General features: G+C 38.1%; 2 protein-coding genes and 1 pseudogene across 16 annotated transcripts; 2 read left to right on the top strand and 1 right to left on the bottom strand.

Annotated features, from left to right (window-relative positions):
• Positions 1-14,804: 14,804 nt before the first annotated feature.
• Positions 14,805-32,134, bottom strand: RMI1 (RecQ mediated genome instability 1). 2 transcript variants are annotated; one of them, XM_032634199.1, is made up of 4 exons: positions 31,998-32,134; positions 26,930-26,990; positions 18,099-18,195; positions 14,805-17,339 (listed from the first exon to the last, which is right to left on the bottom strand). In XM_032634199.1, exon 4 carries the CDS (start codon positions 17,301-17,303, stop codon positions 15,423-15,425), a length of 1,881 nt encoding a protein of 626 aa, XP_032490090.1. In that variant the 5' UTR covers positions 17,304-17,339; positions 18,099-18,195; positions 26,930-26,990; positions 31,998-32,134; the 3' UTR covers positions 14,805-15,422. The 2 variants fall into 2 exon arrangements, with proteins under 2 accessions (XP_032490090.1, XP_032490091.1); XM_032634200.1 differs by lacking the exon at positions 31,998-32,134 and adding an exon at positions 31,467-31,565.
• HNRNPK (heterogeneous nuclear ribonucleoprotein K) lies at positions 32,109-44,605 on the top strand. 14 transcript variants are annotated; one of them, XM_032634202.1, is made up of 17 exons: positions 32,109-32,377; positions 34,348-34,426; positions 34,534-34,618; positions 35,077-35,174; positions 35,836-35,892; positions 37,338-37,381; positions 38,258-38,330; positions 38,854-38,925; positions 39,429-39,542; positions 39,892-40,020; positions 40,633-40,940; positions 41,059-41,113; positions 41,425-41,508; positions 41,788-41,803; positions 41,880-41,962; positions 42,359-42,528; positions 43,238-44,605. In XM_032634202.1, exons 3-17 carry the CDS (start codon positions 34,561-34,563, stop codon positions 43,269-43,271), a joined length of 1,395 nt encoding a protein of 464 aa, XP_032490093.1. In that variant the 5' UTR covers positions 32,109-32,377; positions 34,348-34,426; positions 34,534-34,560; the 3' UTR covers positions 43,272-44,605. The 14 variants fall into 14 exon arrangements, 12 of the variants coding, with proteins under 12 accessions (XP_032490093.1, XP_032490099.1, XP_032490095.1 ...); XM_032634206.1 differs by having other exon boundaries at positions 32,243-32,377; positions 43,298-44,605; XM_032634207.1 differs by lacking the exon at positions 32,109-32,377 and adding an exon at positions 32,607-32,727 and having other exon boundaries at positions 43,298-44,605.
• A 6,352-nt stretch (positions 44,606-50,957) lies between these two features.
• LOC116755028 lies at positions 50,958-52,226 on the top strand (annotated as a pseudogene).
• The last annotated feature ends 659 nt before the right edge of the window (positions 52,227-52,885 follow it).

Genomic DNA, 52,885 nt, shown 5'->3' with positions numbered 1-52,885 from the left:
TGGAATATTACTCTGCCATAAAAAGGAATGAAATTGGGTCATTTGTAGAGCCTTGGATGGACCTAGAGACTGTCATACAGAGTGAAGTAAGTCAGAAAGAAAAACAAATATCATATATTAACACATATATGTGGAATCTAGAAAAATGGTACAGATGAACTGGTTTGCAAGGCAGAAATAGAGACACAGATTTAGAGAACAAACGTATGGACACCAAGGGGGGAAAGTGAGGGGTGGGGGTGGGGTGGGATGAATTGGGAGATTGGGATTTACAAATATACACTAATATGTATAAAATTGATAATAAGAAACTGCTGTATTAAAATTATAAAAAAAAGAACTGTGAAGGATCTGAGATTTTATGCTACTGGCAATGGAATACTGCTCAGCAATAAAAAGGAATGAATTACTGATACACACAACAACAAAATCTCAAAATCATTACACTGAGTAAAAGAAGCCACACACTAAAGAGTGCATCAGTATTTCTTTCCTTTTTGTTGACAAATAGTATTCCATTTTATAGATATACTGTATGTTGTCTATCCATTCATCAGTTAATGGAGATTTGGGTGGCTACCACTATTGGCTATTACGAATAACACTGCCATAACATTCATGTACTTTGATGTACAAATAAAACATACTATCTGATTCCATTTATATCATGTTCAAGAACAGGCAAAACTGGGACTTCCCTGGTGGTCCAGTGGTTAAGAATCCCCCTATCAGTGCAGGGGATGAAGGTTCAATACCTGGTCAGGGAACTAAGATCTCACATGCCTCAGGGCAACTAAGCCCACGCACCACAACTACTGAGCCTGAGCCACAACTAGAGAGAAGCCCACACTACAATTAGAGAAGCCTATGTGCCACAAGGAAGAGCCCACATGCTGCAACGATACATCCTGCATGCCACAACAAAGATCCCGTGTGCCGCAACTAAGACCCAATACAGCCAAATAAATAAATAAATATAATTTAAAAAAAAAAAGAACAGGGCTTCCCTGGTGGCGCAGTGGTTGAGAGTCCACCTACCGATGCAGGGGGACACGGGTTTGTGCCCTGGTCCGGGAAGATCCCACATGCTGCAGAGCGGCTAGGCCCATGAGCCATGGCCGCTGAGCGTGTGCGTCCGGAGCCTGTGCTCTGCAATGGGAGAGGCCACAGCAGTGAGAGGCCCGCGTACCGCAAAAATAAAATAATAAATAAATAAAATAAAGTATTGATCAAAAGGTATATTAAGAACCACCAAAAACAAAATAAGAAGAGCTGAATAATAGAATCAGAATTCTGTGGGAGGATAAGATCTTTGAAATCATCTGGTCCAGCCTCTTCACTTGTATACATGAGGAAACTGAGGTTCTGAGAAACAAGACTTGCTCATTCTCAATGGCAAAACTGAACAGAAAATCAAGGAGACAACTCAGTGATCAGTGCCAGGATATAAACTGAATATTTAAAACCTGGTTTCTGGCATTCGATATACAGATTACTATGTTTAAATATAAAGGTCTATTCTAGAGTTTATAAAGCAGTATTTGCTGGCAAGTGTTAACCAGATCTCAACATGGCCATCTGGTACATTTCTGTTTTATAGACGTCCCTTAAGAATAAGCCTTCAGGGAAAAAGATATAGGAATAAACTTATGTTTTATGTATGCCACTTTAAGCCACCCCACTGCCCCTTTTCTGTTATTGTTCATTTCTCCAAATGATATCTATTCTTTTCCATTGCACTTCTCTGATTAAAAAAATTTTTTTTCAACAGACAAAACAGTTCTAAATAAATCAAATAATATGAAGCAACTAATGACTGATTAAGGAGATGCAAAGTGGAATAATCCAGAACAAATATAAATTGATACATTTTAGAATGTATCATCTGCCAAACATAATTAGGAATCATATACTTAACCAGGTGTCTTCTGGGTTTTTGAAAATGAAATAGTCCAAGATAATAATACATCTGCTGTCTCCTAGGATATTTCTAAATGTCTTAGGATTTCTTAGTAGTGAATTTAGAGAGAAAACAAGAATATGAAGCTCTGGAGTAGAGCTTCTGGGATTTAATTCCCACTACATCATCAAATAGCTTATTTGTGTTAGAAAAATCTATTTAACCTCCTTGTGCCAATGTTTCCAAATCTGTAAAATAGAATTGTATAGGGTTGTTCTGAGAATTAAATAATTTGTTCTTCTTCAAGATGATGAAGAGCCAAATGCTTTTTGTTAATCCCTCTGAAAACCTTATTTAAATAACCCTGAAAGTTATTTTCAGTGTATAAACCCACAACATTTAAGAGAAAGGAAGGTAAGCCATTAGAAAACATTATTTTAACAAATTTTTGGGAAACAGAAAGAGGATGAAAGACCTATGACTAATAAAGCAGGGCAGGAGGAACCACTACTTAGAATATGAGTGGAAAAGAATGTAATGGAGGAGTGCACCAATATTACCTGAAGAAACCCAAAATACTTAGAGCCAGGAAATTCTGACTAGGATGGACAACAGGAGCTCGGTCTGAAAGCAGGGTAATTAATTAAAGCCTGTATATGGAAAGCACCCACTCTCCTGCCAAGAACCAGGAAGCAAAATAGCCATCAGACAGGTGATTATCTTTGGGGCAAAAAATAATAATGCAGGAAGTGGTAGACAGTAGAAAGCATGTTCTTAACCACGAATACTGCATATTTTGTTTTGTTTTGGTTAACTTTCACAACAAAGGAGATGAAAGACCTGCAGAATGCAAACTATAAGACATTGATCAAAGAAGTTGAAGAAGGCACAAATTAATGGAAAGATATTCCATGCACATGGTTTGGAAGAATTAATATTGCTAAAATGTCCATTTTACCAAAAGCAATCTATAGATTCAGTGCAATCCCTATCAAAATTCCAATGGCATTTTTCACAGAAATAGAACAATCCTAAAATCTGTATGGAATCACAGAAGCCCCCATTTAGCCAAAGCAATCTGGAGAAAGAACAAAGCTGGAGGCATCATGCTCCCTGATTTCAAGCTATACTACAAAGCTGTAATAATCAAAACAGTATTGGCATAAAAACAGATCAATGAAACAGAATAGAGAGCCCAGAAATAAACCCATATATATAGTCAATTAATTTACAACAAAGGAGCCAAGAATATAAAATGTAGAAAAGACAATCTCTTCAATATATGGTGTTGAGAAAACTGGAAAGCCACATGCAGAAGAATGAAACTAGACCACTATTGTACACCATACAAAAAAAATTAACTCAAAATGGATTAAAAACTTGAATGTTAAGACCAGAAAACATAAAACTCCTGGAAAAAAATATTGACAATAAGCTCCTTGACATCACTCTTGGCAGTATTTTTTTTGGATCTGACTCCAAAGGCAATGGCAACTAAAGCAAAAATAAACAAATGGGCCAACATTAAACTAAAAAGCTTTTGCACTGCAAAGGAAACCATCAACAAAACAAAAAGACAACCTTGTGAATGGGAGAAGATATTTGCAAATCATATATCCAATAAGCATATCCAAATATATAAAGAACTCATATAGCTCAATAACCACAACAAAAATATCCATTTAACAAATGGGCAGAGGATCTGAATAGACATTTTCCTTCAGACAAACAGATGGCCAGGGGACCGTATATATATTATATATACAAAACATGTTATGTATATATAATATATATACATATACAATCAACTATACTTCAATTTAAAAAAAAAAAAAAAAGTGTGCCTGGAATCACCCAGGGAATTGGGTTAGAGGGAGGTAAAGAGAAGAAAAATGAGAAATTTGGAAAGGGGGGAGAATTCTCCAAAACTGGAAAGCAGATGGCAGAGTGTGGGAATTCCAATAATAAAACCCATTCCCCTTGGGCTTCCCTGGTGGCGCAATGGTTGAGAGTCCGCCTGCCGATGCAGGGGACGCGGGTTCGTGCCCCGGTGTGGGAGGATCCCACATGCCGCGGAGCGGCTGGGTCCGTGAGCCATGGCCGCTGAGCCTGCGCGTCCGGAGCCTGTTGCTCCGCAACGGGAGAGGCCACAACAGAGAGAGGCCCGCGTACCGCAAAAAAAAAAAAAAAAAAAAAAAAAAAAAAAAAAAAAAAAATTTGCAAATTCTGATGAGACCAAAAAACCCTTACATTATCCCTCATCTTCATATATATATATATTTTTAATTATTATTATTTTTTTATTTTTTTGACTGCATTGGGTCTTTGTTGCTGTGTGGGCTTCTCATTGCCGTGGCTTCTCTTGTTGTAGAGCATGGTCTCTAGGCACGCAGGCTTCAGTAGTTATGGTGCACAGGCTTAGTTGCTCCACAGTATGTGGGATCTTCCCAGACCAGGGATCAAACCCGAGTCCCTGCTTTGGCAGGTGGATTCTTAGCCACTGCACCACCAGGGAAGTCCCCCTGCACGTATATTTATATTCTCTAGGCTATTCTGGAGGTTCTTTCCTTGGCAAAGTAGAATGTACCCCATATGGCACAAAAGGAGTCATTTGGGCTTATACCATGAATATCAGCTGTAAACATCATGGACTAGGGACCAGTGGGGCCTCATCTAATGTTCAGCTCTTTCTAAAGCCCTCTGGAAACTTCACACGAATCTGAGTAATGGAACCCAACTATTATCTGTGGTTGAGCTTTCCACCAACCCAAGAAGGATTAAAGTCAAATTAAAGATGTAGGGGGAAATGTGTGCTACAACAGAAAACTACATCTTGTGTAGATAACTCTCCTCCAAGTTATTTAATTCTGATCCTAAGGGAGCTATTTTACAACTCTGTAAGTTGTAGATACCTGATAGCAATGCAAAAAAATTGTCTATAGACATGCAAGTTGTCTTATCTGACAGAGGATCAGCTAAGTTCCTGTCCTCTCTGTGGAAAGACCAGTTTTGCCTCCATTTGTACATTACTTTCAACATCCCTTTACTCCATATAAATTTGTGTTTCCTATTCTGATTACATATATTGTAACCGTTTATAGGAAATACTTGAAGTATTTGGGGGTGACACAGCTTAAGTTTGCATTTTCATATAAATTTTAGAATCAGCTCGGTTTACACTAACATGTTCTACTGAAAATGTGATACTGCATTGAATCCATAGATCAATTTGGGGAGCACTGACATCTTTAAAATATTGAGTATTCTAATCTATGAACTGAATTTACTTATATCTTTAATATTTTGTGGGTTTTAGTGTAGAAGTCTTACACATCTTTCATTACATTCATTGCAAAGTATCTGATGCTTATGCTAGTAAATAGCAGTTTCTTTTCATTTTATATTTGTTCCTGATACATGAAAACATAATCAAGTGTTTTTTTCTATTGTCCTATATACAGTAACATTGCCAAGTACAATGTACTACTAATAGTTTATAGATTTTGGATTTCCTACATACACAAGTCATTGGCAAATAAATAAAGTTTATTTCTTTCTCTCCAACACTTGTTTGGTTTTCTTTTTTCTAGCCTTATTACTCTGGCTAGGACCTCCAGAACAGAGTTGAACAGAAGTACTAATAGCAGATATCCAGTCTTAATCCCAATCCTAAGTATGATGTCTACTATAGGTTTTATGTAGATACCCTTCATTAGAATAAGAAAACTACCTCTTACTAGTTTGTTTTTATTATGAATACATAAATTTTATCCAATGCTTCTTCTGCATCTACTGGAATGGGCTTATAGTTTTTTATCTCTTAATGTGAATTACATTTACTGGTTAAACTATCCTTGCTTTCCTGAAATAACCCCACTTTGTCATGATGTATTCTTTTTATATTTTTAGGTTTAATTGCTAATATTATATTTAGGATGAATTTATATTTTGAAATTATATTCATGAGGATTAATCTGTAATTCTTTTTTTCAATCTCCTATGCACGTTCAAAGTTATGTCAGTCTAGTAAAAAGAATTGGGAAATATCCTCTTGCTGTCTAATCTCTGGAAGAATTTATGTAGAGTGGTGTTAATTTTTAATATTTGGAAGAACTCACTGGGGATGCCATCTAGGTCTGGATTTGTGAGCTTTCAAATAGTAGGTCACCCTTTTAAAGTGTACAATTGACTGTGGTTCTTAGTATATTAATAAAGTTGTGCGACCATCACAACCATCTAATTTCAGAGTGTGTAAATCACCCCCCAAAAAAGCCCATATCCATTAGCAGTCATTCACTGATTATCCTCCCTCCTGCTCTGGGCAACCAAGAATCACTTTCTGTCTCTATGGATTTAACTATTATGGATATTTCATATAAGTGGGATCATACACTGTGTGGTCTTTTGTGTTACTTTTTACACTTAGAATAATGCTTTTCGAGATTCATCCATGTTGTTCCATTTATCAATAATTCATTTCTTTTTATGGATGAATAGTATTCCATTGTACATATGTATGCATTTTGTTTCATCAGTTGATGAACATTTGAGTTGTTTCCACTTTTTGGTTATTATGAGTAATGCAGCTATGAATATTCATATATAAGTTTTTGTGTGAGCATACACTTTCAATTTTCTTGGGTAAGAATGGAATTGCTAAGTCATATGGTAACTCTATATTTAGGAAATGCCAGACTGTTTTCCAAAGAGGCTGTACCATCTTACAGCCCCATCAATATATGAAGGTTCCAATTTCTCCACATCCTTGCCAAAACTATCATTGTCCCTTTGATTACAGCTATCCTAGTGAGTGTATAATACCTCACTGTGGTGTTCATTTGCATTTCCCTAGTGACTCATGATCTTGAGCATTTTATGTACTTATTGGCCATTCATAGATCTTCTTTGAAGAAATATCTATTCAAACACTTTGCCCATTTTTAAATTGGGTTATTTGTCTTTTTATTGTTGAGTTGTAGGATTTTAGATACTAATCTCTTATCAGATATATAACTTACAAATATACTCTCCCAGTCTGAGGGTTGTTTTTTCATTTTCTTGATAGACTTTGGAAGCACAATTTTTTTTTTAAATTTTTATGAAGTCCAATTTATCTGTTTCTTCTTTGGTTGTCATGTATAAGAAACCATTGCCCCATCCAAGGTCACAAAAACTTACAACTATGTTTTCTTCCAAAGAGTTTTATAGTTACAGCTCTTACATTTGGGTATTCAATCCACTCTGAGTTAATTTTTGTATATGATGTGAGTTATAGGTTCAACTTCTTTCTTTTGCATGTGGCTATGCAGTTGTACCAACACCATTAATTGAAGACTATTATTTCCCCTTGACAAAAATAAATTCAACTACTTTAACAAAATACGGAGCGATTTAGATTTTTCTCTTTCTTCTTCTATCTGTAGCTTTTCAGGTATTTGACCATTTCATCTAAATTGTTTAATGCCTCAGCATTTATTCATAATATCTTCTTAGAAGATTTTTAATATAGAAACAATAAGTGGTGTCTCTATTTCATTTATTTTTGTCTTCACACTTTTCCCTTCATTTTAATCTCAAAGATGCAACTCTTAGCTTTAATTTTATTGTTTGATTCCTATTTCAATAAATTAGGCTCTTTTTCTTCCCCCTTTGTGCTTAATTTGCTCCACTCATTTAGCCATCTTTTCTACTAAAGATATAAAGTCCCCTCTAAGCACAGCTTTACCTACACCTCATGAATTGATACTTTATTTTTTAAATGAAATATTTTCTAATTTTCATTGTGGATTCTTCCTTAACCCAAGGTTACTTTGGAGTATGTTTTGTAGTTTCTAAATATATGAGATTTTCTAAATCCCTGCCTTTTTTTTTTTTTGTATCTCATTTTAATTATGGTCAAAGAATATACTCTAGTTACAATTCTTTAAATCTTGTTTAGATGTGCTTCCTGGTATGGAAAATGGACAGTTTTTGTAAATGTCCCGCATGTCCATGAAAAACTATTATCCATTTGTTGAGTACAATAGCCTACATATGGTTGTTAGGTCAATTGTACTTTCTATATCCCTACTAACTTTTGATTACTGACTGTGTGATCTTCCTCTATGATTGTAGATTTGTCTATTTCTCCTTGTAGTCCTCTGATAAACTTAGAAGCAATATATTGAATTCTATAAATTTCAAATTGCAAAATCTTCCTAATAATTAGTCCTTTTATCATTATCAACTACTAGTAAGTCTCTACTAGTATTAAGTCTCTTTACTACTAGTAAGTATTTTGCCTAAAATTCTGTTTGATATTAATGTAAGCACAGCAGCTTTCTTTTGGTTAGTGTTTATATATTTTTTATATAAACTTTTCTGTATCATTACATTTTGTTTCTCTTGTATATACAAGCATACCTCGGAGATATTCTGGGTTCAGTTCCAGACCTCCACAATAAAGCGATTATCACAATAAAGTGAATCACACAAATTTTTTTGGTTTCCCAGTGCATATAAAAGTTATGTTTACACTATACTGTAGACTATTAAGTGTGCACTAGCAGTGTATCTAAAAAAATGTACATACCTTAATTTAAAAATAACACTGTTGGGCTTCCCTGGTGGTGCAGTGGTTGAGAGTCCGTCTGCTGATGCAGGGGACACAGGTTCGTGCCCCGGTCCGGGAAGATCCCACATGCCGCGGAGCAGCTAGGCCCATGAGCCATGGCCCCTGAGCCTGCACGTCAGGAGCCTGTGCTCCGCAACGGGAGAGGCCACAACAGTGAGAGGCCCACGTACCACAAAAAAATAAAAAATAAGTAAAAATAACACTGTTTATAAAGCAGAAACTAACACACCATCGTAAAGCAATTATACTCCAATAAAGATGTTAAAATATAAATAAAAATTTTTAAAAGTAATAAAAAATAAAAGTACTAAATGCCACTGAAATAAAAACACTGTTGGGAAAATGGTGCCAAAAGACTTGCTAACCAGGGTTACTACAAACCTTCAATTTATAAAAATCACAATAAAGCAACGCACAGTAAAGCAAAGCACAAGGTATGCCTGTCAATTGGATTGTTTTGTTAACTGACAATGTTTGTCTTTTATTGGAAAAATTAGCTTATTTACATTTAATGGAATTTCTGATCCATTTGGATTGTTTTTTTAACATCTTTATTGGAGGATAATTGCTTTACAATGTTGTTAGTTTCTGCTGTTTAACAAAGTGAATCAGCTACATGTATACATATATCCCCATATCCCCTCCCTCTTGCATCTCCCTCCCACCCTCCCTTTCCCACCCCTCTAGGTGGTCACAAAGCATGGAGCCGATCCCCCTGTGCTATGCAGCTGCTTCCCACTATCTATTTTACATTTGGTAGTGTATATATGTCAATGCTACTCTCTCACTTTGTCCCAGCTTACCCTTTCCTCTCCCTGTGTCAATCTATTCTCTACATCTGCATCTTTATTCCTGTCCTGCCCCTGGGTTCATCAGAACCTTTTTTTTTTTTATTCCATATATATGTGTTAGCATACGGTATTTGTTTTTCTGACTTTCTTCACTCTGTATGACAGACTCTAGGTCCATCCACCTCACTACAAATAACTCAATTTCATTTTTTATGTCTGAGTAATATTCCATTGTATATATGTGCCACATCTTCTTTAACCATTCAACTGTCAGTGAACACTTAGGTTGCTTCCATGTCCTGGCTATTGTAAACAGGGCTGCAATGAACATTGTGGTACATGACTCTTTTTGAATTATAGTTTTCCCAGGGTATATGCCCCATAGCGGGATTGCTGGGTCATATGGTAGTCCTATTTTAGTTTTTAAAGGAACCTCCATACTGTTCTCCATAGTGGCTGTATCAATTTACATTCCCACCAACAGTGCAAGAGGGTTCTCTTTTCTCCACACCTTCTCCAGTATTTGTTGTTTGCAGATTTTCTGATGATACCCATTCTAACTGGTGTGAAGTGATACCCCATTGTACTTTTTTTTTTTTTTGGCAGTACGCAGGCCTCTCACTGCTGTGGCCTCTCCCGTTGTGGAGCACAGGCTCCGGACGCACTGGCACAGCAGCCATGACTCATGGGCCTAGCCGCTCCGGGGCATGTGGGATCTTCCCGGACCGGGGCACGAACCCATGTCCCCTGCATTGGCAGGCGGTCTCTCAACCACTGTGCCACCAGGGAAGCCCCTCATTGTAGTTCTGATTTGCATTTCTCTAATGATGAGCGATGTTGGGCAGCTTTTCATGTGCCTCTTGGCCATCTGTATGTCTTCTTTGGAGAAATGTCTACTTAGGTCTTCTGCCCATTTTCAGACTGGGTTGTTTTTTTTTTTAATATTGAGCTGCATGAGCTGCTAATATATTTTGGAGATTAATCCTTTGTCCACTGATTCATTTGCAAATATTTTCTCCCATTCTGAGGGTTGTCTTTTCGTCTTTTTTATGGCTTCCTTTGCCATGCAAAAGCTTTTAAGTTTCATTAGGTCTCATTTGTTTATTTTTGCTTTTATTTCCATTTCTCTAGGAGGTGGGTCAAAAAGGATCTTGCTATGATTTACGTCATAGAGTGTTCTTCCTATGTTTTCCTCTAAGAGTTTTATAGTGTCTGGTCTTATATTTAGGTCCTTAATCCATTTTGAGTTTATTTTGTGTATGGTGTTAGGGAGTGTTCCAATTTCATTCTTTTACATGTTGCTGTCCAGTTTTCCCAGCACCACTTATTCAAGAGGCTGTCTTTTCCCCACTGTATATTCTTTTCTCTTTTATCAAAGATAAGGTGACCATATTTGTGTGGGTTTATCTCTCTGGGTGATCCATTTGCATTTAAATTTACCACCTCACCCACTGTTTTTCCTATATACCATTTTTTCTTTGTTCTTTTCCCTTTCTTGCTCTTTTGGGTTGAGAACACTTTTTTGCTCTTGTTATTCTTTTTATTCTCATTAGTATATAGTGATAGACTACTTTTCAAATCTTTTAGTGTCTATACTCTAAATATAACATGCAACTTTGAATATTCAAGTCCAATATAAAACAGCAGATTTAACCTTTTCTCTGACATAAGGACCTTAAAATACTTTTCTTTATCCCTCACTCAACTGCCATTGTTTTCATGTAGTTTAGTCCTTTGGTTTTTTTTAACCCTCAAGACATTATTTTCATTTCATAATTGCTATTCATTTAACCCATATATTTACCCTTTCAGTTGTTCATCATTCCTTCCTGTGTCTCCAAGCTTCCATCTGGTTACCATTTTCCTTCTGCTTAAAGACAACCTTCTTGTGTAGTTTGTTAGGGAAAAAAATATTTTTGTGTGTGAATTTTTCTTAATTTTACCAACTGCACCCTTACCGTTAAGGGCATTTTTGGTTTGTACAGAACACTAGGTTGGTACTTATTTTTTCCATCATTTTGAAGATGCCATCCCATTGTCTTCTGATCCCCAAATTTTTTAATTGAGGTAAAATTGGCATATAAGTTTCAGGAGCACACCATCATGATTCCCACTGTCTTTATTTAGTCAGTTGCCATGTTTTTGGTCCTTTGAAATATGCCTTCTTTCACTGCTCTTTTTCTCTTTTTTTAGCTTTCAATGGTATTGATAATATTTGCACAGGTATGATTTTCTCTGAATATATTTTGCTTGGGGTTTGTGGGACTTCTGAAACCTGTAGCTTGATTTCCATAAACTTTATAAATTTCTTAAGCATTAACTCTAAGTGTGCTCTAGTTCCTCTCTTTCAAGGACTACAGCTACATTAATGTTAGCCCTTCTTGGTGTTATACTGTTTTCTGGTTCTTTTCCATGCTTTTGTCTCTCTATACATTAATCTGAATTTTTTTCCTCTGACCAAATTTAATTCACTGTATCCTCAGCTGTGTTTCATCAGGAGTTAAACTCATTCACTGATTTTTTATTTTTAGCTATTATAGTCATTTAGTTTTTTAAAATTCCCAATTCCCTATTGATATTTTCAAACTTTTCTGTTCTCCTCTTGCGCATATTACACAGTTGTCCATGAGTGTCTGAGCATTTCTTGTAGTGCCTGCTAACTCCAGAATTGAGCAGATGTACCCACCCAATCACAAGCAGTGGTGGACTAGGGCAGGGGCCAGTACATGTAAGATATACAGAATGGAGGAGCAAAGAATATGTACTCTCTGAAAGCAGATTCACTCCTAAGAGGCACACAAAGATGATCTGATTATGCCCATTATTTCCCCTTCCCATTTGCTTCTGCCAGCCCCCCACAGCGTCATTCTTTTTTGAATTCTCAGTTGGAGATTATCATGCAGGTAACTTGAGTGTCTGCTTAGCCTCACATAAGAGCAGACCTATGGCTACAAATTCTCAGGGAAAACTTTTTACCTCTCTACTAGAATCCAGGTGAAGTCAACCAAGTTTTCTTATAGTCTCCCTTTGCTATTGGGCAGATTTTTCTAATTTACGCTTTCACTGAAGAAGATATTTGAGGTGCCATGTATGCAGAGGTTTCAGGGCTTTAAGTACCATGTTATTGAACAGATGATGAGAAATCACTAAAAGATATTAAGCAAGGGAACGCAGATGATCAGATATGTTGATTCATTTGTAGTAACAATAAATACTTACTGGAGTTACAAAGGTAAATCACTTAGCCATACCCCCAAGCCGCTTATATTCCATTAAAGCAATGGTTCTCAACCAAGGGCAGTTTTGTCTCCCAGGGAATATTTTCTGGTTGTCACAAATGGAAGGATTCTACTGACATCACATGGGTAGAGGCCAGCCCATGACAGCTCTCTACAACAAAGAATTATTCTACCCGAAATATAGCAGTAAAGGAAGCAAATAAGTACAATAATATATATTAGTCTGTACAATGTATAGAGGGCATGAAAGTGGGCAGGGGAATTCATGAAACACTTCAGTGGGCATCTAAAGCTTAAGCTGAGTGGAAATACAAATGAATATGGGAGGTAGCGGTATTACTATGAGCCATGCATGAGGTATACTCCCCACATCTGGAGAACAACTATGACTAAAATTTAGTGGCAGACCAGGTAGGTGAATAATAAGGAGGCAATGGGACTTCCCTGGTGGCGCAGTGGTAAAGAATCCATCTGCCAAAGCATGGGACACGGGTTCAAGCCCTGGTCAGGGAAGATCCCACATGCCGCAGAGCAACTAAGCCCATGTGCCACAACAACTGAAGCCCACGCACCTAGAGCCTGTGCTCTACAGCAGGAGAAGCCACTGCAATGAGAAGCCCACACACCACAACAAAGAGTAGTCCCCACTCGCCGCAACTAGAGAAAGCCTGTGCGCAGCAACGAAGACCCAACGCAGCCAAAAATAAATAAATAAAAATTTATTTAAAAAAAAAAAAAGAATAAGGAGGCAAGATGAGGCTGAAAAGGAAGGCAAGATTGAGATTGCAAAAGGCCTTACATACTATACATGAAGAGTTTGGACTTCACCCTGTAGGTAAGCAGATAGGAGGAGGTTGTTATTAAAGGTTAACAAAGAGAAAACAAGAAATTTATTATTCAAGAAAGATCATTCAGGAAGAATTACGGGAAAAGGCTTAAAGGCAAAATAAGGCACAGGCCAATTAGTAAACCTACTGGAATACTCAAGGCCAGAGAAAACTAGAGCCAGAATTAAAGCACCAATTAGAAGTATGGACTGATATGGTAAAGTACTATACCCAGTCTTTAGTGACGGAATATGAAGAGAAAATAAGGTTTAATCCCAGCTTTCCAGCACTACTCAAAGAGATAGAGTACAGGAGAACATTTACAAGAAAGATAATGAAAGATAACATCCATTTAGATCTCTTGTAGTAAAAGAGCTATGCAAGTATATAGAAGTGATTTTTATCAGATGATATAGCAGCAAAATCTGGATTGTGCCTTGAACTCTGATTATCATCTTTCAAGCAATAATGACAAAAGATTTTAGAATATTTTTCTACTGTATCCATATTTTTATATATGTATTTATCTTACTTCCAGATGTTTTCCTATTACATTATTTTAACTAAAAACAGTGTCTTCATTTTATTATTTAAGTATTTAATGGGTTTTTTTTTGTTGTTTTGTTTTTTATTTTTTGCGGTACGCAGGCCTCTCACTGTTGTGGCCTCTCCCGTTGCGGAGCACAGGCTCAGTAGTTGTGGCGCACGGGCCTAGTTGCTCTGCAGCATGTGGGATCTTCCCAGACCAGGGCATGAACCCGTGTCCCCTGCATCAGCAGGCAGACTCTCAACCACTGCGCCACCAGGGAAGCCCTGTTTAATGTTTTAAAATTCAAGATACTTTAATTTAGATTTTTTTAAAAACAAAAGAATAAAAATAATTTTACCTTTCAAATGTGACTTTTTAACAGCAAAGTGGAAAAGTGGGAAACAGTCTCCCTTCTGGTTTTTTTTTGTGGAGGTGGGAGGCCGGGGGGAACAATCTCCCTAAAAAAGAAATCAGTACTTCCAACAAAACTAAAGGAAGATCTTACATGTACACCTAATTCAGAAAGGAGATAACTGGGACTTCCCTGGTAGTGCAGTGGTTAAGAATCCGCCTGCCACTGCAGGAGACACGGGTTCGAGCCCTGGGCCAGGAAGATTCCACAGGCCACAGAGCAACTAAGCCCATGTGCCACAACTACGGAGCCTGTGCTCTGGAGCCCACGAGCCACAACTACTGAGCCCACGTGCCACAACTACTGAAGCCCGCGCGCCTAGAGCCCATGCTCCACAACGAGAAGCCACCGCAATGAGAAGCCTGTGCACCACGACGAAGAGTAGCCCCCACTCACCGCAACTAGAGAAAACCCGTGTGCAGCAACAAAGACCCAACGCAGCCAAAAATAAATAAAATAAAATAAATTTTAAAAAAAAAAGGAAATAACTAAAGACATGTGTAAATACTTTATTTTAATCCAGAAAAAAAAAATGAAATACTTACTGGATCTTCTTAATAATAATAGATTATCGTTGAAAATAAGGTTTTTAACTATTCAATATAATCTCTGAAATGGTATCTAGTTAAGATAGTATTTGTTTTAAATATAACAAATATTTCCAATCAGCAAAACAAAAACCAGCAAAACAGTTTGTATCTGAGTCTGACATTCTAATCCACTGGATTTACATTTTTTCCTAATAATATAAACAAATCTTTTGGGGTACTCTACACATTAGAAGTACTCAACTACCTACTTGTAATTGTTAACTTTCAACAGTATGATTCATCAGTAAACACCAATACAGTACTTTAGCAGTCACCTTATGTGAAATAACAAGTGGAAAACAAAATTTCTCAACAACAGTGGGTCATCAAATTGCTTCAGCAGTTACTATAAAAAATTTATTTAAAAAACTCACATACACAAACATAATTAAACATTTTAAAATTAGACTGAAATCAGTTATGAAATCCTTTTCCCCTTTTACAAAAAGAAACTTGTGAAAGTAAAAGGACAAATTTAATTCTAAATATTTCCTTGTTTTTTTAAATTGTTTGCTAGTAAATTATTTCTTTACTCGCCTCTTTAGGTTCTCAAGGTGTTCCACATTAACATCTTGTAATGCCAGTACCGTTCCCTTAGACAAGGAGGGATTCAATGAAATAGTCATTAGACAGCACAAATCTATTAGATCTCTCTGACATTTCTGCAAACCTTCCAGGAACTTTTGGTATTTACAAGGATCCTTTTTTAACTGTTTCATTTCTAGTACTGAAAACCCTATCAGACTAGTAAGTATTTCATCTACAAAGTCTACATCTAGATATGCAGTACCATCAGAAATTTTTGCTGTTATACTCCAAATGCCACCAGAACTTGAGAGATTTCCAGTTAAGGTTACAATAAATGCTTTGACTTTCACTGTTGTAACTTCCTTTGGTTTGCTGGCCATTAGAACAGACAAATAGATAAAAGGTGGAGAATATAAATCCATGGTGATAGAAAGATTAGTGCTATTCTCTGATGATCTTGAAGAACAAGTCTGTAAGTGGTGCTCATTTTTATTAGAAATGTGTGAACAACTTTTTGGTACATAATTGACCAGCTCTCCGTTTAATATTTTATTATTTAAGGAATGTCCATCTGAACTGCTGGTTTGTTTTATTTTATTATATGTCTCTGAGTTGTTATCTTTATTTGTAAAATTATGGGGTAGGGGTACATTATGATTAACTGAAACAATACTACTGTTTTGGTCTCTAGCAGATGGACAACTAAAATATTTGTCTTCATTAGTTATTTGCTCAGATAAATTTTTTTCATTCCAATTATTATTTCCATTTTTGCAAATCAAAGAAAAATTATTCAGAGTATTAGATCTATGTGAAAATGTCTCTATACTTTCATCTGTAGTTCTGTTCAAACTCAGTGGCTGTAATTCTTTGGTCTCTGTTTGTTCTTTCTGGACAGCTTCTTCTAAAAGCAAGGCCTCCTCCAATGAAAAGTCATCTAATTCCTCATCAGTAAAAAGCATAGACTGGTTTCGTGGTTTCTCCTTTGATATTGGAGAAATAATAAGTCCTGGTTCAAAATCTGACTGTCGGATGGGAACAGTATTTGAAGAACTACCTGTGCTGAAACAACTTCTTTCCAAAGAGGTGTTATTATTTGCTGCAAGCTCATCGTTTTCATTAAGACTTGCCAAGAGTTCTTCATCAGAAGGTCCTAACGCAGGATGCAGAACATCTGTAATTCTGGGGATGCTTTGGTTAGAATTATTTGGTATGACTGGAACTATAGGATCAGGTTCCCCAATTAATCTTGCAAGAACTTTTTCTTGGGCATATTCCTCTAAAAGAGCATCTACTTCTCCTCCCAACACCTTCACATTTTCTGGTTTCAATAAGAGAACACCAAGACGGAAAGAAATGTTTCCATAAATCAAAAGTTTTGTACCTGGAGGAAGATCACTATGAAGAGCTGGAATAGACTGATATTCCATCCCCTGTATTTGCACAATTCCATCAGTAAGCTGTAGCATCAACATTCGTGAAGGCTTTGCTTCCCAAGGTTTTGGGGTTACTTGTGTTTCAGCTGTAATTAGGTCATTGGTTGTATTCTTTCCTCTCAACTTTTGTATCTGGGCATACGCAGGTTGACTTACATCAACCAATGAATTAATCTGCAGAGCAAAATATCCATTCAGTTCTCCTTTTGGAACTTCTAAAATGCCATCAGGTAAAAGACGATGCTCCAAATCTCTCAGATCAGTAAGGAGCCATTGCTCAAACACTTGTTTATTCATTTGTGCCTGACTCAAATTAACATTATCATTTTCTTCTTGGATCCAGTTAATACAAGCTTCCAGCCACATTAAAGGCACTTTAACATGCCATGTAGCTAAAAGCCAGGTTTCGATTCTTAATGCAATACTAGCTATACTCATTTCTTTTATATAAAAGAAATATTAGGCATCTATTACCTGAAAACAAAAAAAAAATTATGGTAATTCAGTACATCTAAATATAGTTTCTATAATTCTCTACAATGCACAAACAGGAGTAATCAAACTTTTAGATTTTTCTCTCTTCAGCACCTTTATAATTCTTTGACTTTCTACATGGCAAAACTTCAAATGCCACAAGTAATCAGATGGTAAAATAAGAAAAGCAAAAGGTTTGAGACAAGATATACCTAGGTTTGAAGGCTAGCTCTTCAAACTATAAGTTCTGTGATCTAGTATAAATTTCTTAACTTCTCTAACCTAATTTTTTCATCTATAAAATGTCAGTACCACCTCCTATCTAACACAGTTGTTGTGAGGATTACATGATTAACATTTGTAAAGCATAATGTCAGACCTACGAAATACCTGTAGTAATTAGTTATGTTAATAATCAGATTCTAATCATTTAAAATTTAGCTAGGAAACAATATTTACTAAGGTGCTTCCTATATCTATAATTCATACTCTATTAAAACTTATACCATTGTATTCCATAAAATTATAACAAGTAACAATAGATTCTGAGCTGATGTAAAGCATCTTATTTGTTTGGCTAAATAATTCTCAACAGTCCTATCAGGTAAATATACTTCTTATTTTCTCAGTATGATAAAAAAGTAGCCAAACACTAAAGACTAACCTTTTTTCACAAAAGTATATTTTTTCCTTCTACAGATGAAGATATCTAAGAGTTCGAATTTATAAAAGTTTTAACATGCCCGTAAGAAAACTTACCATTTGGAACAGAAGCACAGGATTTGAGGACGGGATTTGGAACTGGTTGTTCAATGGAGTACTTGTAACCTCTATTGCTCAGAAATGGCCCTGAGAGCTAAGACAAGAAGCAGTAAGGGTTATAAGAGGAAGCTGCAGAAAGAATCACTGGCCTATTTTCATAAGTGCAAAGTTTGATGGTATGGTTTGAAGGTTCCTATTATCAATCAGGGTAGAGTAGAGGTAGTAAAGAATAAAAACATGAGGTTTGGAATGAAATAAACAAAAGCAAGTTACCACGAGAAACTCAGACACTCTACCTTAGCTTGTTTCCTTCCCTTTATACTTACTTCATAGGGCTACTGTGAAAATTAAAGGATAGGAGAAGATGGCGGGCAGAGCACCAGCATAGGCACAAATCAGCTGACCCGAGGTGGCAATCCAATCATTTAGGCTGTTCACTTAGGCCCCAGCAATGGTTGAGGCCAGAAGCAGGCCACCCAAAAGGCGTCCGAGGCCCACAAGCAACCTGAGGCTGAAGCAGACCAAAGTAGCTGAAACTGAAATTGAACAGTACCAACTGCAGAGGGAGAAAGGTTCAAAGCCAGAGAAGCTGGAGCTCTGGGATTCCATGGCAGGGGCAGTACTGGGGTAGAAAAAGAGACCCAGGTGATGACCATTCTCCAGATCTACCTCTGGCAAAACAGGGATGAAAGCGCTAGATAACCTCTTGGCCTTTGTCTGCTACATCTAGCCAGAGATCCATGAAAACTATTGCATAAATGCATAGGGGAAGAAGCTCTGTTCCACGGACTGGCATTTTAGATGCCTTCATGGAAAATGAAATTCTAACAAAGCTCAAGTTACATTCTTGTGAAAAGGCATTAAATTATCTCTGTATATTATATAGTAGGTCCTCTCACTTTTTGGAAAATAGCAAATCTAGCTCCCTTTTAAAAACTTAAAGGGCTTCCCTGGTGGCGCAGTGGTTGAGAGTCCGCCTGCCGATGCAGGGGACATGGGTTCGTGCCCCGGTCCGGGAGGATCCCACATGCCGCGGCAGCGGCTGGGCCCGTGAGCCATGGCCGCTGAGCCTGCGCGTCCGGAGCCTGTGCTCCACAGCGGGAGAGGCCACAGCAGTGAGAGGCCCGCGTATCGCAAAAAAAAAAAAACAAAAACTTAAAGCTTATCCAAAGATTTCATTTTTTTAACCTTGCACTTCTTAGAAAATTTAATAGGCATATATTGTGTGGTTTCCCATATCTTTTAGCTAAAGCAACATATATATCAATACTGACTTCTTCTTTTGTAGATGTAGTTTTGTTTGTTTGTTTTTAATTTTTTAAGAAGGGATTAATTTTTTTCCCCCTAAAGCTTTGTGAAGGTCAGGGGATTTATCTATCAAAAAATAGTAAATAGTTATTTGTAACCTGTACTAAGCAGCATCCAGCCTTAAAACAGTCTTTTCTGGCTAAAGGTTAGAACAATGAATACACTAGTATAATTGTTTGGGCTGCTTTTAATATCTTTTAATAAAAATTACTAGAAGACAGAAATCAAGAATTTGTTACATGTTGTTATTTGGTGTACTGATAATCATTTAAAAGTAAAACCCGGGGCTCCCCTGGTGGCGCAGTGGTTGAGAGTCCATCTGCCGATGCAGGGCAACACAGGTTCGTGCCCCGGTCCAGGAAGATCCCACATGCCGCAGAGCGGCTGGGCCCGTGGGCCATGGCTGCTGGGCCTGCGCGTCCAGAGCCTGTGCTCCGCAATGGGTGAGGCCACAGCAGTGAGAGGCCCACGTACCGCAGAAAAATAAAAATAAAATAAATAAAAGTAAAACCCTCTTATCGTGTAAAAAAAAAAGAAATAAAAAAACAAATGAGAGCCAGTATATAATCTAGCGGTTCAGAGTGCAAGTGTGATGCCAAATTATCTTTCACTTACAAACTCTGTGACCCTAAACAAGTGGTCACATTATTAATTTAACAAATGGTTAAAATTTAAAGGAAGAGTTAGTTATTGTGAGGAATACAAGAATAACATTTTAAAGGAGGAATTAAGGTCATAACTACCAAACTGATAAATCTTTACACCGAAGAAAATAATTGAGAGTACAGATATATAATTTTTAAATTACATGTGAAAAACAATGTAAAAATTCAAAAGTAGGATAGGTCCCTGCCCATAGTGATAAAAATAAACCATGCAGAGTCAAATCGGCATGTCTCTAACAAAGAAACCAACAATCTCTACATGAGTCCTCTGATTTATCAAATGGAAATATTTTCTACCTTCTGGCTAAAAAAAGCAAAACACAGTGTGCTAACTTTTGTGTACAAAAGAAAGGAAAATAAGCACATTCTTATTTACTTTATACATAAAGGACCTCTAGAAAGATATACAAGAAACTAGATAAAACTTTAAATACATAGCTACACTCAATAACAAAGAGTAAAATCTTGTGGGCCAGGGCTTCCCTGGTGGCACAGTGGTTAAGACTCTGCCTGCCAATGCAGGGGACACAGGTTTGAGCCCTGGTCCAGGAAGATCCCACATGCCATGGAGCAACTAAGCCCGTGGGTCATGACTGCTGAGCCTGTGCTCTAGAGCCTGCGAGCCACAACTACTGAAGCCCACGTGCCTAGAGCCCATGCTCCACAACAAGAGAAGCCACCGCAATGACAAGCCCGTGTACCTCAGCGAAGAGCAGCCCCCGCTCGCCGCAACTAGAGAAAAGCCCGCACACAACAAAGAACCAACTCAGCCAAAAATAAAAAATAAGTAATTAATTTTTTAAAAAGTCTTGTGGGCTAGGAACAGAGGAGAAACCTAGAGTTTTAGTGCTGATTTAAAGCCACCAGGAAAAGGAGACTTCAGGCTAAAGCTCCACGGCTTTACGTTTAAGGGTCCAGTGTGCCAATTATAGGTCAGAAGACCAGAACAGACTACTTGCTAGAACTGGGCCAAAAAAATCTTCCACTCAATACCTACCTATGGCCTATGGAGGAAACAGAGATAACCTAAGAAAGGAAATGAGGCCTACATAACTTGTATAGTACATATAGCATGGTCCAGAACTAGGCTATTCACATAAAAACCCAAGTCTCTAATGACACAGCTGATCTAGAGTTATGCCAGCCAGAGGGTCAGGTTGAAGCAACTCCAAAAAAACACAAAAGGGAAAAACACACATGGGAAAAACCTCTATCCAACATGAGCTCTCAAACCAAAATTATAACATATTTAAGGAAAATCACCACCATAAGCCACATCAGCAGACACAACTAACAGGAGAATTTATACCTAGATAAATCTGTTTTTAAATGAAGAATTTTAAATATTTTTAAAATAATCTTAAATATTTTTTAAATGTCTTTGAGCATACTAAATACACTTTAAAAGTAGGACTAATCCTTAAAGAAGAATAGATGATAATTAAACAGTAACAGGCATTTATGAAAAGTATCAATTGGACATCTTAGAAATGGGAAACAGCCTCAGAAATTTAAAACTCAGTAGATGGGATAAACAAAAGGCTAAAAACAAATGAAGAAAAAACTTACACTTTGGAAATTACATAGAACAGAGTATGAAAATTTAAGAAATTAAGCAAAGAAGGGGGAAAAAGGCTAAGTAGGGAAAACAGGCTTCTACACTGAAGTAATCACAGTTTCAGAAGAAAATAGAAGAGGTGAAGGAAACAGTTTTGTTTTTTTTTAAGATAATGGTTAAAGGTGGTCAAAAGGAACAAATTTCCAATTATAAGATAAACAAGTAATAGGGATGTAATGCACAACATGATGACTGTAGTTAACATTGCTGTTCGATATATATGGAAGTTGTTAAGACATTAGATCCTAAGAGTTCTCATCACAAGGAGAATTTATTTTTTCTTTTCCTTTTTCTTTTTTTTTTGGCTGTGTTGGGTCTTTGTTGCTGCCCACAGGCCTTCTCTAGTTGCAGTGAGCGGTGGCTGCTCTTCCTTGCAGTGCACGGGCTTCTCATCACAGCGGCTTCTCTTGTTTTGGAGCACAGGCTCTGGGTGCGTGGGCTTCAGTAGTTGTGGCACATGGGCTCAGAAGTTGTGGCTCACGAGCTCTAGAGTGCAGGCTCAGTAGTTGTGGCACACGGGCTCAGTTGCTCCGTGGCATGTGGGATCTTCCCGGACCAGGGCTTGAACCCGTGTCCCCTGCATTGGCAGGTGGATTCTTAACCACTGCACCACTGGGGAAGCCCAATTACCTTTTTATCTATATGAGATGATGGATGTTAGCTTAATCTGTTGCAGTAATCATTTCACAGTATATGTAAATACTATACACCTTAAACTTATATGGTGATGTATGCCAATTATTTCTCAATAAAACTAGAAAAATATATATAAATAAAAGTGAAATTTTTTCATAATAAAAAAATAAAGAATAATGGTTGAAATTTTTCTAAAATTCAAGAAAGATATGATTCTGTAGGGTGTAAAAGCTCAATACTGCTAAACAACAAGTGTAAAAATCAACCTGTAAACATAGCATGGTAAACTGTAAAACATCAAGGACAAAGAAAAAAATCTTTTTTTTTTTAAATCTTAAGATTCAACAAGCTGGATCTAAAATTTGAGGTAACAAAAATGTAGAAAATACAAAGAATTCAGAGGGAAGTTAAGGTATTATGTTTTGTCAAGGAGGATAATAGAGATTCTGATTATGTTTACTATTTTATAAGAAAAATATAAAAATTATGTGTTTAAGGGTAAAAATGAAAGATTGAAAAAACATTTTTATAATCCCCGCAAAACTCAGATAATAGATTTTTTAAAAGCCATAAAATTCTAAGAACAAAGAAAATGGGAGAAGAAACAATGGCAACAAATTTTGGAAACTGGAAAGCAAACAGATTAGTACATGATTTAGCAGACACTAGAAAGTTGAATTCTAAGGTGGCATTAAGAATGGCTGATAGGGCTTCCCTGGTGGCGCAGTGATTGAGAGTCTGCCTGCTAATGCAGGGGACGTGGGTTCGTGCCCCGGTCCGGGAAGATCCCACATGCCGCGGAGTGGCTGGGCCCGTGAGCCATGGCCGCTGAGCCTGTGCGTCTGGAGAGACCACAGCAGTGAGGCCCGCGTACCGCAAAAAAAAAAAAAAAAAAAAAGAATGGCTGATATAAAAACCCAGAACCCACAAAGGGCAATACTAAGTATGCCTGGAAGTAAAGGGTACTCTAAAAACAAGATTGATCAGACGATTCTTTAAGACATTTAAGACTGTGGCATCCCTATCCCACATAAGAGGGTAAATTTATGTTATATGTTTTTTACCATAATTTTTTAGAAAGAGAGAAAAATCAAGAGGGAAGTAGAGGAGGAAAAAAAGGAAAAAATAAAATTACCTCTATTTGCAGATGACATGAATGTTTATGAAAAAATGCCAAAGAATGTACAAAGAAGCTATATCACCTGATAAATGAGTTAGCAAGACGCAAGTGTCTTTTTTGTGCTCTTGTGCCACATTTTCACACTTTTGTGCTTTTTGTTGATGATTTCACTATTTAAAACAGCCCCGTAGCATACTTCTGAAGCGCTGTCTAGTGTTCCAAAGCATAAGAAAACTGTGTGAGATGTGTCATATGTAAAATCTGTGTGTTAGATTAAGCTTCATTCAGGCATTAGTTATAGTGCCACTGGTCATAAGTTCAGTTAATGAATCAACAACATATAGTGAATAAAGTGTCTTTAAACAGAAACACAAATAAAACAAGGTTATGTACTAATCAGTTGGTGAAAATGTCATGACCAGAGGCTCACAGGAACCTAACCTTGTCTTTCCCCTAGGAACAATAGTTCAGTATTCCCTAATTCAGTGTTCACAGGGACTTTATATAGAACATAACTACGAGGAATAATGAGACTTGACTGTACGAGCAATGAACAAAGAGTACAATTTACGGTAGCCCTCAAAACTTAAATCTAACAAAATATGTGCAGGATGTATATGCTGAAAACTACAAAATACTGTTGAAAGAAATCAAAGACAACCTAGACAAATGAAGAGATATGCTGTGTTGAAGACTCTATGATCAAGTTTCAATTCTCCCCAAACAGATATATAGATTCAATGCAATTCCATTCAAAATCCCAGCATTTTTTTTTTTAAAGAATGGCAAGCTGGGGCTTCCCCGGTGGCGCAGTGGTTGAGAGTCCGCCTGCCGATGCAGGGGACACGGGTTCGTGCCCCGGTGCGGTTGGGCCCGTGAGCCATGGCCGCTGAGCCTGCGCGTCCGGAGCCTGTGCTCCGCCACGGGAGAGGCCACGATAGTGAGAGGCCCGCGTACCGCAAAAAAAAAAAAAAAAAAAAAGAATGGCAAGCTGATTCTAAGATTTACATGGAAAGGCAAAGAAACTAGAATAGCCAAGGTAATTTCAGAAAACAAAAAGTTGGAGACTCACACTGAGTTCAAGACTTAGTATAAACTACAGTAATCGAGACAGTGAAGTATTGGCAAAAGGATTAACATATCAGTCAATGGGAAGAGAAGACAGCCTAGAAAATAGACCCATTCATATATAGTCAATTGATTTTGCAAAGGCATTTCAAAGGAAACAGGATAGTCTTTTGAACAAATGATGCTAAAACAACTGAGCATCCATATGCAAAACTATGAACCTCAACCAATACCTCACATCATATATAAAAGTTAAATGGACCACAGACCTAAATGTGAAAACTAAAACTATAAAACATCTATAAGAAAAGTTAGGAGAAAAAATAAACCAAGCTCATAGATAAGAGAGAACAGATTCGTAGCCGCAAGAGGTAAGGGGTGGGGGTGGGCAAAATGGGTGCAGGGGGTCACAAGGTACAAACTTCCAGTTATAAAATCAGTAAGTCATGGAAATGTAATGTACAGCATGGTCACTGTAGTTAAAATACTATATTGCATATCTAAAAGTTGCTAAGAGAGTAGATCTTAAAAGTTCTCATCACAAGAAAAAAAATTTTTTTGTAACTAAGTGGTGATGGATGTTAACTGGATTTACTGTGGTGATCATTTTGCAACGTATACAAATATCAAATTATTATGTTGTATACCTGAAACTAAAAGGTTATATGTCAATTATACCTCAATTTTTTTTAAAGGGGAAGAAAAGTTAGGAGAAAAATCTTTGTGATCTTGGTTTCTTAACAGTGTTCTTAGATACAACACCAGAAGCATAATCCATAAAAGAAATTAATAAACTGAGCTTCACCAAAATTTTAAAATTCTGCTCTGTGAAAGACACTGTTAAGAGTATAAAGACAAGCCAAACACACACAAAGACAAGCCACAGACTGGGAGAAATACATAATTGACAAAAGACTTATATCCAGACTATATAAAGAATTCTAAAATTCAATAGGAAGACAAACTAATTTTAAAAGGAACAAAAGATTTGAATAGACATTTCACCAAAAGATATGCAGATAACGAGTAAGACATTAAGGAAATGCAAAATTGAAATCACAGTGTGATATTACACATCTATTAGCATAGCTAAAATAAAAAATAACTGACAATACCAACTACTGGAATTCTCATACATTGCTGGTGGGAAAGCAAAATGACACAGCCACTTTAAAAAACAGTTTAGCAGTTTCTTAGGAAGGAAAACAGTTTAGCATTTTCTTACAAAGTTAAACTCACCATACAACCCAGCATTACTAGGTATTTACTCAAGAGAAATGAAAACGTATACTCATTAAAAATCTCTATGTGAACATTTATAGCAGCTTTTTTCATAATCACCAAAAAACTAGAAACAACCCACATGTCCTTCAACTGGTGAATGGATTAACAAATTGTTGTACATCATTACAATGGAATACTATTCAGTAATAGAAAGGAATAAACTAATAGATGCAATAACATGGATGAATATTGCTACAGATGGTATCACTCAGAAAATTCATATGTTGAAATCCTAATGCCCAATGTGATGGCATTAGGAGATGGGGCCTTTGCGAAGTGTTTATATTATGAGAATGAAGCCCTCATGGGACTTCCCTGGCAGTCCAGTGGTTAAGACTCTGTGCTTCCACTACAGGGAACACGGGTTCGATCCCTGGTTGGGGAACTAAGATCCCACATGCCGTGCAGCATGGCCAAAATAAATCAATAAATCAATAAATAAAAATAAAGTCAGAATTTTGAAAAGATATTAATTAAAAAAAAAAACTTACAACCCAATAACAAAAAAATAAATAAACAGTAGAGACATCTCCACACAGCTACTTACCCCTTCTGCCATGGGAGGTTACTGTAAAAAGACTGTCATCTAAGAACCAAGAAGCATGTTCTCATCAGACACCCACTAAATCTGCCATCACCTTGACCTTGGACTTCCCAGTCTCCAAAGAAATAAATCTCTGTTGTTTATCAACCACCCAGTTTATGCTATTTTGTCACAATAGCCCAAATAGACTAAGACAAATGTTAAATGCAGCAAGCTAAGTAAAAGAAGCCAGACAAACACTGTAAAAGTCCAAGATGGCATTATGGAAAAGGCAACACTATAGAAACAGGTGGCAGCGATGATGTGACTAATGTTTGTCAAAACTCATAGAACTATATACAAAAAAGAACATGAATTTTACTGAATGTAAATTATATCCTCAATAAAAATACTGAAGACAAACACCAAAAGGACAGATATTTAATAACTAATTTTCAAACTTGCTGAGGAAAACACAGAATAAAGAAAACAATCCAAAAGAAGGCACAAAAGGAACTGGCAAGCACTATAAATAGAAAGAATAAACAAGGTGGTAGAAATAAGTCTAAATATATCAGCAATCATAATGAACATAGATTAACTCACCTGTTAAAAGATACTCTCAAATTGAAAAAACTAAGTTCAGCTGCATGCTTAAAAGATGACCCTAAAACAAAATAACATCGAAGCATGAAATTAATTAAAATAAGGCATGTTAAAATCCCCAAGCATGATATTATGAGGCCACAGCTGAGTGACATCTTATCCTCAAGACAGAGATCTGTACTTCTATAACCTAAGATTCCCAAGTGCTACTTTATCGCATCTGTTGTCATTTTTTTAACCTCAAAAATTAAGCTAGATCCAAGGCTCTTAGGTGTGCTCATTCAATAGTAAGTTACCTTACTTTCTCCACTAAAATTTAAACACTAGAGCACTGGCAAATGGGCCTAGTCTAATTGGCAGAGGTGTTGTAGTAATGAGATGACAGTCATTAAGTAAACTGAAATCAAGACAGTGTACTTTCAGTAGAGTTATAATTATTTAAATGAATTATCAAGTATAAATGCCACAATTAATTAAGTTGTTTGCAGAATGTTTTGTACTATAAATTACTCGGTGTATACAGTATATACCCCTAAATTATTATATGCAGCCATTTAACACAAATGCTATTTTCTACCTGAACCTGTTAAACAGTAGGAGTTAATACTGTCAGTACTTCTAGGAGGATGAAGGAACCAATAAAAAAGAAAGACTGATTGATTGTGAACTGAAAAGGTCAAGGCTGGATAGAAAATGAAAGAAAGGAATTTCAGTGGTGTTAATTCTATATCCCAGCAGTACAGCTGTTTAAACAGAGAACTGAAGAAAAAGGTTTAATAAAAATTAAAACCTCTTATTTGTAAGATTTTTAACTTTTTCAAAATACATACTTTTACATCTGTAATATTATCTAAACCTCAAAATAGTCATTTATGATAGAAAGGGTAGGGATTGTCATCCATTTGGGTGAGAATGTAACAGGCATGAAGATTAAGACATACAGATCATACATGGTAGCAGACGAAGAACGAAATTCTGCTAACCTCCATTTCTATATCATTTTCTAGACCCTGTTCGACTTAAAAGAGAAAGTAAAGCCAGTCCCTCATTTACATATACCCACTTGCATATAAACTATAAAACTCATTCATAAATGGCCATTCTATAAGAGCACTACACTATTACAATGAACAGACTTTTCTCAGATCTCATTTAAACGACAAGCTCACCTAGTATATTCTAAATTATTTCCTTTACTAAGTCAAATCAAAGAAACACATCACCTACTGCATCTATCTTTGTAACAGCTTCAAAACAGTGTTATCATTAAGTACTTTTCCTTTTGCTAAAACTCTACTAAAATATGACATAAAAGTTTTTTTAAATTTTTAAATATTACAAACTGATATTTTAAGGCTTATGTATTCATTTATTTTATTTTTTTAATTTTGTAGTTATCTCAAACACGCACTTCCTTGTTTGTGTTGTTGCATTCGGCAAGTGACAAAACTCCTTTCAGATGATAGTTGGGACAAATTCTGAGAAACAGTGCTCAATGAACCACAGTGAAATTGTTCTATAAACATGTGGCAGTTCTAATTAATAATTTTCTCCAAATACTACCTTCTAGGATTTAAATTTCCACTTCCAGAGCTACATGATATACTACAATTTTATAATAATGTTATAACTAAATGCACATTTGCTACATAGAATTCTTCATTTAACAGCAAAGTAAGTAAAGTGGAGGGCATATTGATCTGAAACATGGTTTACTCCCCACAACTGCATGTTAAAAACAATTTCAATAAGATGTTTCTACATATAATAGGATTTTTTTTTCCTACAGGTAAAAAAGAAAAGCTTATTAAATTTTTTAATTAAATGGAAAAACTATTATCATGTGGGATTACAAAGTTTAGACTGGGTTTCAATAACCGAGCCCCTTAATAATTTAGTAAATTGTATTACTTGCATCTACTTCTTCAAGAGAATTCCTAAGGTTTTTGTTCCTCCCTTTCTTGAGAAACTGAGTAACCATAGTCACCGCAGGTAGAAGCAACTCAGGGGAGGTGTTTGCTATAGCAGCACAACTTCTCATCTGCTCATACATAAAGAACAGCCCCTGATCCTCAAGAACATCACTGTCCAAGAAAAAAATATGAAAAAGTATACGTTGTTGAAATTGTACATTAAAAAATGTTCACACTGTATGATTTCAAAACTTAATCTTAAGAAAATAATCAGAAATGAGGACAAAGATTTTATGTGCCAGAGTGTTTATCACTGTGCTTTTACAGTTTGGAAAAAAAACAGGAACAATCTAAATGTTCAACAACAGTAAAAAAAATTTTTTTAAATTAAATATATTACATTGGATCCATGAAATAGTCTTCTGAAAAAACATTTTTAAGTACTATTTAATGACATGAAAATATGTTCATATTTTTATTCTGTTAGGAGAAAAGGTCAGATGTAAAACTACATACATCTTAATCTCCATTAATTTTATAATCATGAAAAAAATGTTTTTTAAAAATTGATTTACATCTTGTGCTTGCTAAACTTGGCTGACCACACTAATCTACATTCTAATCTTGACTGCAGGAACTGAGCAGAAGAGAATAGAGTCAGAAAATTCTATCATTTGCCACTAAGACTTAGGCAAATTTGATTTATGTTACTTTTCAGTCAGCCTCACATATTTCAATTTTTTAAAAAATAGAAAAAGAGGCAGAAGTATTGATACCATCCTTTTGGACATTGTATGTGGCATTCAATAAATAGCTAAGACTTAAAAGCACTAACAAATACTCAAGTTATAACCAGTCCATGTTTCCACTGTCTTCATCTAAAAAATACAGGTGAGTCTGTGTTTTAACTCCTTGGGGATGAGTTTAAGGTAACCCCAGAATTTTGAGAAGGCACTCTGAAAATTATGGGAAAAAAATTTATATTTAATGACTGAAATCAGAAAGAAGTAATTAGTGGAGCTGTTTGTGGATCCTCCATAACCTAATGTAAGGAAAAGACAGAGAATAGGTTTAGGAGTCTGAATCCCATTTCTGCTATGTGACCTTAGACGTGTTCCTTAACTTTTTCTTAACCACAATTTACTAGCTGAACTGTAATAAGCATTAAACTGCCAGCACAAGGTCTGGCACAAACTTAAAATTTTAAGTAATCATCCAGCTTGCTCGTGTACAATCTCAATTATATTAGTTTATCTAAAGTAAATCCCACAAGCTAAGTAATACTAGCTCTAAATTCATCAGGAATCCAAATAATCATACAATTATTTACTCAACACAGGAGCCACAATGTATCAACCAAGTTGGTAAGTTCTTGAATGAGCACAGATGTAACAGTTTGGCTGAAAATAGAGAATGAAAGGATGGTGAAAAGACAGACTTTCCTCAAGCTAGCAAGTCCCTGAATGAAAATGGTGGAAAAAACAGACTTTCTTGTTATTTAAACAGTAAACCTATAAAGCAAATTAAAAGAGGCAAGGAAGAAAACAAGTAGAAAAAGAAAAAAGAAAAAAACAAACAAACAAAACCTGACAATGGCACCTAGAAAAGAGAAATAAGACCTTTCAGCAGTTAGGGTCCAGTCAGAAGACAGTGAAACTGGGAATAAGTTCTTAAGATAAAGCTGCTTACTTTGCATTCTTGCCCATCAATCATCACTGTTTATCAAGGCAGAAAATGATGGTTGCAACAGAAATACTAGCTTGAAAGAAAACATCATTAGTACAGTACCCCTATATGTGCCTATCTGTGTTAGTGAAGTGTCCCAGGTTTTAAATGACAGATTCAATTAAATGCTGCAAATCCTGACTGGCAGATTAAATCTCTACAATCCAAGTATCCCCAGCCCCTTCATACACTCAATTTTCTTGGCTGAACATTAAATAAAAATCCAAACTACGTATCGTAAAACCAAACACAAGTTAAGTTTTACCTCCCAACAAGACTATGATATTCTTCATGGTGGGGCCATTAAAAAATATTACAACTCAAAGAGCCTTTTAAAAACTCCACAATCCCAGACAGTATGCTCTAACAGTATTTGTTAACTATCCTGCCAGCCAGTAAATGTTGGTGCTTCATGAAGTTCTCAGTTCCTCCTAGAGTTCTCTTCCTGATTAAGCAAGTAAAAGATAAAAGATGGCGGAAATCAGACATTTTTTTAAAATGCTGTTTACATCTAATTTGCAAAGTATTCAAGAGGAAAATCAAGTTACAGCGGAATGAATCAGCACAAATTCATAATTACAAAAAAAAAGTGTATTCTAGCGGTGGGTTTACATCCCATGTAAATTATAACATTTTTATGCTTGAACACAAGTCTGGGGTTATGGGTGAGAGCTGGAGAGCTGAGTCAGGATGTGGATACTGGGTACTACTTACTGGCAATTTCCCAGGTTTGTCACCGATTCAGAGTGACCTTAAGTGCCTTAACAAAGGAAACCAACAAAGCCTGACACAGGGGCCTTAGAAGTAACCGCACACAAAGCAAGTATAAACTGAACACGCTAGAACGGTAACATATCTGAGGGCGAGGGTTTTAGTCTGTTTTAATCACTGCCGAATACCTTGACACACGGTGGGCGCTTTAAAGAGGTGAACGAACGCAAAGCGGATGTCTACAACGCATTTTGCGATTTGCATTCATTGTAGGATATGAAAGCAATACTTCCAGAAATTTTTCACACGTAGCGGCAGCACCGACACTACAAAATACTCGTATCGCAGGTCCCATTAACAAAAAAGAAAGAAAGAAAAAGAAAGGAAAAACAAAAGGTTTCGTCAGAACGGAGAGCCCTGTAAAGACCCCGGGAGTACAGGCTCAGCGCCGGAAGCAAAGGGACTGAGTTCTCCCGGACTCCGAGGCTCGCCGCCACAGCCCAGCGGGACGGCCAACAATTCCCGGAACCCCGGGCCGCCAGCGGATAGCGGGCCGCGACCCTCCGGCTGCGCCCCCGGCCCAGGCCACGCCTGACGGCGCCGCGGCCCGTTACACACAACTCGCCCCGCAGCCCGGGCGAGAGGGGAGCACGGGGGAAGAAAGGAGACGCGAATGCGGGCTGTGGAAACGGGGACATTCGCCTGGGCCTAACACCGACCTGGACGTCCCGCCTTCCCCTCGCGCAACACTGGTTCCTGGGCCTCGCGACTGTGAGAACAGGAACCACCACGGCGCGCGCCCTAATCCTTTTTTGCTCCTTCCCGCCCGTTTTGCCGCGCACTCACGCCCCTCCTCCAAACCCTGAAGACTCCTCAGGGCCCCGAAGACGCCCCTTCACCCGCCCCCTCCCTGTGCGCGTGAACTGGACAGCCTTTAGTTCTCGCGAGAGGTTTCCCCCCTCCCCCCAGCTAGTGAGTGCGCGAACGAGAAAGGAGGAGGGCTCTACGGGCGAAAGCACTGCAGGCGCCATTATTCTCTGTTTCTCTGCTGCACCAACGTCGACGTCTTCCCTACTTCCCGGTTATTTGCGGCCCATAGGTAACTAGGGTTATTGGGGCTTGGGTATTATGGGTTCGGGCAGGGGTTTGGCCTCCCTAAAGGCTGCGCTGACTTTTTCCAAGTCTGGTTTTTCTCGGGCCCTTAGCGGCCTTACAGCCTGAAGGGAGGCGCCGGCGGGAGGCGGGGCTGTCGCCTCCTCCAGCGCCTTGATTGACGCGGCCTTGGGCCAATCGCTTCGCCCTCGCGCCACCACTGTAGCTGGGGCAGCCTATCGGGCCCGGCGGCGGGGTAGGAGAGCGCGGGGAGGGCGGTGGGGGCCTACGCTCGTTCTCTGTCTAGCTGTGACCGGCTGAGGCGGCGCGGCGGCATAGGGACGGTAGCCTTGCCCGGTGAGGAATGGGGCTGGGCGAGCGGCGCGTGGGGGCGAGGGCCGGAGACCAGTTTCTCCACTTGAGGGAGGCGGTTGGGGCTGCTTGGTGGTTGGCCTGTTCTGGGATGGAACGTTGCCGGGTTTCCCCTCCCCCCACCTCCGCCATTTCCCTGAGCGTATGTTTGCAGTCTGCGCTGCGGTACTGGTGGCTTCGGGGAGTCGTGAGGCTTGTGACGGTGGGATGAGGTGCAGTTTTGTAGTGTTGGGAACTAGGTCTTGTGGGAAGGAGAGGGGGTCGGCGGGCGGGCCCCGAGGGCGGTAGAGAATGCCGCTCTCTTTGTGTGGGTCCCGGCGCACTTGGGCGCTCCCGGCCTGGGCCCGACGCGGGAACAGGCGAGCTGAAAGGGTCGGGGCTGCCACAGTTGCTTTGTCTCTCCCGCGGTGGGGGGAGGGCGCGGGGGACGAGGTCTCGGGACCGCGTGGTGGGTGGGGGAGGGGGGGTCCGCGCTCGGCTCCGCCTAGTAGCACGTAGTCGCCATTACGCGGGCCGCCATTTCCTGTCGGATCCGGGTGAGGAGAGGTGCGGCGCTGGTGCTCTCGCCTCGGGAGCTTTTTCAACTCCTGTTGTTGGGCCGTTGCCGATCCCGGTGTCTCGGGCGTTGGAGAGGGAACGGCATGTTTGCGCTCGGCTGGCCACGCATGTACTTAGCGATTTTCACGGTCTGAGAAACAGTGACTGAAGGACCTGAAGGATACTTGTTTATTTTCATAAATAGAGCTTGCGGTCGTTAAACCACTTTACCCAAATGTTCCACCACACCTCAGTATTTAACTGAGTGATGGGCCAGGTTAGCGTTTCAGTTGGTCATTGGAAGAGTGGAAGGCGTAAATATGGCCTTGATTTTTAGCTCTAAGCTGTTCAGCTATTCCTGGGGGCCGCAGGTCGCCGCTTTTTGCCAGTCATGAGAGGGGAACTAAAAGGCTGTTTGCAGTCCTATCGCCAGTGTGGTGTTGGAGGTATAATTGTGAGGTTATACCGCTTTTAACGTAATGTAAAATAACTCGCTAGTGATGGTGTTGGTGTTCAGGGGTTCTGTAGGATAGTCGAGTAGTATTAGCAGTTTGGGTGTGCTCCTGTATCAGCTTTGCAGGTTTATCGACCTGCCGGTTGGGTATGACTTGAATTCGCTTTTGTATTTGTAAACTTTAAAGATTTCAGAAGGTAGTTTTTCAAGTCACCAATGGAAAGAAACCCAAAAGCGGTTTAAAATCCCAATGTAAAAATCTTGTATATTTTTTTATAAATTTATATTTTTCGGGAACAATAGTGAGACTCATGGGTTTATCGATATGCCCTACGTGTGTCTAGTTTTCGTTGTATTTATCATATAAAATAACTAATTGCTGTGGTGGGACTTGATCCAAAGGCTAAAAATGTGTTTTTCCTTTTACAAAAGAATCAGATACGGTCTTTTGGCTTGTGTTTTTGTGTTTGAAGGCAATCATTTGGAAGTTTAAGACCCTAAAACAAAGAAGCAAGTTTTAGAAATAGATCTTTTGTTTGTTGTGTTCAAATTGGTGTTGATTAGTATTCAGTAATAACCAAAAAAGCAAAACTGATTTGTGTTGGTTTTTATAGGCTACTGCAGCACTAGGGTGTCAGTTGGTCCCGCCCAGAACACTTCAGTTCTGCCCTGCAAGGATATATTTAATAACTGGTATGTTCTAGAAACAGTCATTACTTTCCCTTGTTTTTAACATTTAGCAAGATGCACAGCTTACTTTTCAATAAACCAATTGTACTAGCCTCTTTATTTTTCAACAGATTGGTGTGTCCCTTTAATACAAGAAAATGGAAACTGAACAGCCAGAGGAAACCTTTCCCAACACCGAAACCAATGGCGAATTTGGTGAGAAGACATTTTAACAATTTTATTCTTGTTGGTGTTCTGTTAATTTCATTATTACTTTGTATGTTTAATTTGAGATCTCTGTCAGTTATATCTGAGCGTATATTTATGAACCAGAAGTAACTCATTTGCATAGGTAACTGTAAACTGATTAAAAGAAAGCCAGTAAATGTAAAACTAATATTTTTCTTGCATTTTGAAGTTTCTTATCCTTTGAAGTGTTGTCACAATATCTTGTGTTTGGAAAACCATTTGGAATGGAGTGCTTAAATTCATGCTTAAAAGTCCAAGAACCAGTGCCTTTGGCCTTTTTAAAACATACCTAAGATTAGCAACAAATCCCTTTAAACAGTGGACTTAAAGTTTCTCTAATCTGTAGGTTAAAATTGAAATGTAATTAAACATACCCTTCCTTGAAGATGCTGGTGCTTTCTGAAATTTGAACTGTTAAATTTTAGGTAAACGCCCTGCTGAAGATATGGAAGAGGAACAAGCTTTTAAAAGATCTAGAAACACTGATGAGATGGTTGAATTACGCATTCTGCTTCAGAGCAAGGTATAAATTTTATTCTTGAAACTTTGAAAGTGGTTCTTAAGTAGGAATTAAGAAAAATTCTGATTGAACCTTATGGGAAGCTTGCAAAAGCTTACAGCCTGCAAAATATAAAAGATTTGTGTGGCTTTTCCTAAACAGACTTTCTAGGTTATGGTAATTGTGTTATTTTGCCAACAATTAAAAAGAAAGCCCTTAACATAGTGAGCCTACTACAGGGCTGAACTAGGAGATGGGTGTGGATGATCCTTAAAGCATTAATGGATTAAAGATTGTGTCTGATTACATTGTGAATTCATTAGAAAACATCCTGGTTGGCAGTTTACCTGACTGATAATACGCCTCACAATGTGAAAGTACCTACTAGCATTTAAATTATTTAATTGGCTTGAAGAAAGGCATTGTAAAGTTAGTGCTATTGCTTCAGTTTTAGACTATGTTCTGAGTATTTCAAAGCTCTGCCTTGGTGTTTAGTCCCTAAAGCACATAGACTCTTTAGTTTTTGCTAACCTGATGGTCTTGACATCCCCAGATAGATTTTCATCTCTATAACCAAAAAAGAGGTTAGACATGTGTGGTGTGTGTTTGGCTAAAATCTTAAGAGCGTAGGAAGACACCATAATTCTAGAAAAAGACAAAATAAGTTTCTTTTTATTTTCTCCAGAATGCTGGGGCAGTGATTGGAAAAGGAGGCAAGAATATTAAGGCTCTCCGTACAGACGTAAGTATTAAAGAGTTTAAACTACTACACAGGAAGCTTCAGTTTATGTGTTTGTAGGATTAAAGAATTGCATCATAGAAATCATTTAATAGTCTAGATTCAAGCCTTTTATAATAATTGGTTACATAGATGATTTTCAAGGTTTGACATTCCTGATTTAACAACGCCCAGATTGAGCAGGGGGTGGTCTATATTAAACCTCCCTTTCTAATAACTTTACACCAAATTATTCACCTTCAAGCAAGATAACATCTTAATTAGAAATAACAATATAAAACTCCTTAATTTGTACCATTTCCCGTGTATGAATCAAGTACAGTATTACTGAAAACCATTGCAGGTGGCTGATTAAACTCCAAATTTTTTATTCCCTTTTTTTTTTTCCAATTTGCCCATCTGTTCTTTAACAGCTTGCACATGGAGCACAAAGAAATTAAGGTTGCATGATTAAGATATGGGTAAAGAATAGAGTAGGCACTTAATCTTACAACTGGGAAGCCATTTGTCAATGCCGATGATTTGTTTTGAGTCTTCATATTTTATAGTGGGTTGACTCTTGTGATTAGACACATTAAATGTTGGTATCACCAGAAGTGAGCATATTTATAGGACTTGGGTACACCAGATTTCCTAAATTTTTTTTCTCATGTACACACTCTTGATGTTTCCTTGCTAAAGTTGAGGCAAATAATAACTGTGTTGAATACTTATTTGGTATTTTTTCATTTCTCTCTTGGTCACAGATCTTTGTATGTTCCTCTTGATTACTGTAAACTGAACTTGAAAAATTGTTTAAATTTTACAAACTTGCCTGTTAGGATCTAGGAGTGCGTTTTTAAATCTCCAGGAAACCAGTCTTTTAACAGTTAGGGTTTTTGGTGGTGTGGGAATTTTTGTTTTGTCTTTTATAAACCTCTTTCCTTTTAATCCAGATGTTCTATATAATTATCTGGGTTAATAATTTCCCCATTTCCTCAAGAATTCGAGTCATGACAGGTTTTGTGTCTACCCTCATGAGCCAGCCTGCTACTGAAACATTGTTTGTTTAAAAAAAAAAAAGTACCATCATTAAAGGTCCTTAAATGTTAAGCCACAGTCAGATATAGAGAAGTCCATTATTGTGTTAGTCTTCAGAACAACTTAAGCTTGTTTCATTAATTGAGAGTATGAGTATAGTTTGTATTAAATTAAAATTTATTGCTTTTCCCCCTTTTCCCTCTCCTTGTTTTTTTGGCCATATATCTCCGTTGCCCATGTACTGGATCGACTTACCCCTGCGTTGCCCACCATGACGTTGGCCCATCCGCCCCTGAACGCCCATGTGAAAACCCTGGTTGGCTATGCCCAAAAATGTGCTCGTTGCCAAACGGGTACCATACTTGACAACTTCTGATTGAATGCCCATGCCCAATGCCAACATCCACGAACGCCAATGACCAATGCAGTACAATGCCAGTGTTTCAGTCCCAGACAGCAGTGGCCCCGAGCGGTATGTCCCAACAGTTTATGCCTCACTGCCTGATTAGAAAGAGAGAAATGTATTTTATTACCTGCCTTTTATATAATTAAATAGTATCCCCTTTAGACGGTGTATTGTTTTTCAAGTTTCTGTCTTATTTTCCCCATTAAGTCTTTTTGTCACTGAACTTTTACCGTGAGTTGCCCACCCAAACGATCCACTAATTTTATTTCGATGGAAGGAGCACAGCTTCAAGTGTTGCATATTTGCTGCATTGTAAATCAAATTGTTACCGAAATAGTCTCTCGCTCTGTCTTTGTGGCCCACCTTGCTTCCCAACATTGCCTGTTCATAATTTTTTCTGATGAAATGCTAACTCTGGTTCACTTTCCTTCACTTCTCATTTGTGTTGTCTTTGTTTTTGTCTCGCATTTGTATTTGTTTTCTTGCAGAGCCCATTAGTGATCTAATTTCTAACTGGTATTCATAACCTTACTCCAAATATAATGTTCACCACTTGCATATTCCCCCACTTTGCCTAAGAGAAGGTGTGCCAGTTTTACCAATGTAACAGCGAGGGTATCCTTAATTAACTTAGTGGTGGCGGGGAACATAAGTATTCAACTCTGCTTCAGTTCTGGTCAATTTATTGCCCACTTAATCTGAGCCCTTCCAAGAGCCCATTCTCTGTCTCTCTGCAAGTCTCCTAATAATGTTACCATGTTTGTATTGGGCATAAAACAAAATGCATGTGAAAAATGTATAAATAGGCTACTTTAAATGGGGAGGATTAAATAATTGTATGTTCTTCTCTGTAAAAGTTGTTTGACTACTGGTGATGACCACAAAACTCATTTTTTTTTCCACCTTTTTTTTGTACTATCTGGTATTTGTGATGTTTGACAGCATATTGAGTATCAGTGCTGATATTGAAACAATTGGAGAAATTCTGAAGAAAATCATCCCTACCTTGGAAGAGGTAGGCTCATTTTTAAAATGTATTTGGCAGTTGGGGGGTGCTTAATGGATGTTTTAATGAGGCAAAATGGGGGAGGTGGAGAGACATTGGCTATAACAGTTTTGTAGCAGCAATGTGTTGCACTCTGCCACTTAAGGTGCAGGGTTATTATACCCACATAACTTGTTTGAAAATGTAGTCTAGCCACTGGAGTAGATAGGAACTACCTGTGGCCATACACTTTCATGAGGTTTAGCATATGTTTTATGGGCTTTAGTTTTAGAGGTTTTGAGTTAGAATAATGATTGTGGGACTGTCAGAAAGGACTGTGTTTGATTTAGTTCAAGGATTTTTAAATTTTATGTAATAATTTATTTACTAGGTGTATAGAGAAAAGCAATGTATGTTGATTCTTAATGTAGATAAGCAGTTTCTTGTTAATGATATAGATGTGAAATATGTTGTAGTAGCTTTACCAATATATGCGACAATAGCCTGATCACACTAGACACTTAACCTATTACTCTTATTTTTCTACTTTCAGGGCCTGCAGTTGCCATCACCCACTGCAACCAGCCAGCTCCCGCTCGAATCTGATGCTGTGGAATGCTTAAATGTATGTCATAGTGCCATTGAACCCCACTGAAGTATGGAGCCTGGCCCATAGGATCAATTTTATTTTCAACATAGCGTACTTTTCCCATCTCTATAGAAAAAAGGCTTAAAAACATGATAAATGAATGGTCTTACAACTCACTGTTGACCCTGCTCCATGCTGCAGTGGGAATTAACTACATTTGCAAAGTGCTTTGCAGTCATTTTTATTATGGTGTTATTTGAATGTTAATAATAATTTTGTGGTAACAGCGACATGCTAAATGGCTGCAGTGTGGGTATGGTGTTGCAGGACCTGAAAATAAAATAGTTTTTTAAGGTGGTGCAGAATGTCCTTTTTGGGCCTGGCTATTGAGGATAATAAGCACATAACTGGTAAAGTTATTGAAATATAAATTCAGGTTGCTCACTGCAACAGTATATTGGTATGCTTATAGCAGATAAGTGTGTATTCTTGGGGAATCCTTGATTTGGGACTAAAATTTTATAACTCTCCCTCCGCAGTACCAACACTATAAAGGAAGCGACTTTGACTGCGAGTTGAGACTGTTGATTCATCAGAGTCTGGCAGGAGGAATTATTGGGGTCAAAGGTGCTAAAATCAAAGAACTTCGAGAGGTAAAGTGATAGTTTTCTTTTTTCCTGCCATATTACTAGAAAATAGCTTTTTATGTGGACTTGGTTCCGTGGGCTTCTCTCATTCCCCTTTTTGAGTTTCCTCCCTTAAGTTTATCTAGTTTGCTAATTAAAATATGACAGAAAGGCCTGCCCATGCTATACAAGTTATTTTGCCAAAAAATTATCGTACAAAGTCCTAGTGTTACTAACAAGCTTTTTATATGGGGGGAAATTTTACTGAAATACAAATGAAATCTGTCTAAACCTGGACATTGTTTTGTACTGCATTTCCTTTTTTCTGATTGATCAATGATTGATTAATGCTGCTTTTTTTGTAAATCTGTTACAGAACACTCAGACAACAATCAAGCTTTTCCAGGAATGTTGTCCTCAATCCACTGACAGAGTCGTTCTTATTGGAGGAAAACCTGATAGGGTTGTAGAGTGCATAAAGATCATCCTTGATCTTATATCAGAGGTACCTTCAGAACGCTTTATTTTATTTGTGCTTAATTTTGTAAAACAGATGTCTTGTTCAAAAGTACTTTGAGAACATTTAGACAAATGGCTTTTACTTTTACTCTTACTTCACCTAACAATTTTCTATCACCCTGCTTTTAGCTATCACTTTAACTTAGAAATACTTTGGGAGAATCTGGAGAGTTGTCTTTACATTGTTGGTGAGGTTTTTAATAGCCGTTGGTCCTTCAAAAGAAGTTTCTATGGTTCCTCTATAGTACTACACTGCATACCCAGGATACCGATCCCCTCAGCCCTTGGGGTGGTCACTTCTTCATAATCCCCATTGTGAAATGTGAAAGGGGTTTGTAGTCTGTTACTTAAGCTCTAAGGGTAAAATAAAGCTGTTAATCCTTACCTCGCAAGCAGTAAAACTCAATTTTTTTTGTTTGAAACTCAACAGAAATGCTTTTTTAAAATTCTTCCTATCTTTGCATATATTCCTATCCCTATCTCGAGTACCTCCCAGGATAAATACAAAGGGCTTGAAATGTTCTGTTTGTTAAAAGAATGTTTGGTGTGAACTAAGGCTTTTTCCTCAGTCTATAAAGTTGCTATGTTTTTGTTTCAGTCTCCCATTAAAGGACGTGCTCAGCCTTATGATCCCAATTTTTACGATGAAACCTATGATTATGGTGGTTTTACAATGATGTTTGATGACCGCCGTGGACGTCCTGTGGGATTTCCCATGCGGGGAAGAGGTGGTTTTGACAGAATGCCTCCTGGTCGGGGTGGGCGTCCCATGCCTCCATCCAGAAGAGATTATGATGATATGAGCCCTCGTCGAGGACCTCCTCCACCTCCTCCTGGACGAGGTGGCCGGGGTGGTAGCAGAGCTCGGAATCTTCCTCTTCCTCCACCACCACCACCTAGAGGGGGGTAAGTTTCTTTCATCCACACATTAACATACAAGAAGCTGCACTTTATGGGTAGAGGGGGTAGGTTTTTATTTGATATGTGTGACCAGCTGAGATTACAACAAGTACTATGCTTGCAGAGATCTAATGGCCTATGACAGAAGAGGAAGACCTGGAGACCGTTATGATGGCATGGTAAGAACTTTGATATTTCATCAATATATTTATGAGTGCTAAAAGGGGTCTTAAAGTCGGATAGCTAAGATTTTGTTCAAGATTATTAACTGAGGAATTTTGTCTTACAAACGGGCTTTTGTAGATAGCCACTTAAATCATTGTTTTGGGTGTTTGCTGGGATATTAAGACTTGTTCCATCTTTGTTTCCCCCAAAATACCTGATTACTGCCAGTGTATAAAGAGATGTGAAATAGTAATTGGTCGTATAAAAATGGTGATTCAGACAAATATAGTGCAGGTTCGTATTAATAGTTTCATCTCTAACACAGGTTGGTTTCAGTGCTGATGAAACCTGGGACTCTGCAATAGATACATGGAGCCCATCAGAGTGGCAGATGGCTTATGAACCACAGGTTGAGTATCATGGGTGTTTATTACTCATGTCACTAATAATTTTAACATTCTCGTTTACTCATCGATAAGTGTTTTATTTCCCCCCATATAACATTTTTGTTTCTTGGGATACTGTGTACCTGAATGGTTTTTCTTCCCCTGAGGATTGTCTTTGAAATTTACTTACTAGGGAAGATATGGGAGGACTTTGCTTTCCTAAACTCTAGGGAATTTAATGTTAAAACACCTGAAGTTTTGAAGGCGAAGTAATTTTCTATTTTTTTCTGTTCTGTTTTTAGGGTGGCTCTGGATATGGTAAGTTTTCTTCTTTGTGAAATCAAATATTATTTCATGCTTTGTAAATGAACTTAATACTCATTATTTAAATCAGATTATTCCTATGCAGGGGGTCGTGGCTCATATGGTGATCTTGGTGGACCTATTATTACTACACAAGTAACTATTCCCAAAGATGTAAGTATCTTTAATATTATAAGGGACATTTAGTAAGTCATTTTAAGTTCCCTGGCTTTTAATAAAAGGTTTTAACAAAAATATTCCATTTTAGGATTAAAATTGTGTTTCAAGGACTTCAGCTGAGGTGTCATTCTCCAGTTTAAGCCTTGTCAAAAGATGTTCAGTACCATTAAAAAGCAGTTAGGAGGGTTCTGAGCCCCTGGTTCATTTATTAAAGGAAGTGCCTATGGGTGATGTAACTACATTGTAATTCAGACCTTGACTAGTGTGGGGCATTAAATTAGCACAGCATAGTCAATATGTTGTACAAAGTTAATACTCTTGATGGTCACTGAACATACAGGATAATACTTTGAAAGTATATAATAAACACTTGTTTTTAAAACTTTTCAGCTGGCTGGATCTATTATTGGCAAAGGTGGTCAGCGGATTAAACAAATCCGTCATGAGTCAGGAGCGTCGATCAAAATTGATGAGCCTTTAGAAGGGTCCGAAGACCGGATCATTACCATTACAGGAACACAGGACCAGATACAAAATGCACAGTACTTGCTGCAGAACAGGTCAGTTTGTTTAGCTTTATGTTAGCCTAAACATACTAAAACCTTAAAAAGCTTCTCTTCTCAACTGATTTTTCTTTTTAGAAGCCATGGTGTCTCAACCTTTTGGGGACCTAACTTCTAAACATTCTAATAGCTTTGCTTTAATTTTCTTCTGCTTTCTTACTAAAAAAAGAAGACATTCAATACTAATCTTGCTGGAAGAAGCCTTAACCAAGCAAACTTCTCATTTCTCTGGTGAAAACTGCTGCCAAAACCACTTGTTATAAATTATACAGAGCCTGTAGAAAATATAGAAGATTCAGTGGATGTTGGTCTAGTTCTGTGTGGAAGACTAGTGATTTTGTTGTTTTTAGATAACTAAATCGACAACAAATCACAGTCTGCCATATGGCACAGGCCATGCCTCTACAGGACAAATGATTGGTGCTGTAAAATGCAGCATTTCACACCTTAACTGACATTTCTTTGTCTTTTCTACCAAATATTAACAACTTTTGATTTTAATTCTGCTTACTAATGTCTGATTTACTGTTAATCTTTTTTCTTGGGTTTTACATTGCTCTAATTTGTAATTGCTAATATTTTAATTCTTATCTCTGTGTAATGGACATGTTTATCATTTTAATTTAGCATTGAAATTGTCTTAATGTTGATTAAGATGTTAAGAACAAAAATTCTAATTCGTACTTTTTTTTCTTTTCTTTTATAGTGTGAAGCAGTATGCAGATGTTGAAGGATTCTAATGCAAGATATTTTTTCTTTTTTATAGTGTGAAGCAGTATTCTGGAAAGTTTTTCTAAGACTAGTGAAGAACTGAAGGAGTCCTGCATCTTTTTTTTTTTATCTGCTTCTGTTTAAAAAGCCAACATTCCTCTGCTTCATAGGTGTTCTGCATTTGAGGTGTAGTGAAATCTTTGCTGTTCACCAGATGTAATGTTTTAGTTCCTTACAAACAGGGTTGGGGGGTGGGGGAGGGTGTGCAAAAACTAACATTGAAATTTTGAAACAGCAGCAGAGTGAGTGAATTTTAATTTTTGTTCATTGTTGGTGGTTTAAAAAAAAAATCCCCCCATGTAATTATTGTGAACACTTTACTTTGTGATCACTGTAACATTTGGGGGGGGTGGGACAGGGAGGGAAAGTAACAATAGTCCATATGTCCCTGGCATCTATTCAGAGCAGTGTGCAGAATGTAATGCTCTTTTGTAAGAAACGTTTTATGATTTTTAAAATAAATTTAGTGAACCTATTTTTGGTGGTCATTTTTTTTTTAAGACGGTCATTTTTCAAATGGCTGAATTCCCCCCAACCTGCCCCCAAACTAAACACTAAGTTTAATTTTCAGTCCTCTGTTGGATATAAATAAATGCATCTCTTCTTGGACTTAGGCAAAGTATCTTGACACATTAAGTTCTGGTGATTTCTTAAGTGATTTGAAAGTCCATTGCTTGGGAGGAAATTCCACCACACATTCATGCTTATAATAAGCTGGGGATTTTTGTTTGTTTTTGCAAATGCTTGCCCCTACTTTGCAACGATTTTCTGTTTGTAATTGTGAAGAACCAAGGTGGGGAGCAATACAACAGATATGGAGTAGTTGGTATAAGTATATACCAGAAGCCTAATGGCAGCAAGTTTTATTAATCAGAATAATACTTGGTTATGGAAGTGACTGATGCTAAATAAATTCTGATTATTTTTTACTAGATAATTTCTCACGTATAGACTTAAATTGTCAGCTTGGTAGTGTCTGTTAGTTAAACTTTGTAAAATATATATATATATTCTTGTTTTTCCATTGTATGCAAACTGAAAGAAAAAGATGTACCATTTCTCTGTTGTATGTTGGATTATGTAGGAAATGTTTGTGAACATTCAAAAAAAGATGAAAAAAGTTCCTGTGGATGTTTTGTGTAGTATCTTGGCATTTGTATTGATAGTTAAAAGTTCACTTCCAAAATAAAACTCCCAAAATGCTAGATTTGATGTGTGCCCAATTCGAACAAAGGTTGATTGACACCTGTAAAATTTGTTAAAACATTCCTCTTGTAAGGAAATACAGTAATCTTAAATTATATATTTTTCGTGTGAAGTGTTTTTCTAGCATTTATAAATCAAATATGATAGGGGTGGTAAGTTAAAAATTACAGTAGTTGGGCTCTTAGTTTTAAAGGGGAGTCTAGCATAATGAGAGCTGAGTCATTCCAATTCTACAAGTCCTATTCTCACATTACCTGTGAGCTGCTTTGAGTTTCTTAGGTTTAACTTTAAAATAGTTCCAGTTTGTTGAGAGTGTTTACAGATGAATGTAAAATTTTTTTTTCTGGTTCTTGGCTCCGTAAATCCTTAAAATTCTACCTGTTAACTTCCAACTGCCCAGAAAGCCTGAGAACTCAGCAATTACATGGAAAAGAACTCATGGATGCAATTCTGTTTAAGTCTAGAAGAGGCTTGTGTATGATAGAAGAACGTGAAGTGAGCAGAATTTTCTGGACTATGTATGACTAGTACATGCAAAGGTGTTTAAAATTTCAGTGATACCCCTTTTTAGGGAGAGAGATGGGGTGTTCTCTTGATAAGTGACAGTGATATCACAACATCACTTAAAATACTACCTGTGATAAGGTTTCCCCAAAGGTGAAATTAGTCTGAATTGCCACTTGGGTGTTAGTTTCCCTCTTGTGTTTGTTTTAAGTATGGGTAAGTTTGGGTTGCATAGGGTCAATATAGTGTACTTATGCTGAAATGTGCCCCTCCCCTAGAGAAAAACTATCGGTAATGACATTTTAGTCAAATTGTTACTTATATTGGAGGAAAGTATCCCTGGCGAGAACACTGGCTTTCAAAGTTTTCGTTTGTCATTCAAAAATTAGTTGTGTAGGGACTTCCCTGGGGGTCCAGTGGTTAAGACTCCCCCTTCCAATGCAGGAGGTGCAGGTTGGGGAGCTGGGATCCCACGTGCCCTGCAGCCAAAGAACCAAAAAGCAAAAGCATTGTAACAAGTTTAATAATAAAGACTTTAAAATGTTCCACATCAAAAAAGAGTAAAGAATTACATAAATAGGCTTGGCTGAAAGTTTTTATTTTTGCCTTTTAAAAATCAGACCTTGAACACAAAAACCTACTAAAAATCTGTGACGTTGGTAAATTGGGGACACAACTTTGGAGGGAGGGGCCTTTTTCATTTCCACTCTTACCTGGTAAATGGTGTCTGAACATGGGCTGGCAATTTGAGAAAATTCTCTGAAGTAAGCTTAAAATTCACTGAACAAACGGAATTTTGAGCCTATTTTGTAAAAAATAAATATTAGGCGGATTTATTGAAGTTTTAAAAGTTTAAATGTAGTTTCAAAAATGTTTTTAGCCTAACTTTTTGAAAATCAAGTGATAGGCAAACAATGTTGGAAACCAGATTGCACCAAAGTTTTTTCAGGATCGAGGAAAGGAATTTAAATCTTTTCCCTACTATTCAAATGTTAATAGTTTGCATAAAGAAACTGATAATAAAGTACATGAATTTTATTGAATGATCTGTCAGTTACTGCTAAATTTAATCACTGATACCACTGCAACACATAGAGACTGAATCTTTAAGGAAAGTAGACAGCAATTTTTCTCTTGACCATACTAGTGGTTTTGTTTTGAAATGCCTTATGTTGTTGGTACTCAAAGTACTCAAAATGGAATTACTGTTCCACAAACATGATAGGTTGTGGTTTGCTTAAGACTGCTGCTTGATAAAGAGACCTGTATTTTAAATCTCTTTAGACCAGTGGAAACTTTTCTGTCAGTAGGTGTTCAGGGCCATCAAAATGTTTATTGAAAAAGTAACCTTGAATGCTACATTTTACATCTCCCACTTATCAAGGTTTGCCCATTGTTGGCAAGTTTGAAGTGAAACTGATCCAGCTTTTTTTTTTTTTCTGCCGCGCCTTGTGGCCTGCAGGATCACAGTTCCCCAAGAAGGAATCAAACCTGTGTCCCCTGCAGTGGAAGCGTGGAGTCTTAACCATTGGACAGCCAGGGAAGTCCCAACCCAACTTCTTGATGGTGGCATTGAACCCTTGGGAAGCAATATTGCAGTGTTTCTCAGGCTGTTCTTAGGACCACCTTCAAAATCAACAGTGCTGGTTAAAAATGAGAATTTCTGGACCATCCTTCAGCTGTACTGAACCACAATCTCTATAAGAGATGCCAGGAATCTGCATATTTAACAAATTCCTCAAGTTAAAATAGTTTTGCAGACCTGTAATATAGCAACATGTAGTTAAGAGAACAAGTTTCCATATTTTTTCATTAATTCATCAAATACATATTTTGTTCCTAGGTGTACAGTGGTAGTCCCTGAAGAGGCAGTGGTTAGCAAAAAGTATTTGGAGAGATCAATAATTACAACAAGCTGGTAATGAAAAAGAAACAGTACTGTGAGATGTGTTTGAGAAAGCAGAAACCAGCATACATGTGTGTACATGTATGTAGTCATCACAAGCATATTGCTTGAAACAAAACTGCACTAGGAATATCCCAGTGTGTTGACTAAAATTCTGCCTTCTGCTTCTCTTAGCAGATGAAAAAATAAAGACATGGGGCATATATACACAGATCAACATCATTTACCCAGGCCAGGCCTCGACACTTCCAGTCAGGGAAGACATCTGACCTGAGGAAAAGGAGAGAAGGGAATACCTGAAAAATTAAAGCCCAAGCAGTTACCATTTGTCTTTATTAAAAATGGGGAGCTCATCTGCTGAATCAAGGTGGTTGGATGTGCAAGTACACATGGAAAAATGTAAAATGCAAGTGTTTTGTGGGGTTGGGCTTCCCTGTTTGCTAACTGAGCAACAGGCACTAGCAACAGTGTTGGGGTAAAATGATATACCAGCTATCCTATGACCTCAAAGCTTTATCCACCTCACTCTTTGTCCAGAACCCATAAGACTTTCCTATCCTCCCTCTCTACAGATCTCCCCCAATTTCTTCCTCCTCACCTGAACTCAGACCTATAACCCCCAAACCTGTAATTGTGAAGGAAATAAACATTTGGTCACCAAAACCTCACACTTCTCAAAATCTCAAATATTCTCCCCACTTACCCTCTCCTTTTTTTTTTTTTTTTTTTTTTTATGGCCACAGCACACTGCTTGCGGGATCTTAGCTCGCGGACCAACCAGGGATCAAACCTACACAGAGTCCTAACCATTGGACTGCCAGGGAATTCCCCATTTTCCCCTTTTGGATATCTTACTCCCTTTGCCCCTTTTTTCCCTAAAGTCTTTCTACCATTAAGGACAGGCTTCACTGGAAAGGAAGGGTCACCTTGTTCACCTAGTATGAAGGAAGTCTATAGCGTAACAAGGGAAAGCATATGATATCTGCATATCAGACCAAAAGTGGGAGAAGTGATTTTGATAGTAATGAGACAGATTTGGCAGAAACAGTGTAGAAAGTGCCAGCTAAGTCCCTCAGAGATCGCCCTAGGCTTCAGCCTAGGGCAGGGCAAGTGAGCAGAAATTCCAGGGAGGTTGAATAAGAAGCCAAAAACAGAAGCAAGGCTCAAGACACCTATTTGGAACACTGCAAAGTGTCCCTATGACCACATAAGCTAGTAAAGCACAGCAGAATTGAGACATACCACGTTTGGGCACAGGGAACCTGACGCGCTCGTTCTCCTCAGAATTCCCTTTGATTCCTATATGGCATAAGAGGAACATTAGTTAAGTGCTAAGGGGCTTGTCATGGGGCCACTGTGATGAAGCGGGTGGTTACTGCATGACAGGAGCTATAAGGTAGACAGCCCACCCAGGGACTGGATGGAGACACAGCAGAATTTCAAAGGGTTGTCAATACCAGTGAAAGCCAAAGTGAGATCAAGTTAGTCAAGGAAGACCACTGGCTTGAGTGCTGAGAAACCAGACCACCAGTTACACTAGCATTGGTCATTCAGTGGTAACTATAGGGAGAGTAGGTGCCAAAATTCAGACACCAGACAGACTACGCCTCAGAGGTCAGAGTTTACTAATAAAGGCCCTTTCCTTCCATTATCAGAACACCTAAACCCTTTGCACCCAGACCTTGGAAAGTCTTGGAAAGGTGGAAATGAAAGAGCTTTTAGCGAAAACAAACAGCCCTAATAATAGGTCTGACCTTTAAGTTAACTGAAGTTAACCTAACTTGAATTAGATCATTTTAAACTGGAAGAGATCAACTTACTTTTACTTGGCAAGTTTATGTGTTTGTTCTAACGTCAGTGGAAAATGGAAACTTAATGAGAAAGAGGGTATAAGGGAATTTGGGAACTCTAGAAGTCCCCATTTTAAAAGCAGGAGAGGGGCTTCCCTGATGGTGCAGTGGTCAAGAATCCGCCTGGGAGACATGGGTTCAAGCCCTGGTCAGGGAAGATTCCACATGCCACCGAGCAACTAAGCCAGCGCGCCACAACTACTGAGCATGTGCGCTAGAGCCCCTGAGCCACAACTACCGAGCCTGTGAGCCACAACTACTGAAGCCCGTGTGCCTAGAGCCCATGCTCCGCAACAAGAGAAGCCACCACAATGAAGAGTAGCCCCCACTCGCCACAATTAGAGAAAAAACCCGCGCTCAGCAACGAAGAGCCAATGCAGCCAAAAATAAAAAAATCAGGAGAGGTAAGGCTAATACTACCAAACTATATGTTCCAGGTGGAGGTGGCCCCAATTGGGTTGGGGCCTTCATTTGGTAAATCATGTGGCCTTTTTTATCTAGATCATTTATTCATACCTGTGTTTCAAAGTGGCACCAATTCTGTGTACGGTCCAGACTCCAGAATTCTGTGGGATCAGGCTGACACTAATCTCCAGCTGAGATCAAATCATGGCTTGACTGATTCCCTGCCCTATCCTGCTTCCTTCACTCCCTTTCACCTGAGAGCATTTCCCCAGCAAATCATTTGCACAAGAATCCCTGGGCTGGGTGCTGCTTCTAGGCACTTGATCTAAGACAGCTGAGCTGGAGCTAGAGCAGAAATTGATTTCACCTAGACACCCTTGACAGAGTTGATGCAGTAAATAATGATACATTGAATTATCTCCTTCTGAGGAAGGAGTGCGAATCCTTTTACTTTATGAGGCATAGCTGCATTCTGTTAGGCAGGAGTATTTTTGAAAGCATATATATGGGAATAAAATTGTTTGGGTGCCGAACAGCCATAGGGGTGAATTTTGTTAAACAACACAGCATTAGTTTTTCCTTTCTAATAGAACCCAGTTTTCCTTTTAGAATTTTTCTCTCCGTATTGTATGTAGACTTGATGAGATAGAAATCTTGGTCGTTAGAGACTCCTTATCACCCAAAAGAGTGGGCATTTGACCCAGCCTTGCCCAACCAGACACTTTGTCCTGGGACTTTGAACCTTGAACAAAATAACGGAAGCAAGTTAAAATTATCATAGTTTTTTCAGCAGCACCAGTAGAAGAGAACTTTGGGTAGTTTCTGCTCTCAGTACTCTAGAACTGCCTGATTTCTGTTTACACGTTTCATTCCCCAGCCTTCCCTTCCATCCTGAGAGCTTTTTCATAACTTTTTAAAAAATTTGTTTTCCTTAACTAGCTAGCTAGTTGCTATTATATGCAGCCCATCAAATGAAGAGGCTTTTCTATTTATTTATTTATATTGAGGTATAGTTGATGTACAACATTATATAAGTTGCACAACATAGTCACAATTTTTAAAGGTTATACTTCATTTATAGTTATTATAAAATATTTGCTACATTCCCTGTGTGTACTATATATCCTTGTAGCTTATTTATCTTACACATAGTACTTTGTACCTCTTAATCCCCTACCCCAGTCTTGCCCCTCCCCGCTTCCCTCTTCCCACTGGTAACCACTAGTTTGTTCTCTATATCTGGTAAGTCTGCTTCTGTTTTGTTATATTCACTAGTTTGTTTGATATCATACAGTATTTGTCTTTCTCTGTCCAGCTTATTTCACTAAGCATAGTACCCTCCAAGTCCATCCATGTTGTTGCAAGAAGAGGCTTCTCTTGTACAGGCAGCATGGCTAATTTCAGGGAGGAGAGCCACAAAGTATGGGTGAGAGCTTCCTGCTCCACCTCAGCTGCCACTGCTGCAACCAGTGTCAGTTGGGCCTTCACAGCTATGCCATCTGGGGCATAAATCAGTCATTTTATAGGAGAGAGCCAGGCCCTATCTCAAGGCTGCCACTGAACATCCAGAGCAACTAGCAATGTGCCCCGAGTTTCTGGCTTTTTCTTCCACTTTCAGACTGCGATAAAATGCCACACGTCACAGGCAAGGAATCTGACTTCTCTAACAGGCACCAAAGGGGCTGGGTGATGCAATCTGGGATGATGGAGGAGTTAACTCCCAGTGGGGAAAACTCTGACTATGGGGAAATAAGAGACAGGAGAGAGATGTACACTGTCCTGTAATGGATCTTCTCCAGCCAGCTCCACCCATACCGCTCGCTCGGGATGCACTGCGAACACTTGGAGGTAGGCAGTCATATTTAGCTCAGGCCACCAAGCTGCCTAGCTCTGTGTTGTTAGACATACAAAAGGAACTACTAGACCACAAAGGAGTCGGCATTAGTGTTCTTGAAATGAGCCACAGGCCATCAGCTTTAGCTGAGATTATTAACGGCACATAGAATCTCATGTGGAAAAAAAAAAAAAAAAGAATCTCATGTGGAAATTGTTAACCATTCCAGATAATGATTTTTGTGCAAAGAGGAGGGTTTGTTGGGCCAGTTCAGTGCTGTCCCCTTAAACCTGATTGACGTGAAAACCCCCAGAAGCCTAGAAGTTTGGGAACTGTGAGTGTCATCCATTCTAAACTTAGAAGTTATAGGAAAATTCTGGATCCAAGCCCCTGGAACTTCAATCAGGTCACTTCCTCTATGTATTGCTGCACAAATGAGACCAGGTCCAGAGTAGAATTTTACTTTATCCCTGATGTCAGGGGAGCACTGCTGGTTTTTGACACGTCCTCAAATTTCCCATATAAACCAGTTTGGTGTTTACAAGTTTGGTGTGATTTTTGATGGTGCCCAGCAGAATGCTGGCTCTTCAGGGGTCACAGTGGTGATCTTTCAAGATATCCTGCTAGGATTCACCCTCAGAAAGTGCCCCTCCATCCTGGAATACAAAGTGCAAGCCAGAAACAACTCTATTCAACACAGCTCCCTGTTTCGGCTTCTATGGCATTGGCTTGGTCTTGGAGTATATTAAGAATAACAGTGGTGAAGGACTTCCCTGGTGGTCCAGTGGTTAAAACTCCATGCTTCCACTGCAGGGGGCGAGGGTTTGATCCCTGGTCAGAGAAGTTCTGCAAAAACAAAAAGAAGACTAACAGTGGTGAAGCAACCATGAAGCTTAGCTCTGTCAAATCTCAAATGATTTATGATGTTATTGATAATTCTCAAGGATCCTATATATATCCAGTGAAGCCCAGAATAGAAGCAAGGCAAATATTCCATTCTGAAGCAAGATGAATATTCCATTCTGCATTGGCAATGCCAAAGGAGATGATGCTTTAGACTAAAAGATTTCTCAATAAAGCTTTTGAATTCAATATAATCTCCTTGAAAGGGCGTGGGTCTGTGGCAGGCATCATGGCTTCTCTGTATAATGCCAACAAGAGAGAAGATGTTCAGAAGCTGGCAGCCTTCATGAAAAATTATTTGGAGATACATCTATGAACACATCCTAACCAATACGTACTCTGTCCTTGAACATCGGACAAAATTTAAAGTAACTTGGGAATGGCTACGAAAAACTTAACAAACATGGCATTTTTCTCGAATGGACATATTTATTATAGACTCTTCTTTTTTTCAAGGAACAATAGCAAAACATCCACAGCTGGTGGGACTTAGACTTGACTTGAACTGGAAACATTTAAAAAATCTTCCTCTTGCTTTTCTAACAAAAACTAGCTTATGTTGCCTTTGCTACTACTTTTTCTAGCTAGATCTCAGTATTCACACTTGATTGTGGACTTAATTATGCAAACTGAAGTTTCTAGAGGCACACAAACACACAGTGAGGAGGGTGGATGGTGTTCTCTAGAAACTCGATCCTTGATCCTTTACAAAGTGACAGCAGTGGGGTCTCCTGGCTTCTGCAGCTGTTAATTCAGGTCTGCACTGACCGTGTGCTGAGTGTTCAGAAGTTCCAGACTAAAGGGCAAACGGGAGATCTTTCTTTATACTGTTATTTTCATAAAGAGACAAAAGTGACGTACTACATGTTTATATAGCAAGGTCTGTTTTTAGTACCAAATAGTTTATATCACTACGTGCTTATATTTCCAATAATGTGGTTCTCAGTAATACACATAGAGACTTTTAGAATTTGT

The sequence above is a fragment of the Phocoena sinus genome, chromosome 6 (genome assembly GCF_008692025.1).
Source record: "Phocoena sinus isolate mPhoSin1 chromosome 6, mPhoSin1.pri, whole genome shotgun sequence".
NCBI lineage: Eukaryota > Metazoa > Chordata > Mammalia > Artiodactyla > Phocoenidae > Phocoena > Phocoena sinus.
Note: the sequence above shows the minus strand (reverse complement) of the source record. Positions and strands in the feature narration are given on the sequence as shown.

Bases quoted from the DNA above. Each gene is read 5' to 3' on its own strand.
- RMI1 (XM_032634199.1), bottom strand. From the start codon at position 17,303: ATGAGTATAGCTAGTATTGCATTAAGAATCGAAACCTGGCTTTTAGCT.
- HNRNPK (XM_032634202.1), top strand. From the start codon at position 34,561: ATGGAAACTGAACAGCCAGAGGAAACCTTTCCCAACACCGAAACCAAT. The intron at 37,382-38,257 runs GTATGTCCCAAC...GATGTTTGACAG, and splicing joins GACAGCAGTGGCCCCGAGCG to CATATTGAGTATCAGTGCTG. The intron at 40,941-41,058 runs GTAAGTTTCTTT...CTATGCTTGCAG, and splicing joins CCACCACCACCTAGAGGGGG to AGATCTAATGGCCTATGACA.